The 71457-nt window shown below is 44.6% G+C and overlaps 2 protein-coding genes across 5 annotated transcripts; both read left to right on the top strand.

Annotated features, from left to right (window-relative positions):
- Nucleotides 1–15345: 15345 nt before the first annotated feature.
- On the top strand, nucleotides 15346–41435 carry LOC101120810 (glycine receptor subunit alpha-4). Its single transcript, XM_027963563.3, has 9 exons — nucleotides 15346–15773; nucleotides 19702–19832; nucleotides 20107–20174; nucleotides 20827–21050; nucleotides 21177–21259; nucleotides 23322–23462; nucleotides 26334–26548; nucleotides 32023–32172; nucleotides 38527–41435. The coding sequence occupies exons 1-9, from the start codon at nucleotides 15703–15705 to the stop codon at nucleotides 38815–38817; spliced, it is 1374 nt and encodes a 457-aa protein (XP_027819364.2). The 5' UTR covers nucleotides 15346–15702; the 3' UTR covers nucleotides 38818–41435.
- Nucleotides 41436–56985: 15550 nt separating this feature from the next.
- Nucleotides 56986–69077, top strand: MORF4L2 (mortality factor 4 like 2). Of its 4 annotated transcripts, none has more exons than XM_004022461.6 (5): nucleotides 56986–57044; nucleotides 59776–59861; nucleotides 60524–60592; nucleotides 66038–66135; nucleotides 67530–69077. In XM_004022461.6, the coding sequence occupies exon 5, from the start codon at nucleotides 67554–67556 to the stop codon at nucleotides 68415–68417; it is 864 nt and encodes a 287-aa protein (XP_004022510.1). In that variant the 5' UTR covers nucleotides 56986–57044; nucleotides 59776–59861; nucleotides 60524–60592; nucleotides 66038–66135; nucleotides 67530–67553; the 3' UTR covers nucleotides 68418–69077. The 4 variants fall into 4 exon arrangements, with proteins under 4 accessions (XP_004022510.1, XP_004022509.1, XP_004022507.1 ...); XM_004022458.5 differs by lacking the exon at nucleotides 56986–57044 and adding an exon at nucleotides 58301–58372; XM_004022460.6 differs by lacking the exon at nucleotides 60524–60592.
- Nucleotides 69078–71457: the final 2380 nt, after the last annotated feature.

Raw genomic sequence — 71457 nt, 5'->3', positions numbered from 1 at the left:
CTCATCAGAGGTCCTCGTTCTCCAGAGTCTGATCTGTTCAAGTCACTGGGACCTGGCTCTTCATTCCAGAGGGAACATGTCATTCTGGTGGTGAGGAGGCATGGTTTGCAGGTGGCCTGGGCCAGCCCTTCAGAAGAAGATGGAGGCATATCACGTGTGATGTTCTGCAAACCTTCGTGTGGCCCTCCTCATTTTGAGGCATCCTGGGGAACCCTGCGGTGGAGACCAGTGCTCCCAGGCTTCCAGGACATTTGCCCATGACTTTGCATAGGATAGAGTAAGGACTGTGAAGGAGGAAAAATAATTTCCTCTCTATCCTTCTAGATTCTTGACTGAAGCCCCTCAGGTCACTTCAGTTAAGTCGCTCAGTCATGTCTGACTCTGTGATCCCATGGGCTGCAGCACACCAGGCTTCCCTGTCCATTACCATCTCCCAGAGCTTGCTCAAACTCATGTCCATCGAGTCAGCGATGCCATCCAACCATCTCATCTTCTGTCATCCCCTTCTCCTCCTGCCTTCAGTCTTCCCCAGCATCAGGGTGTTTTCCAGTGAGTCAGTTCTTCACATCTGGTTCCCTGAGGCCTCTGGCCCTGTAGTAAAAGACAGATTAACAGGAGAAAAACAAGCAGACTCTTAGTAACCTATGTACCTCCTGCATTCGCGGGAGAGACCCAGGAAAATTGAGTGACTCCCCAAAATGGTCTAAGCCTCCAACTTATATACCATCGCCAACTAAAACAAAAGAAGATGATGAGGGAGTGGGGAAAGCCAGTGATGGGAGGTTTTCAGGAAAAGCTCAGGGAACAAGGATAAGTTTGTCATGCATATTTAACAGTTGCTGTCTTCTCCACTGATAAGAGTTGCTTGAGATTAAGCCATCCTTCTCTTCCTGGTCCAGGAAGGGACTCCCTTCAAATGGAGATTTCCCTGATAAATGTAAATGTTTCTTACAACATGGTAACTTCTACTAGGTTTCCAGAGCTTTCCTAGCTCTGCTGTTCCTTAAAAATAACCAGCCTAAAGTAATCCTTATGCCAAAGAGATATATTTTGAGGTGGTGAATTCTGCCCTTGCTCTGTGCCCACCCCCAGGGAGCCACAGCAAGGGAGGCCAGGGCCAGGGCAAGAGGTCAGCAAATCCAGGCCTCTCCTCCCCTGCCCTCTGGATATTCAGACAACCAGCCAGAAATGTGCAGCTTCCCTTGACCTCTTACCCCAGACCAGGATGCCTTGGCTTTGGTTTGCTTTCCATTTGGGGAGCTGCCTATGATTCTGCCAAGGTTTGGGAACCTACAGAGAAAGGGCCTGTGCTTCAAGCCATTAATGGTATCATGAGCAACCTGGTCAATAGGGCAGCCAGGACTGGCCCCACAGAGGTTTGCCACTCAGCACTGTTGTCCAAGCTGGGGCTGCCCCCAGTGCCTCCCCATCCATCCACCCATCCATCCACCCTTCCATCTCTCCACCCATCCTTCCATGTACCAACTCATCCTTCCATCCTTCCATCTCTCCACTCATCCATCCACTCACCCATCCACCCATCTATCCATCCATCCACCCATCCATCCATCCATTCATCCATGCATTAATCCATGCATTCATCTCCAAAGATATAGCTGCCACTTATCCTGTGCCTGGCCCTGTACAGGGTTCTGTGGGAACTCAGCAATGAGAACAACACAGGCCTGGACCTAAGGGAGCTTACAGTCTATTCAGGGGAGGGGAGGGGCTTTATGAGGAGCCGCACAGATGGATGTGAGATTACAGATTGGGAGAAACAGAAAGAAATAGAGAGGTGTTCTGAAAGCCTGTAAGAGTAGGAAGCCAGGAAAGAAGTCCAAAGAGGTGATGCTTAGGCCTGATCCCAAGGGAGAGAAGGCACCAGGCAGGCAATGACTGAGGGGAGAGGATGAAGGAGGGCCGACCGTGTCCCTGCCCTGGGCCAGGGTGTTTCCAAGCCCTTTGCCTTGGTGGGTCAGGCTCTGGGTTCTGGATGCCCATTGACTTCCACTTGACAAACAAACTCTCTGACTGCTACCACCGAGGCTTTTCAACACCGAGCCCTCAGACCATGGGCCTCAGAGTCTGAGAGAAAACTTGATATAGGTAGGTGCCTGGGCTGCACAGCCCACAGAGACCTGAATTTAGCAGCTCATGGTGGGCTCAAGTGTTTGCATTTTCAATAAGGTCTCCAGGTGGTTCTAAGTATATTGGACTTGGAGAATCTCTTTACATTCTAGAGCATGGGGGAGATAGTTTGGTGGCAAAAACGAAATGATTGAATTATTGTCTATATTTACGAGCCTGGGTTAAAAGTGACTCTCTCAAGAGCCTTCTACGGTTCCTGCCAGGCTCTAACGGCTGCCTTTATCTTGGACTTTCTAATGGGCTTTTTCTCAGGGCTCCCACATGTCCCAGTTTACTGGGACTCTCCTTGTTACATAATTGAAAGTTCCATGTACCAGGAAACTCCTCAGTGTCAGCAAACCAGGGTGGTTGATCACCTTTTCTTCTTAGAGAAAAGCCCTCCTAGATTTATCTTGGAAAAGAAGGAGTTATTAGAATAAGAGATTCCCCCCCCCCATATCTGGCCAAAATGCTCCCTAACATGCTAATCCTGCCTTCTTATCTCTCTGCAAAGAGCTGCACAGCATACTCGTCCCTCCATTCCCCAGGGTACACCCTCACTCCTTTTTTTCTTCTGGACAAGTATCATTTCCAAAAGAAGGAATGACAAGCCAGCAGGTCCCACAGCATATCCAAAATTTTGGAGATGGAAATACCAAAGCTGCACCAAAGGCTAAGCCCTGGACTTAGAATCTAGAGCAGAAAGAAGCTATCAGCTGCCAGATTCACAGAGTAATTGAAAAGAAGACATATAGCATCACCATGGCAACTGGCCTCCAAAAGCCCCCAGCACCTGCTCCTTTCTATACAAGATTTCCCCAAACAGGAATATTTCTTACTTCCTTGTTTTTCTTTTCAATAAAGATGTTAATTTTATTTCCCCTCATTTGTGCTTAATGTTCCAGTAGCAAGTTAGCTTTTCCCTGGCTCTCCAGCCCCTCCCTGTCTGTACCAAACCTTTTCCTCCCCTCTCTCACCAGCTTCCCCTCCCCTCCTGTCTGTCTTCTCTGATTTATTCTGTCTGTCCTCACAACTTCCTGTCCCCCCACCTCCAAGGAATATTTCTAACCTAAACCCTCATCCAGAATATTTTATCAGCTGCAGTTCTAACTCCCTAGCAAGCACTAGTCTTTGCTCTGGGTGAGGGCTAGATGGTACTCCCTCCAAAGCCCACCTACTCTGTTCTGGTACCCCCAGCTGAAGGGGCATAGTGCAGCAAAACCACTTCAGCCCACAGAACAAATAAAGGAACAAAAGGGCTCCAGGGCCAAGAATAATAATAGCTTACCTAGTGCTGCCTATGTGTCTGGCTCTTGGCTAGAGTCTATTATCACATTTAATCTTCATGACAACCCTGATGGGGAAGGTTTTGTTTATTTTCTCACTTAGCAGATGAGGAAACAGAGGTTTAGGCTGGTTAAGTCACTTGTAGAGGGTCACACAGCTAGTAAGTGATAGAGCTAGGATTTAAACCTAGTCAGTCAGGTGGTGCTACTGGTAAAGGACCCGACTGCCAGTGCAGGAGACATAAAAGACATGGGTTCAACCCCTGAGTCGGGAAGATCCCTAGAGGGGGTCATGGCAACCCACTCCAGTATTCTTGCCTGGAGAATCTCCATGGACAGAGGAGCCTGGCAGGCTACAGTCCATAGAGTTGCACAGAGTCGGACACAACTGAAGAGGCTTAGCATGCACGCATCTAATGCCAAAAAGCTGCTCTTTTCACAATGACTTTCAGAAACTGTTTGGGGAAGAAGATTCTGTCCTGATTCACTGAATAGGAATGGGAATCCAGGTATGCCCTCTAATCAGCATTATTTGGAGGGAGTGGTCAATAAAAAGGTCCTGGGTAACAGTACCTGCTCCCTTGAATCTGCTTAGATCCAAGGGAGCAGTGTGGCAGAAAGTGAAATGGAGCAGGACCCTACAGTCCTTGCCACCCATATCCCCACCATGACCTCTGTCTGCCTTTTGTCTGTGGAAAACTTTTGTCGAAGAAAAAGTTTAATCACAGAGGTGAGAAGTGTGGAAACAAAGGAAAACAGTGAAAGGAGACTAAATAATAGTTATGTAGTCATTAAGCATAGTCAAGGATATAGTTCTTTCTCAAGGGCTATAGATAATATTCTGAGCCACATCCTGTGAGTTGTCTTACAGATACTGAAACCCCAGGTAGAGAAGTTAAATATATGATGACCAGACTGTACCCAGGACATGAGCTGCCACAATTCTGAGAATAGGTCTCAAAGAAATGGGAACAAATGGACCCTGGAACTGAAAATTAACTGTACCTAAGACAGTCAAGATGATGCTGGTCGGACTACTGATGACCAATTTGAAGATGACTGTCAGAGTTGCGCTGTTTCTGCATGCAGCACCCTGGGGTGGGGGGTGGGGGTCGGCCTTTGGACAAATGTCTGCCACCCTCCCCCCACCCAGTTGCAGAGTTGCCAGCATCTGAAATAAAGCAAACTTTCCTTTCCACCAGCCTGTCCTGTTTATTGGCCTTTGAGCGACGAGCAGCCAGATCCCACACACTCTTTTGGTAACAAAAGGACAAGGGAGCTGAGTAACACTTTTTTCATTCATCCAACACATTTAGCTAATATTTCCCATGAACCAGTGTCTACTCAGCCTATCCATAGGCCTCTGTATTGTTGTGGAAAGACTGTCTGGTGCTAGGAGCTCTGTGGAAGAGGCCTGGCTCTCCACTTGTCATCTCTGAGCCTGTTTCTGGGAATAATAATACTTGTGAGTTAACAAAAATTATGGCTCTGGAAGCGTCTGACACGAGAGCAGTCAATCTTGTAGAGGCAAAATCACTTCTACACGGGAAAGTTCCACTGAAACAAAGGGGTATGGTACTGAACTCTACCACAGATGGGATGGGTCCAGGGATGCTGGATATGTGCTAAAATCACTTAAGTAGTGTTCAACTCTGTGTGACCCCATGGACTCTAACCCTCCAGGCTCCTCTGTCCATGGGGTCCTCCAGGCAAGAATATTGGAGTGGGTTGCCATACCCTCATCCAGGGGATCTTCCAGCCCAGGGATTGAACCCACATCTCTTATGTCTCCTGCATTGGCAGATGGGTTCTTTACCACCAGCACCCTGGGAAGCCCAAAAGAAGATTCTTGGACCCATACCAACTCTCTTAGGAGTGGGCACTCTCAAATCAAGGATCCCCAAGGCTGCCCATTGTATCACCTATTTGTATCTTGAAGTGCACAGCTTCCCCTTTCCAGATCCTGTGGTCAAAGAAGAGACCCAAGCCTTTGTAGAACACAGAGTTTCGATCTGACACCAATCTTCTACAGTGATGAGGCCTCTGTATAAAGATGCTGCTGAGGCAACATTATTTTTATCATTATTAGAGTGGGACCTTGTGTGCCCAGGCTTGCAAGGGAAGCTGACCCTATAGAACAGGGATTAAAGAAATGCTTTGGGTAAGGGGGGAGCAGGATGCCAAGAAATTCTAAGGAAATCCAATCATTTTGTTTCACTCTCTTTCTCTCTCCTCTTTCTGTCTCTCATTTCTTACCTCCTTTCTGTATTTTTTTTTGTTTTTTTTTTTTTTGGAAGACAATGAGTTACTGAGTAAACAGTGGAGAAAGAAACTCGGGTGTGCATAATTTAGCTGACTTGTGGCTTAATTAAAGGGACTCCCTTGGCCCTGTTGCTGAGCCTTTACAGCAGAGTAGCAACTCAGGAAGACATCTTGCCTTGGCCTGTGCTTGGTCAGGACGACTCATGGCTACAAGGTACAGGGAAGAGGGTAGGTGTACACACATGTACCTTGTGGAGAGGGCCAGAGGAAAACATCAGAAAGCACAGAGCACAAAGCAGAGAAATGGTCTGAGCTTCCAGTAGAAGGCAAGAATGTGATGGGGAACAATTCTCGGGAGCCAGAGTTTGTGAGATCCACTCCAAGCTCTAAACCAAATAGCTGGCTGGGCCAAGCTTCCGCACAAAGATGATAGAGGCAACTTTACAGTCAACTAGGGAGTACTCTTGCCTGGAAAATCCCATGGATGGAGGAGCCTGGTGGGCTGCAGTCCATGGGGTCGCTAAGAGTCGGATATGACTGAGAGACTTCACTTTCACTTTTCACTTTCATGCATTGGAGAAGGAAATGGCAACCCACTCCAGTGTTCTTGCCTGGAGAATCCCAGGGACGGCGGAGCCTGGTGGGCTGCCGTTTATGGGGTCACACAGAGTCAGACACGACTGAAGTGACTTAGCAGCAGCAGGGGATTCCTAGGTGGCACTAGCAGTAAAGAACCTGCCTGCCAATGCAGGAGACAAAAGAGGCATGAATTTAATCCCCGGGTCAGGAAGATCCCCTGGAGGAAGGCATGGCAACCCATTCCCATATTCTTGCCTGGAGAATGCCAAGGACAAAGGAGCCTGGTGAGCTACAGTCCATGGGGTCACAAAGAGTCTGACATGACTGAGCAACTGAATACACACACACACACACACACACACACACACACACGTTAGTTGCAGCCATGATTCATTTGATGGATAAAAATCTCTCTTTACTAGGGTGGAGGCAACTTCACCACTAACCACAGCAAAGTTTGATTGGACAGAAGTATTGATTATAGACTGCACCTTAATGTTCTAAGGATCTAGTTTGTTCTCACTTGACTAGAGCAGTCAGTTGGGGGAAAGCATGCCTGACTTTGACTCTTGGCTTTGTGACCAACTTGTTTGACCTTTCAGGGGAAAAAAAAGGCCTATTCCACAGCCAAGCTCGCCGGAATTTAGGCTGGAGAAAGTGCAATTTCTTCCTTCAAAAGCCTCCAGAGTGGCCTTTGATTCATAGGAAGGCAGGATGCTGTCCTTTCTCCACTCTGCACTCAACCCCTGAAAACAGGGGGCTCTGCATGGCAGAACCAAGCATGATGAATCAGTGATTCTTTACTTCCTATTCCCCCTTTCTTAAAATGAAGAGGCCTACCCTAATCCTCGCTTGGGATCAGTGGACTTCAGTTGATCTCTGCAAGACACTCTGGACTCGCAGGTAAGTAGACATCTGAGCAAGTACAGAGCAGTGGATAGGCCAGAGTCTGAATATAGAATTGGATATGAGAGAGACATCTAAACATTTCCTGGATGCTAACTGCAAAAAGAAGCCTAGTTTCATCTCTGCTTTAGTCTATCTTATTGGTTGGCTTGAGTTTCACCAACTTGTAAACCTAATATCTTTATGTTTAAAAACTGGAAGTGGGATGAGAGTAGAGGTACAGTGAAGACATGAACTGTGCTGTGGGTCTTTATTTGCCCATCTGTAGCATGGATCTAGGAAGAAGCAGTCATAGCATATCAAATTGAAACAAAGAGTTAAAGACAGTGAAATGTCTCTAATAATAGTTATGAATCTCACCAACTTGTAACAAAAAAAAATCGTCTCTGCCTCTGACAAGTTGGTAGCACTTTTAATGCCAGAAATTTCTCTACAGAGTAACTAGAATCCCTTTAAAGTCTCCATGGAGATCAGAGAATTCTCTCAGAGTAAGGGGAGGAGGAGGGCCCTTTGGCATCATTAGAGTCTATGGTGGAGCAGTTTCGCCACAGGCACTGCCCTTCTTAGCACTGATTAACAGCTTCTCCCGGATTTGTTCTATGATGTGAGGAGTATCTTGTTAGTTTCACTTTATCTGGTCATATTCTGACTGCTTGCTTGGGCTTGGATGGAATCTAAGCCATCAAAAGAGAGCCACTTCAAATTCTCTTCCTCTGGTAGCTCAAAATGAGCTGAGCTTCCTGCCTGTGCTTCCAGTTTCCTCCTAGATGCTTCTCTGAAGAGTGAAAATATTTGTCCCTACTCAGTGGGCCTTCTAAACAGTCCTCGTGTACTCTATACTACCATTTCATAGACCTGGTTCTGTACATGGAAAATGAGTTGGTCTCCCAAATGTTTTTGCTTAAGGTGATGCAGCTGAGCAGACTTCCCTGGCTCCGTGCCACTGCTTGCCTGAAAATGTCAAGACCTCAGCATCCTATTTGTCTCTCCTGAAACCAGACCATAATTGAGGCTGGTTGTACTGGGTTTGCAGTTGTGAAACAGCACCTGCCTTTGACTCAGCAGTGGGCACACCACTGTGGAAAGTGAGGGGATTATAGAACACGTGGGATGGTAGAACGGCAATGTGAAGGTTACAGAAAGAAACTGACAATGGGCAGGAAAAAGAAGTCAGAGTTCTCAAAGCCACACTCTCTCGGTGTTGGAAGATTATGTTGCTGACCTTGCAGGAGAGGGTGACAGCAAAAGCTGGTGTGTGTGACCTGCTGAGGTTTCTTGTCTGATTAGCAGCTCGGGTGACTCTTTGCAAGCACCTGTCATTGATTAGGATCTGTCGCTTTGGGCCATATGTTGCATAACTTTCACAAAAATGAATTAACCCACTCCGTAAACAGAGAATTGGTTCAATTTAGCACCTTAACAAGGGATTCCAATTTTTCTGTATAAGTGACTGTGGTGAAAAGGGCTTCATTAGTGCAATATATGATGAAACCACAGCCATAAATAAAAGAACAAGATCCACTTGCACTCAGGAAGGAAAGGACTACTCACCACATCCCAACTTCATCACACTGCACGGTCACACTTTTGGATGACAGTTGCTGTCATCAAGGCATCATCTTCAAGACTATCAAGAAGTGTTGTGTGTGCATACATAGACGTGTGTATATTCAGATGATGAAGACTATAAGAGTGTGCAATTAAACTAGTGTATCTTTTCTAATGTAAAATTCTACTCTTTGTCATATAAAATTGGCTAATCTAACTATAACTATGTGCTTAGTTTCATTAATGCAAATTCTGCATATTTCTATGTACAGTCAGCAGTTAAATTCTTCCTTACTCCAGTGTCCAGTATCCTATTGCAGCAGACATTGAATTTATTTATCAGTTCAGTTCAGTTCAGTTCAGTCACTCAGTCCTGTCCGACTCTTTGCAACCCCATGAATCGCAGCACACTAGGCCTCCCTGTCCATCACCAACTCCCGGAGCTCACTCAGACTCATGTCCATCGGAGTCAGTGATGCCATCCAGCCATCTCATCCTCTGTTGTCCCCTTCTCCTCCTGCCCCCAATCCCTCCCAGCATCAGAGTCTTTTGCAATGAGTCAACTCTTCGTATGAGGTGGCCAAAGTACTGGAGTTTCAGCTTCAGCATCTTTCCTTCCAAAGAAATCTCAGGGCTGATCTCCTTCAGAATAGATTGGTTGGACCTCCTTGCAGTCCAAGGGACTCTCAAGAGTCTTCTCCAACACCACAGTTTAAGAGCATCAATTCTTCGGCACTCAGCCTTCTTCATAGTCCAACTCTCACATCCATACATGATCACAGGAAAAACCATAGCCTTGACTAGACGGATGTTTGTTGGCAAAGTAATGTCTCTGCTTTTGAATATGCCATCTAGGCATGGGAAAATCAAAAAAAAAAAAGACTGGAGGACAGACAGAAAGACAAACTGAAAGAAAGACAGAAAGAAAAAACAAAGACAGAAGAGAGAGAGAGAGGAAGAGAGCAGAGAGAGAGACAGAGAATGAAGCCTGAGTAACTGAAGACAACTTAGAGAAGCATAACAGCAACAGTGCTAAGAGTACCCTTAATCCCCCTAAATATCCTAGTGAGGAAGGTTCTTATTAGCAGTCACAGACAAATATATATGCACCACCAGAGTGACTCAAATCGACCCAGACATGTATATTCTGTTTAGGGTTGGATTATTGGAGGAAAAGCTTCTTGGGAGGGTGTCTAGCAGGTGATGATCTGTTGTGATGTGACTAGCAGACAGATTCTGGAATACATGGAAATGAAACTCATGCCTGTCTGCTGAAAAGTCATCTCTCTTTTTTTCATTTTATTTATTTTTAATTGAAGGATAATTGCTTTACAATATTGTGTTTGTTTCTGCCACACATCAACATGAGTCCATCAGTCTCTCTTCTTCGTAAAATTGAAGTATAGTTGATTTATATCATGTTAGCCTCAGGTATACAGTACAGTGATTCATATGTATATATACATATGGAGGCTTCCCAGGTGACTCAGCAGCAAAAAATCCACCTGCAATGCAGAAACCACAGGATACACGGGTTTGATCCCTGGGTCAGGAAGATCCCCTGGAGGAGGGCATGGCAACCCACTCCAGTATTCTTGCCTGGAGAATTCCATGGACAGAGAAGCCTGGCAGGCTACAGTCCATGGGATCACAGAGAGTCGGACAGGACTGAAGCGACTAGGCACGCGTGCACACACATATATATGCAGATGTATAGATACATTCCTTCTTAGATTCTTTCCCCTTATATATAGATTACTACAAAATATTGGGTATAGTTCCCTATGCTATACAGTATGTCTTTGTTGGTTTTCTATTTTCTTTGATTATCTATTTTATACATAGTATTGTATATATGTTAATCCCAAACTCCTAATTTACCTAATTTACTCCTCCCTCTACCCCATTTCCCTTGTAGTAACCATAAATTTGTTTTGTATGTCTGTTTTTCTTTTGTAAATAAGTAAATAGACATTTCTTTTTTTTTTCTAGGTCATATAATAAATGCTCAGCTCAAATGCTTCCAGAGGTTCTCAAGCCCTAGGTAGGGCACTGCTGAAGACCCATGCGCAGAACCTTCTTCGAGAGGCAATTACATCATTACACTACTGGAACTTAAGCTACACAGGAGCATGGACCTCGTCGGCGTTGTTCACTGTTGTATCTACAGCACCTAGTATCTGGCATTTGATGCACGCTCAACAAATATTGAAGTGCATGCATGATTTGTGGGAGCACAATCCATACCACGCAGTAGATGTTTATTCATCTTTCCAAGTTCTGTGGCTTTTATGTCATATAAAGGCTTCACCCTTTACACATCATGGATGATCACAATCCCCAAATGAGTGAAATAAGATTTTCACGAACACAATCACCAGCAAATAACCAACTTACTTTTGAAAAGAGGTGTGACATGGTCCTATTACCCTTGAAAAAGAACGTTCAAGAGCCACAAGACAAGGAGAGTCAATGCAAGCTCTGGGCAAACCTTAATGCAACACTCCTGCATGCCTAGTGAATTGTTCTCAAGTGGCCAGTGGGATAAGTAATGACGCTGAGAGTCCAGCAGGGGAAAATGGTGCCTATCAGGATGGTGGTCAATACACTGTCCCCGCCTGGAGCCCCATTTCTCTGTTGTTCCTTAGACACTGGACAGAAAGCTAGTGACAGAGGTAAGACCATTGTTCACTATGCTATCCTGGTGCTGATTCCTCTTGTCTCTGAGGACTGAGAGGAGCTCAGTCATTCCCTCCACAGGTTCCCCCAAGTGCAGATACCCCAGGCTTTGTCTGCAAAGCCTGTGCCAGAAATATAAAAGAAGGAAAGCTAATCTTGTAAATACTGGACTTAAACTGGTCACTCTCCAAAGTCTTAGGACAAGAGCACTGAACATGTCTAATACATCTGTTCTTTTGTTCTTTCTTCTTCCTTCCTCCAGCTGAACTGAGGCCTGTGAAACTCCCATCGCCATTACTCACACACACTATGCCTGTCTCCTTGAGTCTGAAGGATGTGAAGGTATGCTGCCTCGGCTGGCAGCGCTCCCTCAGCACCCAAAGTTGAGCCCCCGCTTTTGAGTAAAGGCCACTTTCTACTTCAGTAAGTGGGATAGGTGGTGAGATGGGCAAGTTGGGTCCAGGAAGGGATGCCAAATGACTCTCCAATTCTGCCGCCAAAATTAAGCCCTAGAAGTCACTGAATTCATCAGATGACACCCATCCCCACGCAGACATGCAGTTCCTCAGACTGAGATTTCAGAAACCTCCTTGTCAAGAGGGCACGATTGTAAATTTCCTTGCATCAGGCTGAAACGTGACAGACTCTTTCCCAGAATGAAACATTTATTAAAAGCATGTGCTTGATTTATTTTTAGCAGCTCAGTAGTTTTTCAGAATGAAATAAGTATCTTTCATTCTGAAAAACATTTTGTTTACTGTAGCTTCTACCCCATCTCCAGGCTGCAATCCAGCCAATTCTCATGGCCAATGGGGCTGCCAATTGCAAAACAGGAAAAGAGGGCAATACATTCTGGAACATGCAGATTCATGTACACCATAGTTCAATAATAACAAGAGAGGAAGTTTAGGGGGCAAGGCTGGACACAACTTTGTGCCCCTCCCACATTAGAAAATGCTGAGGCCATCTTCAGAAAGTGTGGCTTCCTATTAGTAGAGGGAATTCTTGGATGGGCAGGCTTTCCAGGTTGCACAGTGGTAAAGAATCCACCTGCCGATGTAAGAGATGTGGGTTCAATCCCCGGGTTGGGAAGATCCCCTAGATTCTTGCCTGGAGGAGCCTGGTGGGCTATAGACCATGAGGTTGCAAAGAGTCAGACACAATTGAGCACACATACACACACTCTTGGATGGGCATCTCCCCTGCTTCTTATCACCTCCTAGGAGTAGCTTATCCAGTTCCTTGCCTCCCTGGCTTCCCTTCTTCTCCCAAAGAGTCAGCTTTCAGCGCCCTTGGAAAGCCGTATCCCTTCAACATGCCAGCCAGAGCCCTGGTCATGGCTATAAGCTCTCATGGGAGCCTTTCTTCCCCAGAAGCTGACCTCGCTGTGTTCTCAGCACTCAGGGATCCCATGGGACACGCAGGGGCCGAGACCCAGGACAATGGACCAGTGGACCAGTCCCCAGGGGCCTATGCCTTCTGTTAGCCAAGAATCCCAGATGACTGAGAGTGAGGCCATAGGACTAAGGGGCAAGAGAAGGAAAATCGCTTTTTCATTTCACTTTATTACGATTACCTCATGCCAGCCCTCTCTCTGTGTCAGGCTTATCATTCTCATTTGACAGAGAAACAGACAGAGGCATCAGCTTGGGGAAGTGTCTCTGGGTGCCTGGGATGCCTCTTCACAAAGGTTCTCTAGTGGCCTGGGATGTGCCTTGCTCTGGACTGGGCCCTGGGGACTGGGTAGATCACGTGGCTCTGCCCTGAGGACGCTCACGGGGTGTATAGTGGGGAAAGAGTCAAGTAAGCGGGTGGCTGTAACAGAGTGTGATGGATGCCGTGAATGGGAAGGCAAGGGTCCTGTGGGAACACATTGGAGGGTCTCCTAACCCAGACCCAGGGGGCGACAGGAGCAGTCCAAGAAGTCTTCCTTGAGAGGGTAACATCAAAATCTAGTCCAGAAGAATAAGAGTGGAGGGAAGAGGGCTCTGGCAGATGAATGATTTGTGAAACAATCTGAATGCTGGAGAGACAGGGGATGCTTGGTGCAGCATTGGTGGAGGAGCAGAGAGACCAGGTCATGCCACTCCCTGAACTTCAGCTTGAGAGCCAGAGGAAACAGTTGAGGCAGGGGAAATGACATGATCAGGCTTGTCAGAGGGAGTGGGTTAAAGAAAAAAGCAAGTGCCTCTGCTTCCCGTTCCCCCTTAGCATCCTAGCCTGGAGCTCAGCCCTGAGAGGTGCTATAAGGCTTGGTTCCCAGCCAAGGACTGGGGGTTGTGGTGCTTAGAGAAAACAAGGCGGGAGGGTAAGCAGGTGAAAGAGCCACTAAAAATATTTTTAGGAAAATTAATACTTTGTATTTTGTATTTACTGGCCATATAGGCATGATTGGAGGCTTATAATGTTTCCAGTCCCAATTCCAAAAGCCCAAGTCCCCCATCAACATTTTAGTGTGGAATCTTTAAAATCCTCTTCTTTCCTTTTCATTGGTTGTTTAAAAATTCCTCTTCTTTAATAATAACACAGCCACAAAGGAGATGCAGTTCTACTTATTGTAGCCTTGTCTTTAATCCCTCTAAGTAGCTGATGGATCCTGTTAGAAGAGCTCGCAGTCTCCACACATCCCTCTCTGGTGGGGCTCAGGTATTGACCCTAAGAAAGTGGCACCCACCTCACCCCCCGCCCAGCACACCCTCAAGAACTCAGAAGAGCTGTCCTGAGAGTTTCCACTGCAAAAAAAAAAAAAAAAAAAAACCATGAAAACATTTGGCTTCTCATGGCCACAGCTAAAAAGGAGAGAGTGAGAAAATGGGAAGCTGAGATAGAAAACAAATGGGAATGGAGAGAAAGCGAGGGTGAAAGAAGAGGGGAGACGGACCTAGAAGGTGAGACAGAGAAAAGAAACAGGGAGGGAGATGGAGAGAGTGTGGATGAAGGAAAGCTTCAGAAAGAGAGGGAGGAAGAAAGCAGAGAAAAGTGAGAGAGGAAGTGATAGTGGGTGAGGCCCTCAGAGAAGTCCTAGACCAGAGCGGTTCAGGTGGTGCTGAGCAAGTCTGGGGAAGGGTTGACAGGAAAAGATCTGTTCAAGCAGCTGTACTCTGTAAGCAAATGAGAAGCAAGGAGGGGTGGGTGGTCCACTCTCCCCAGCTCTCTCCTCCATCCTAAGCTTTGGGGTTGCCAGGTCATTGCTCTTGGTCCCCTTGACTCTTCCAAAGCTTACAAAGCCTGCTGTGTGCCAGGCTTGCCCTGCCCCAGCTTCTGCCCTACTCCTCCTCACAGCCTAGCCAGTCTGGGGAAAGGCGGTTTCCAGAGAGCTACAGAGAGCCCACAAGCTCAGCAGAGATGACCTGAGGGAGAGAAGTATGCAGGAAAGAGGATGTGCAACCCTAAGGATGAAGGAGATGGAGCAAGCAGGCAGACAGACTGACTGATAGGCAGGCAGACATAGGGAGAAGACTCCCAAGTTCCCCAGCAATCAGTCATCCCCCTGTCTCCATCCAGAGAGTTGAGGAAAAGCTGCCCCTGCCCTTCCCCTCCTGCTTCTTGCCTCCTCTCAGCCCTGAAACTGTTACCTGGAGAATACCCAGTGGCTCTGCCTAAACCCTCTCAGGTCGTTTCTCCCCCTTACAAAAAATCATTAAGACTTTAGAGTTTGGCCCCCGCTTGGCTCCAGGCTAAAAGGAAAACTGCTGGCGAGGCGGGGGAAGCAAGGCAGCTCGCAGGCACTCCTCCAGCCAGAGAGTTAGAAGCTGGACAGAGCACCTCCGGCCCCTCTCCAGGCTGCAGCGGCAGTCCAAGCTCCTCCCCGGCACACAACACACACGGACTCGCTCTGAACCCGACTCCGGCTGCCGGCGACTGTGCCTTTAAATTGCTGCTTTCTGGAGGGTGCATCTCAGGGGGAGGTGGGAGGGAGGGAAACATCTTCATACAGTCTCCCTCCCCCTTCTCCTCCAAGACTCTCCGGGGTTTAGAGAGTGATTGCTTCCCAAAAAGAATCTCCTTCAGCACCCCGGCAGGCAGGCAGGCTGAGGCCCTCCGGAGCCCCAGGCGAGCTCAAGCAGGAGCCGGTAGGGTTATCTGTGTCAGAATCACTTCCAGGGGAATAGTTCTGGCCCCCTGTCTGAGAGGGACGGGGCAAAGAAGAGAGAAGTGGGGAGAGAGCACGCCACTCCTAGCCCGGCCCCCCTCAGGTTCCCTGCGAGAGCGGCCTGAGCAGGAAGAAGGATCCGTACTTTCCGCGTTCCTGCCCGGGGTATCCCCTCTCACCTTGGCAGCCAGGCTGAGAAAAGGACTCCAGGGTCCCCACAGGATGACAACTCTCGTTCCAGTAACCCTCTCTTTCCTTCTCCTCTGGACCGTGCCAGGGCAGGTCCTCCTCAGGTGAGCTGAGTGGGGGTGAGAAGGAGATGCATGCAAACACGGGCTGGGGAGGGGGGCAACTGGGGCTCCGGCAGAGTTTCCTTGAAGTTTGCCAAAAGCCCATGGATAGGATGGCTCCAGAGGCAGACTCACTCACCTCCATTGAGATCCCAGGAGCCTTTCGTGAAGGATGTCAAAGCCCCAGAGGTGATGGGAAGGCTTCTGCATGGGTGAGAGCTTCCTGGGTCAGGGTAGGGGCTAGGGAATGAGCCCCTGAACAGAAGCCATCTGTCCTGCCCTCCAACCCTATCTCCCTCCCAACTTGACCACACGCCCCTCAAATCCTTAAAAATGACACCAACCTCTGCCAGGTGCTCACACAAAAGGTTACAACGAGTCAGGATTTTCCCCAAACCACATTAGGATGAAGCCGGGCTGATCAAAGCTGGGCCCTCTGCACTCTCCCTACCCTGCCCAGGGAGCACCTGGCTGCTCCCTGGAGTGGTACTACGTGGCCATCATTTCCTGGGCTTTGGGGCAAGACAAGCTTTGTGCTCCCTATAAATGCCCCCCCCCCCACCGATTCCCACTTTTCTCACTAGCTGGTGTTGGGGGAGGGGGCAGTCTAGGTAGACAGGGGAAGCTAGGTGGACAGAGGATGCTAGAGGAAAGATGGCTGTGCCCTGGGCTGAACTGGTCAGAAGAGTGCCTCCCAAGGTGGAGGTGGGTGAGTGCCTCCGCAATATCATCCTCCTCTTCATTCAGGGAGCACCCCAGGAGCCTCCTTCTCATGTGCTGGCAGACACGTGAGTGGGCAGGCAGGCAGGGATTCAGTGGCATTGGCAGGGAGGGAAGAAACTTCTTCAGAGTGAAAAGGAGCCCAAAGTAGAATGGCAGTGGCAGCTCAGCTAGAGCTGATATGAGGATGCAGGCAGAAGAGGGCACCCAGCTGGCATTCGCTGGCCCTGGTGGAGGGGAAATTACACCAAGGCCCAGGCTTTGGTGGCAGCAAAGCCCCCTAGGTGATTAGAGCAAGTGAGCCCTTAGGAAGCCTTGAGTCCAAGTCTTTCACTGAACTATGGAAACTGAAGCCTAGAGAGGGCAGGTGACCTGGCCAAGGTCACTCGGGCACCCAATAACAGAATTGGAGTTCTCTCCCCTACCCCATCCCAGGGCCTTCCATGAGAAAGGTTTCCAGCTCTGGAGCCTCCTGAGTCCTGCCAGTGTTTGGAACTTTCCAGGAATGAATGGGAGAAAGGAGAGTCTACACACGGTGACCCTGCTCTCAGGTCCACAAATGAGGTAGCCCTGGAAAAGATGGGCTCCCAGGGGGTTGGGGCCCCAGACAGCTGAGTTCACAGCCAGTCCCAGGGTCCTGGGGCTGGGGCCAGTGGGAGAGATGACATGAGAGTGGGGCTGAGGACGGTGGCAAGGGTCTGGCTGCTCCACACTCGGGTCCACGTGGCCTCCCTGGGGGCGGGGGCCAGACGGCAGGCGGCCAGCAGCAGCACCTGGCCAGTGTGGGTGTCCCATGGTGAAGCCATGGACGACTTCAGCTTGTACCAGCGCCTCCTTGGATTTTCAGAGCAGGCTTAAGCCACCTGCTCTGGCAACCCCTGCTCAAGGCCAAGTGGCCTCTGTTCCCAGGGTAAGAGCTTCCTCTTGCTCTTGGGATTTGAGAATGCAGGACTCTAGGGATCAGAGTGAGGCTGCCACTGACCTTCCCCATCTCTGGCTCCTTGGCAGCCTGCCTGGGGCTGCTCGTATCTTAGTACTGCAGTAGATAGACTTAATTAATTTATTTATTTTAATTGGAGGATAATTACTTTACAATATTGTGATAGTTTTCGCCATACATCAACATGAATCAACCATAGGTATACATGTGTCCCCTCCCTCCTAAACACCCTCTCACCTCCCTCCCCACCCCACGCCTTCAGGCTGTCACAGAACACCAGCTTTGGGTTCCATGTCATATATCAAACTCCCACTCGTTATCTATTTTACATATGGTAATGTATATGCTTCAATACTATTCCCTCAAATCATCCCACCCTCTCCTTCTCCCACTGAGTCCAAACGTCTGTTCTTTACCTCTATGGATAGGCTTAGTTTTGAAGTCAAGAGCTCTGGGTGGGAATCTTGGCTTTACCATTTAGAAACTGTATGATCATGAATAAATTGCTCCATCTTGCACTCCTCACCTATAAAAGGATAATAATGGTACTTATTGAGAGGACTGATGTGAGAACTCTACTACATAAAGCATTTAGCATGGTGCCTCAGCTATTTTTATTACTCTATCAGTCACTGGCAGGTACATAGATTTACTGGGAAAGAGGAGCCCGCTGGCTCAAAGGAGACTCAGACCCAGGACAGTAGTCACTTCACCTCCTGGCACAGGGGAGCTGGCTCTAGGGATGACAGCAGGATGGAGCAGGAGGCACAAGGGCCCAGCCAGGAGTCGAGCTTCAGCTCCACCCTTGCCCTCAAGCCCTTGCTGAACTCCTGGTCCCTGGTCTAGCTTTTGGCTGCTAAGCAGACAAGCAGGCATATGGGAGAAACTTTGCTCCCCTTAGAGGAAAACCTGTGGGGGAGAAGAGGGCTGGCCTCTAGGTTAGGCCAAAGCACACTGGCCCTTTCTTGAAATGAAGCTCTTAGGGAGATAAGATGGGAGTTGACTTTCACAGCATGGCTTCTTTACTGGGAGTCTTTCCCTTGCTCCTAGAGCCCTGCTTTTTTCTGCCTATGTTATTGCGAAAGCAAGTTCATCTGCCTGCAGCTGCCTAGACCGAGGTCCAGAGCTTTTTGCTGGAGCAGAAGCCAAACTGCCCTCTCCAAAAGCTGGGTCCTAGCCCTTGAGAGATCAGCATGAAGGCCAAACAACTGAAACCAATTCTTAGGGGTGTCAGTTGCCCTTGAGCCCTTCCCATCCTCGGCTAGGCCAGATGTACAAAGTGTTGCCACAGCTACATTAATTCTGTCACTCATGTTTGAGTGTGTTCAAGACACCATCAGAAAGAGAACACTGGATGAGGCCTCAGCTGTGAGACTTTGGGCAAGTCATTCTTCTTTTGGTTAGTTGATTGATTGATCTATCTGTCTAGCTATCTATCTATTATTTATGTATTAAATTCCATGTTTATATGTGAGATCATACAGCGTTTGTCTTCATCTGACTTATTTGACTTAGCATAATGCCTTCCAAGTCTGTCCATGTTGCTGCAAATGGCAGGATTTTCCTTCTTTTTTATGACTAAGTAATATTCCACTGCATGTATGTATGTATATATCACAGTTTCTTTATCCATGCATCTGTTGATGTACACTTGGGTGCTTTCCTTGTCCTAGATATTACAAAGAATGCTGCTATGAACATGGGAGAGGTGCAAATATCAGTTTCCTTGGGGATAAATACCCAGAGGTAGAATTGCTGGATCAGATGGTAGTTCTACTTTAAATATTTTGAGGAAACTCCATACTGTTTTCCACAGTGCCTGCACTGATTTACAGTCCCACAGATCACTCCTTCTTTGGAAGGAGTTTACTCACTTGTAAAATGGAAATAACAGTTTTTGGCCTATAACATGAACATTGTGAGAGCAAAAAGACCTAATATATGTGGTAGACTGGTGGGCTATGGTCCCTGGGGTTGCAAAGAGTCGGACATGACTGAGCGCGCACAGACTGTAGTCTGCCAGGCTCCTCTGTCCATGGGATTCTCCAGGCAAGAACACTGGAGTGGGTTGCCCTGCCCTCCTCCAGGGGATCTTCCTGACCCAGGGATAGAACCCACGTCTTCTGCATTGCAAGTGGACTCTTACTGCTGAGCCACCAGGGAAGCCCCAGGCTACAGTCCATGAGGGTCACAAAGAGTTGGACATGATGGAAGCAACTTGGCACACATGCACAGACAACTGATCTCAGTGATTAACTCTCTCCTGTCCAGAGTGGCCTTGGCAAAAGAGGAAGTCAAACCTGGGACCAAGGGGTCCCAGCCCATGTCCCCCTCTGATTTCCTGGACAAGCTTATGGGGCGAACATCTGGGTATGATGCCAGGATTCGGCCTAATTTTAAAGGTAAGAAGTATTCATCCTATAAAACCTCCCCCTCCCCACTCCCTTTGGGGACACTGAGCCACCCCCATTGCCTACCTTAGAGCCAGGAGGCTGGGGAACAGGTCTAGCACTCACAGCTCAGAGGAGCTTCACCACCCCATCACCGTGGGTCTGTGTGCCAGGCACTGCCTTCTCCCAGCAGTGCCCTGGCCTCCAGCTCAGAGAGGCAGGCTTGGAATCTTCTCCCAGATTCCTGGAATGCTCTACCAATGCGGCTGTGCTTTGCTACCCTTAGGCCCGCCTGTGAATGTGACCTGCAACATTTTCATCAACAGTTTTGGCTCCGTCACCGAGACTACCATGGTAAAGCATCTCCATGCCCCCCCCCCTTCCTCTCTAGTGTGAATGGGAGAAGCCCACCAGATAGCAAGCCAGTCTCTCCTCTGCCATCCTTTCCCTGTTTCAGGGTCATGGCTAAAGCCATGGGATGTCCAAAGGTGGTCACTAGGAGTTTATCTTTCCCCAGCCCAGGGTTTTTGTGGCTAAAGGCAGACTAGCCTAAGCAGCAGACGGTCGAGTTTGGAAGATAGCATGATGGCTAGCACAGGCTTTTAATCAGAAAAACCTGCATTCAATCTCAGACTCTACCATCTAATAGTTGTATGACTTTAGGCAGATTTACTGAAACCTCTCTTTGTCTCAGTTTCCTCATCTGTAAAATGGGAATCATAACAGCACTCTCCTCTCAGGGTTGAGGTGAGATTTAAATAAGATGATGCATATGAAGAAAGCACTTAGCAAAGACTCAGGCACATAGTAAGAGCTTAATAGATGTCTTTTCCCTTCCCATCTTTGCCATATCAGCCCAAGGCAGGCTCCTTCTCCAGTGGAAAATGCCCACTGCTCCTGAGATGTGTTCCCAGAATTTTCCTCCTCGTGGCCCTCCTCTGCAGGTAGGCTTGCTAGTCCCTGCAACAACACTGCCTCTGATGGGCCCATCTTTGTGCCCTCCCAGGACTACCGGGTGAATGTTTTCCTGCGACAGCAGTGGAACGACCCTCGCCTGGCCTACCGAGAATATCCTGATGACTCGCTGGACCTCGATCCCTCCATGCTGGACTCAATCTGGAAGCCAGATCTGTTCTTTGCCAATGAGAAAGGGGCCAATTTCCACGAGGTTACCACAGACAACAAGTTGCTGCGCATCTTCAAAAATGGAAACGTGCTCTACAGCATCAGGTGCAGCTGGCAGATGGCCAGGAGAACTCGGGGCAAGGGGCAGAGGTGGAGGGGTGGGGGGGAGGTCGCTGTGCTCTGCTGGGCCACACTCAGCCAGCCTGGCTTCTTTCTTCCTGTCCCTGCCAGGCTGACTCTCATTTTGTCCTGCCCGATGGACCTCAAGAACTTCCCCATGGACATCCAGACCTGCACGATGCAGCTGGAGAGCTGTAAGTGTCCCTAGAAAGTCACAGAGTGATGCCTGAGACACCAACTGAGATAGTTGCCTGAGATAGTCAACCCCATGCTGTGATATTCCAGACAGGAGAAGGGCAGCCCAGAGTGGGGATGGACTTCCCCAAACATACACAGTCAGCTCTTGGCCCAGGTAAGACTAGAAGCCAGAGCTCCTGAACACCCAGTCTAATGTGCTTGTCCATTCCCTCACTATTTGCAGGTCTGGCTGCCCTACAGGGCTGGAGGGTGGAAAGGTACCAACCTTATATACCAGTGTGCTTGGGCTGGATGCGGAGGGCCATTTGAGGAGTACCTCCTGTGTCCAGAGATACGTTCCGTCTCACAGTGCCTGCGGGAATTCTACCTTTACTTCCTTTGAGTTAACATATTCAAGATGCCTCTACAAATCTAGAGTTGGCAGGGATGGGGCAGTCTTTGAACCCTGATTCTTTGTGAACATAGGCAACTTTTTTTTATTGAAGTATAGTTGATTTAGACTTCCCTGGTAGCTCAGCTCATAAAGAGTCCACCTGCAATGCAGGAGACCCTGATTCAGTTCCTGGGTTGGGAAGATACCCTGGAGAAGGGATAGGCTACTGACTCCAGTGTTCTTAGGCTTCCCTGGTGGCTCAGACAATAAAGAATCCACCTGCAATGCAGGAGACCTGAGTTTGATCTGAGGGTTGGGAAGATCCCCTGGCAGAAGACATGGCAACCCACTCCAGTATACTTGCCTGGAGAATGGACAGAGGAGCCTGATGAGCTACAGTCCATGGGGTTGCAGAGAGTCGGACACAACTGGGCGACTAAGCAGAGCACAGCACATAGTTGATTTATAATGTTTTGTTAGTTTCAGATGTACAGCAAAGTGATTCCATTATATAGTATTATTTTCCAGATTATTTTCCATGATAGGTTATTAAAAGACACTGAACATATTTCCCTATGCTATCCAGTAGGCCCTTGTTGTTTATCTATTTTACATATAGCAGTGTGTACAGATTACTTTTGTAGAAAAGTGAGAAAGGACAGTTCTAGGCATAGACAGTGCCCAGGGTACCAAGGTCAGCCAAGGGCTACCAAGGGCATAGGGTGACAGCCTGCAGGGGCTGTCCCAAGTGCAGAGAAGCTAAAGGATGACAAGGCTGGACATCGCCCATGTCCATTTCTTTGCCATCTCCTGGGCAAGTGAGACTGCGAGATCAGGAGTTATGCATTTGATCCTCGAAAAAGTCTTGTCTGTCGGTTTCTTACATATAATAATAGTGATGGATAGAATTTGTCCTATGTGGTCCGCTTTTTAGAATTCATAAACCACCTTCACGTCCAAGTCCTCATTACCTCCTCTGAAATGTAAGTGGAACATTTTAGAGAAGGGGAAGTCTGGGCCAAGGCCCCTACACTGGACGTCTGTGAGCCTTTGTGTTTCTGCTCCCATTTCTACCCAACATGTGAATATAGTCATCTATATGGCAAGAGTCTTCATGAAATTCTAGCTCTCCATGAGCAACTTGGCACTTTTGATGTTAGCTCTCAGTTTGCCCCAGTTCAGGGCCCTGGCTAGGAGTCTGTGGTATGCACATTGGCCCATGCATGGCTGGCAGGGTATAAATAGCTCTCTCCTCCCTGGAGTGAAGTGGCAGAAGCCCCAGCTCCAAGGCTGGCTCAGCTCAAGGTATGTGGTCAGTACACATGCTTACTCCCCTGGGTTTGAGATGGGGCAGGAGGTTCCCAGCTGGGTTCCTTGACATCTTTCCAAGCCTTTTGATGTGCTTTCTAGGTCTGTCAGAATAATTTCTCTTTGGGACTTTCTAATGCTTGAGAACTAGGTAGGAGAGGAATCTGAAATCTTTCTGATTTACCCACTTAGGCTGGGCACATGAAGCAATTGATCAAGTACCCTCTTCAGAATGGTTTTTCTTTCCCAGATGAGCATGAAACTCCTAAAACCCAGGCCTTATTCCTCATCTGTTCTTTCCTGCCAGTTCTAATCCTCTCCCTACCCTCAACCAACACCCACGCTCTGCAGCCCTCTGCCATCTCTTTCACTTTCAGTTGGCTACACTATGAATGACCTCATGTTTGAGTGGCTGGAAGATGCTCCTGCTGTCCAAGTGGCCGAGGGGTTGACTCTGCCTCAGTTTATCTTGCGGGATGAGAAGGATCTAGGCTACTGTACCAAGCACTACAACACAGGTAAAAATAAAAACCTAGGATCTTACTGGCTGTGGGCTGCACAAAGGGCCTCCAAATGGGAGGGAAAGGAGCAAGGCAGCTGGCCTCTATTGAAGGTCCAATCTGTGCCCAATGGCCTGCTAAGTTTCTTATATGTCTTATCTCATTATGGTAGTGGTGATCAGTCCCATTTCTCAGAAAGAAAAACCTGAGGTTCTAAGAAATTGAATCAGTTATCCAAGTCCCACAGTTAGTAAATAACTGATTTCAATTCAAAGCCCACGTTCCACCACCAAAGCCCGTATTCTTGTCCCTATCATATGCTGCAGAACAAATGGTCCTGTGTCAGTGAGTGGCAGGAGTGTTCCATCTGTCCTGAGGCCAACTGCATGTGTAAAGTGAGGAATTTCTACATCTGGCAGTATTCAATGACTGCACTGAAGCAGGAGAGAACAGAATTCAGGGACCAGCTGGCTTCCTGTCCACACTCCCTGCCACTGTCTCCAGTGCCCAAGCCTCATGAACTGACATGGCTTCCCAGGAGTGAAAACTGGCTCTGCAAATGAAGAGCAGCTGCTTTTCCAGCTTGAGCACCTTCCTTTTGCAGCTTCCCTAATCACTGTAGGCTCCTCATTTCCACTGACCATTTGGCTGTCGTGAAGAGCTATGATGCTGAGATAGGGGCCACAAGCTGAAGAAGGGAGATCTTGGGTCCCTCCAATGGTGTGCTGATATGCTTTGGGTGCAAGCCTATGGATATGTGTTTGTGTATGTAGGGGTGCAGATAGTTGGGGAGAGGAATGAGCCATTGAACTTAGAAAATGCTGGTGGGAGTGGAAATTGGTATAAACTTTTTCAGGAAAAAAAAACCTGGCAATTTGTATATAGACTTATGGTTTTCAAATTTTGCTGTGCATCATATTTCCCTGGGGAGCCTGTTAAAATATTGATTCCTGGGTTCTACCTCTCAGAGATTCTGATTACATGTGCTTGGAGTGATGCCCAGAAATCTGCATTTGAACACGACTCCTGAGGAGTCTGATGCATGTGGTCCAGGGGGCACACTAAGAAACTTTAGTCTGGAACCTAAATTTTTTCCTTACCTATTGATCCAGGAATTCCACTCCTTGGAATTTATTTTAAGGAAATATTCCAAAAAATCATATTGACTTGAGACCCCAAGAGGGCTCCTGGGTCATTGTTTATACTGGCAAAAACTCAGAACTGCTCTTAATATCTACCAATAGGGCAGAAGTTAAATAAATTACATAGTACATCTGCTTGCTGGGATATTATCCAGAGGTCTAAAAGGATGCTTGCTAGGTGCTTATATCAACATTGGAAAATACAAGTGGAAAAGGTTAAGATTCAAAGTTGTATACACAGAATGATTCTATTGTGGTGAAAGAAACAAACCAAAAGCATTTGTTTTAAAATCCTGGAAGAAAATAGCACCAAGTGTTTCTGAAGCAGTGCGATAAGAGCAAGAACTTTGGAATCAGATAGAGCTGAGTTTGAATTCTGGCCACACTATTTACTATTTGGGAACCCTCAGGAAACATAATCTCAAAGGAGCTTCCATATCGCTACCTGTAAAATGGGAAATAATCATTTTACCTGCCCCAAAGAGTTGCTATGGGGTTTAAATGAGATAAACTATATAAAGTCAGGGCACTTAGCAGGGGCTTGATAAATGTCAGTTTGTGAATATTATTATTCCCTCTCTACCTCTCACATTTTTTCTATGCTAAACAGGTGTTAATTTTGTCATGGAAAACAAAACCGCTATCATCAAAAAGAAAAAAAGAAAAAGAAAGAAAATATGGATACCAAAAACATTTCATGGCTAGAAGCCTGGGGTGGGATGAAGTGAGGTGGACTCAGGCAACAGTGGGAGATCACAGCATCACACGCACGACAAGTCTTAGTCAGTCATTGATGAAATCACTAACCTTGAGGAATCAGACAGGCCTGCTAACAGCAAGACTGGGCCACAGTGAAAGAACAATATACGTATCGTCTGCTTTTTGCCTTGGTTATCCTAAGCATCTACTGCCAGGGGAAGCTCTGAGCTAGTGTTTTATTAGCCTTGGGGCGTGGGAAGCAGGGTAAAGTGAAGGTGACTGTCAGAGGAGGAGGAGAGCATTGGTACGTGTGCCCGGGGCCAACACACTTTTTGTTGGTGGAATAGGACGCTGCTACCTAATGCTGTCTGGGAACTCGCTGCCCACCGTCCAGAGCTGGTCTCTGTTGGACATTGTTTCCAGATATTTGCTATCCAGCTCTTCTTACTTGCTTAAGACACAGGCAGTGTTTATCTCAGTGAATCATTGCTGGAGAGCTTCAGGGGTTTCAGGACACACCAGCAAGGATGCTGAGATTGGAGTGGAGTCTAGGCTCATCGCTTTGTTAATCATGAGAATAGTACCAGCTGCCTACGTATTCAACACCTGAAATGCATCATCTAACTTAATTCCTACACTTGCCCAGTGATGGAATGGATATTGTTGTTATTCTAGTTTATAGACAAGGAAACTGAAACTTTAAAAGCTTCGGTGTTTCACCTGAGGTCGCACAGTTAGCAGAAGCTTCAGGAGTTAAACCCATACAGCCTGGCTTTGGAGTCCTCCCACTTTTAATCCTCTTTCAGGGGAAGGCCTTCTGCTGGCAACTAAAGTGCTTGGAGCAAGAGGTCAGGTCTCTGTTGGCTACTCTGAGAGCTTCATCAAAACATACATCTGGGACCTGGGACCATTTTGAAAGGCTCAATTATTGACCCAGCTTAGGTGCCCAGAGGCTGGTCTACAGAGATAGGGCTGCCCTACTCCTGCCTCTCAGTTTCAGCTGCTGGCTGGGGACCTGCGGCCTGACACCTCACCTCTTTCCTTGCAGGGAAATTCACCTGCATCGAGGTAAAGTTTCACCTGGAACGACAGATGGGCTACTATCTGATTCAGATGTATATCCCCAGCCTACTCATCGTCATCCTGTCCTGGGTCTCCTTCTGGATCAACATGGATGCTGCCCCTGCCCGAGTGGGCCTAGGCATCACCACTGTGCTCACCATGACAACTCAGAGCTCTGGCTCCCGGGCCTCTTTGCCTAAGGTGAAGAGACATGCCAGGGACCTTGCTTGCCACAGAGCTCCCCATTTCCCATTCATTCCGCCATTCCCTCCCACTGACTATTTTCCTTGGATTTAAAGTAGAGAAGAGCCATCAAGCAAGAGCAGGTGTCCTGCATTCTCTTTCCCTGGAACACACTGCTAATAACATTGCAAACAGTGTGGAGACTGGGATTGCAGATGCTGTCTGGCTAGGGAATGAGTAGACAGTGCTGACTTTGACTTTCATCAGGAAATACTAGCATGTCCAAGATCAAAAGACCCTCAGCAAGTAGAAAGCCCCATTTCCTCCTGGCACAGATGAGGGTATTACAGCCTAGAGAGATAGAATGACTTTCTCAAGGTCATGCTTCATAAGGAACAATCAAAGAAATACAAGGATTTTAAATTGACGTCTGTTTCTCGCTATGTCAGAAATCAGATACTATCATGAAGAGCTCTAGAGACGATGTTCCTTCTTTAGGGGTGAGTAAACTTTGAGGCTGCAAATAGCAATTAAAGTCAGTAGACACAGATTTTCTAGGGCCAGGTGATATTTTGATGACACAGAGAGATTTATGCTGATGGGACTGGACCCAGGTTTTCCCTGCCTCATGTCTTCATGAACAGAATTTAGAGGTCATCACCTCAATGTCCTTAAAGTCAGCAAGGCTCTGAGACTATCAGGGAGCAAGCTAATTCATTCATTCAGTAAATATTTATTGAGCACATACTGTGTACCAGGCATTGTACTATGCCATGGAGAAATAATGGAAAGCAAAACAACACAGTTTTTATGGCTCTTATAGTGAACATATTCCCTCTTGCTCTGTTTTGTTGGAAACCAGGCCCTGTGATCTCATATCTCCCAGTGCTTATTCCCAAGAAGACTTTTACTGGGGACTTAAACAGGGGGTGATCTGGACACTCAGACTGAATTTACAAATTTCCTATATACTGAGGTGGTGGGGCAATAGTTGTTAAGAGCAGGAGATTAGAGACAGGTAGTTTTTTTTGTTTGTTTGTTTGTTTTTAGACAGGTAGATTTTTATTGAAGTCCCAGCCTCATCATTTCCTAATGGTGATCTCAGATAAATTCCTTCTCAGTCTTCTCACCTGTAACGTGGGAATATTACCTCTTCCATAGGGTTATTGCAAGAAATATATACGATAATGTATTAACAGAGAGAATGGTGCTTGGCACATAATAATCACTCAATAAATGTTAGTTATTGTTGTAATTATTAGGGGTCTAGGTGGAAAGGACTGGGTAGTGGACCTAGACCTAAAGCAGCTGGTAGTGCTCTCAATTATTTTTGAATCACCAGGAAACCTTTGAGATGATCCTAAGTTCCTCTAGGGACAGACAGTGACAAAGCTGAGATTAGGATCGCGTCACAGGGAAAGTTGTCAGAGATAATTTCCTATACAAGCATACCTCATTTTATTGCACTTCATTGTATTGTGCTTTGCATATCTGCTTTTTTTTTCCCCACAAATTGAAGGTTTGTGGCAACCCTGAGTTGTCAGATGATGGTTAGCATCTTTTTAGCAATAAAGTATGTTTAAATTAAGGTATACATATAGTCTTTTTAGACATAATGTTATTGCACGCTTACTAGACTACAGTGTATTGTAACTTTCACATGCACTGGGAAACCAAAAGATTTGTGCGATTTGCTTTATTGTCGTGATCTGGAATCAAACCCACAACATCTCTGAGGTAGGCCTGTAAGTGTGTTTTCTAAATGGCAAGGATATTGAAGAGGCTGTGAGAGGCAGACTGGGCTTAGGTGAAGGCTGCAGGGCCGGATGAGGCTGTGGTAGTGGCCCTGCATGAAGACGAGAGGAAGAAAAGTAGTTCAGACCTAAGAACCCTGCCCTAGTTTATTGCCGCTGCCATATAAGGAGATTCTCGTCTAACTCAGGGAGTTGCTTCAGTGTATGCCTTATTCTTGCTGAGAGAACTCCTTTCTCCAGTCCCCTCCTGTGAGCAAACACCATCCATCTGCTCCCAGGAATCATTCTGTTTTCTCATATAGAAAGAATGTACTTTATTGGAGGATTGTTTGGTTTGGTTTGGTTTGGTGGGGTGGGGGGGGTGGTGTTGTGGTATTTGGTATCTCCTCATCAGATTTTGATGACCTTTTCTTTATACATATATAATTGAAGTATAGTTGATTTACAATGTTGTGCCAACCTCTGCTGTACTGCAAAGTGACTAGGTTATACATATATAGACATTCTTTTTTATATTCTTTTCCATTATGGTTTATCACAGGATACTAAGTATGGTTCCCTGTACTATACAGTAGGATCTTGTTGTTTATCCATGCTATATATACCTGTTCGTATCCACTAATCCCAAACTCCCAGTCCTTCCCTACCACACCGCCTCCCTTTTGGCAACCATAAGTCTGTTCTCTATGTTGATGACCTTTTCTTGGCCTCATTGGCCAATGGCAAAGTATGCAGGCATAGACCCTGAACTAAAAAGTTTCATTGGCCAGCCCCACAGAGCAAGGGACTAAGTCAGAGAGCTTCTGCTCACTCTTGAGTTTGTGCAACATTAGATTTCATGGGAGCCCCAAGGGAAAATGTGGGGCCAGATCAGGGGCTTTTGAAAGCAACAGCAATCTCACCCCCAATACTATTCTAGTGTCCAGGATGAGAGCAGCCGAGGGTCACTTTGTAAGGGAACTCAACTGGGATGGCAGTTTCCCATGCTACTGGAAGCCACTCCATCTTTGCCTTTATGAGGGCTAGGGCTCCCAAAGGCACCCATCATTGTCTCTTTGCTGGGCTCTTGATCTATACAACTTCCAGTTGGTTCAGTGTATAATGGAAGGTTTTAATGAAGTTTCTACTAGAGACTGACAGATTAGACCTAAAGTTGAAACAGGGAGGAGGAACCCAATTCTTTCAAACTTCTGTCATCTAAATGGCCCACAGCTCTTGGGGCAGGTAGTAACAAAGAAGGCTAAGAGGGCAAACAGAACTAGCAGAGACAAATACTCCATCCACCTCTTCATTAATTCAAAAGCTACTTACTATATGCCAGACTCTTAGCAAGGCACTGGAGATAGAACAGCGAACATGATAACAATAGTCCTTGCCACTGAAGAGCTTACAATCTAGTGGAGGAAAGAGCCAGGTCTATTTGATGGGTGCTCAGGTGCAGGTAACCTGAGCTCATCCAGTAGGGGCAATCAACCCAGACCGGGATGATTAGGGAAAACTTCCCAGAGGATATGGTATCTAAAGTGGACATTTAAGTAAAAATCATCAAGGTGAAGGAGAGATACAAAGAGATGATTCCCTTGGGAGACAACTGAAATTGATCAGCATGGCAGGGTTATAGATTGCAAGGGACAAGGTGAAGCTGAAGAAGTAGGCAGGGGCTAAGTGCCATGCCGAGGGGGGCACTGCCTATATCAGAAGGATAGTGGAGAACCACTGAAGGGTTGTAAGCAGAGGAGTGATATGATCAAACTTACATTTTGAAAGCAAAATTCTGGCTGTTGTTTGAAGAACGGATTGTAAGTGGCCAGCAGAGATGCAGGGAGATTGTTTAGGAAGCTGTTGCAATCCTTCAGATGAGTCAGGATAGTGAGTGGATGATTTCCAGAGATATTTAAGGTACATTGTTGACACTTATTGTTAACAAGACTTTCTTCTTGCCTCTTAAGGTGTCCTTTTCTTTTGATGATCCAAAGTCCTTCATGGACCTCCCCTGTCATTACCTCATTGTGGATTTTCATAGCACTTACTTATCCCTGGGGGCACAGTGGGACTGGGAGATGGTAAATGAAATAGGAGGCCCTCTTTGTAGGTGGCAAAGTGGAAACACCAAGGGATGCTTAATCAGGGTTGCCTAGCAACCCACCACTATCCTCTCAATAGAATTGGCCTAAAAGAAATAGAGCAGAGTTTCTCCATCTTAGCACTATCATCATTTTGGTTGAGATCATTTTTCTTTGTTGTGTGAGTTGGCGGGGGGAGGGGTGGTGTCCTGTGCACTGTAGGATATTAACAGCATCCCTGGCCTCTAGAAGCCAGTTGCTAGCACCACCCTAAAACTGTGTGACCAAAAATGTCTCTAGACATTTCTAAAAGCCCCTGGTGGCGGGGGGGGGGGGGGGGAAGATGTTTGTGGGGGTCAGCCCTGATTAAGAGCTACTGAGGTGGAAGATTTCTCTTGTGAGACCTGCTCCTTACCTGGAGTGTGCAGCATCCTCAATGTCCAACATAGCAGAGGCTGGTGACAGAAGTTGCCTGTCATGAATCCTACTCCTGCTGGGGGGCCCCATAAGGTGAGCTTAGCCACTCAAAACTTTGTAAGGAGGTGATCTGATTGAGGAAGTGGAAGGACTTCATAAACCTGAGTTCTGCCCTCCCCTCTGGTCCCACCCAGCCACAACCCTGTTTCAAGAGAAGTGAGCATTTAATCTTCACAAAGGAAATGGGAGAGAAAAGTACAGTTACCTCTCAAGTGCCCTTGGGGGATTGCTTCCAGGATTCCTTGCAGATACCCCAATCAGCAGATGCTCAAGTCCCTTACATTTGGCCTCTGTATCCTCAAATGCAGAATCCATGGATACAGAGGGCTGATGGTACCTGAAAGCTACCAAGGCAGGTAGTAAAGGAGACCACTAGGGACTGGACAGGCAGAAGCCAGCATTCTCGAAATGACAGAAGCATCCATAGCAGGGGGTGGATGGTGCACCCCATTGGGATCCCTACCCTGTTCTGCTCTTCATTATGAGAGATGAGGCCCCTGCTCTCCACTCATTTCAAATCCTCACCAGTGTCTCTTGCAAAGAATGGCAGGGAAAAAGCATAGTGTCAGAGGAAGAATAGACATGGAGGAAGGAAAGGAAGGAACTCATAGTCTGGTATTGAGACTGCAACCTAGGTAATTCACAGCATCGCTGAATTGATGCCCAGAATCCCTAAGCCCTAGTGCCATCTTCTCACTGGGTAATCTTGGCTAAGACTTTCCCCTTCTTGGCCTCGAATGTCCTCATATGTCTCACTTGTGAATAACACACCCTGCCCAATTACCACCACAGCTGTGTTATCCCAGGAGAGAACAGAAGGCAAAGAAATCCAGCACTCATGTTCATTGCTTTTTATTCAAAGAAAAGAATCAGAAAATGATAAGAATGAAAAGGACAATAAGAAGCAGAAGCAGAAATTCAAAAAGGAGAAAGAAAGGAAGGAAAAAAGGTACAGGAAGGAAAAGTAGCTGGAAGTGGAGGGTGAAGAGGGCAGAGGGGTGAAGCATAACGGGTAGTCTGATCTTTTTGACACAGTCCTTCAGATAATGGAACATATCAAGGAAAGCTTCTTTAAACACGAGAAGAAAGTCACGATAAAGCTGCAGAATAGCAGGCAGTTGATGCAGGCTGGTAATCCACGAAAGAGGCCGTGAAAGGACTCGAGGAAGGTTGACTCTTCTACTGATGGATGTTGCAGGTGTCCTACGTGAAGGCGATCGACATCTGGATGGCCGTGTGCCTGCTCTTTGTGTTCGCTGCCCTGTTGGAATACGCTGCTGTCAATTTCGTCTCTCGTCAGCATAAGGAATTCATTCGACTTCGAAGAAGGCAGAGGCGCCACCGCATGGTGAGCATAACTAGGGAGGAGCCCACTTCCTTTCTGCTTTGGACTCCTTCCTTCCTACTACTCCTCCCCAAAACCAAGACTCAGTCTAGACTGCAAGGACTAGACAGGCAGTCAGGAACCCTGGATTCTAGTCCCAGGCTGGTCACAAATAAGCTAAGTACTTTAACCTTTTTGATTCCATTTCTTTATCTGTCCAATAGGACATTCGTCTAGCAGAGTAAATTAAGGGCATGGGCAGATTCTCCTGCATAGTAAGCACTGCAAATATATTAGCCAATATTAGAACCTTATTGACTGACTTACCACGAGATTGCTTTGAGAATTAGTAGTGGTTGCTCCTGACTCTCCTCCCACCCAGGAGGAAGGTACCCCAGGTTGTCCTATACTGATTGGTGGTTAAGATTCAAGTCAGGCATTGGTGCCTTTCTAGGGGAGCATTATAAAAGGGTCCCCAACATAACTAACCTGGAATTGAAACACTACCACTTGCATCTTCTGGCTCTTTCATTTCTTTGCCTTGGTCTCCATTGGGTGCATCAGATTTGTTAGGCATGACTTGTTATTTTCTCCCGTTCTTGTTTGTGATCACCTGGGGAAGCAGAGTAGGGATCTTGTCCTCATGACAACAGAGGCGGTGCATCCTCCCCCCCCCACCCCATTGCCCAGACAGTAGGTGCTAGGTACGCTGTCATGACAACAGAACTGCCTGAGCCACTGTCACAGAAGGAAGTGCCCAATTATGAGCAAAACTAAAAGCCTTTGCTGAGCTACATAAGCTTCACTTAATCATCAGACACACAGAGTTCTGGCATATCCTGAGCTCCAACTCCCTGTTTACTGCCTAATCTGGAGGCACTAAAGCACACATGATCTCTGGGTGGGGAAACAAAACAACGATCTATCTAAGCGAACTGGCTCTAGCTTGTTGGGGCCACTCTAACACTAAGGTTCTTCTCTCTACCTAACAGCCCCACCTCCCATTTCAGCTGCTCCTGGAGTGCCCTTACCATATGTCTGCACTAAAAATATCTCAAAAGCTACCTCCGGGATTTCATGTTCCTTGCTAAGGTCCCTTTCTGCTGAGGGCAGGGTTCTTGTCTCATCTAGTGGTTCGTCGGAATTTATCAATTTTTTCCCGGCTTCAGTCCTTGAGTTGCGGCCTGGGAAGCACGCCCTCTGGTGGAGTGATCCACAACTGCACCTCCTTGAGTAGGACCGAGCAAGAGTCCTAAAAGCCTTTCCTCTCCTAGGAGAAGGCGATGGCACCCCACTCCAGTACTCTTGCCTGGAAAATCCCATGGACGGAGGAGCCTGGTAGGCTGCAGTCCATGGGGTCGCTAAGAGTCGGACACGACTGAGCGACTTCACTTTCACTTTTCACTTTCAAGCATTGGAGAAGGAAATGGCAACCCACTCCAGTGTTCTTGCCTGGAGAATCCCAGGGACGGGGGAGCCTAGTGGGCTGCCGTCTATGGGTTCGCACAGAGTCGGACACGACTGAAGCGACTTAGCAGCAGCATCCTAGGCAGAGGCTCGGGGGAAAAACATATGGCCTTGGCAGAAGGGCAAGGAAAGCAGATGTACCCTTTTCTAAGTTAACTGCTCCCACCTCTTTAGCTGTGTCAAACCTGCCCAGAGGCACCCAAATCTTATCTTCATAGGGGTTTTAATCTTGGTGCCTTCTCCATGCTTACCTTAGAAAAGAACAGTCTGCCAACCCGTTCCAGACTTCTTTTCCCAGCTAGATTGCCTCTACAGGTGTCCTGGTAACAGAAGACGGCTGCGGTTGCTGTAGAGCTACTCCAGGGTGACACTTGACCCACCTCCTTCCCTGCACCTCTCCAACCTCCAACTGCCCACAGCCTATCCCCTCCTGGTCATATACAGGGTGATCCTGATGTCATAATGAAGCCCATCATAATCAGTGCTCAATTATGACATAGTTATGACAGCAGCCTGGGCCCTGCTTAGGCACCTGGATCCTGCCTTAAAGTGGCCCAGGCTTTTGATTAATGTAGATAAAACCTGAAAACCATTACCTGAATCATTAGTTCTGTCCCTTTTTGAGTTTCCTACAGTCATTGCTATCCCAGGAGAAATGTAGCCAAATCCTGGAGGTCACTGAGCAGGCTGAAAAACTTAATACAGGGTTGATTCATTTCTAGAACCTCTCTCTGGACCCTGTTATTCCAGCTAGAGAAGTGATTTTCAGTCTAAGAAGAGCTCTCTTAAGGGAGAGAGAGACTCCATAGGATTTTCAAGGATCCCTTAGCCAAGAGCAAGTTAGGAGTATTCCAGAAGTCAGCTAGCTGTTCATCAAGCTCCAGCCTTCATCCTGTTCTTCTCAAATCCCAAATCTCAACCATCCATTTGCACTTTGTAGTGGTCTCCTTCCATGTCACAGTCTAAGATAGCTTATTTTTTTCCTAGACATTTCTGCTTTGTCTTCCTAGCTAGTCTAGAAGCCTCACACAGAAGGGTCTGTTTCTCATTTTTTCTGACCTCAACAGGCCGTGGCACTTGGTTCTGGACACAGCAGCCGCAGAATCCAGTCCACCAATCTTTGCCGACTTGTTGGCAAGGGCTCTTTCAAGATGGACAGAGGAAAAAGCCTTACCATTATCAACAGAATAACTTGAGAAATGGAAGAAATTTAAAATACTCCCCAGTCCTCTCAGGAACTTGGTCCCAGAACCCTGCGTGCCTCTTCCCATCTCCCAGGACCCTTCCCCATTCTCCAATCTCCTCTCTTCACTTCAATAAAATCACTCAATATCGATCCATCCTTCCCATCTTCACAGCTCATCTCCCACACTGTACATTCCCATCCCCACTTGATTTTGGAATATGTTTCCTCTCTAGTCCCCCAGCCCTCCTCCCCTATAGACATCTGCCACAAAAATGCTCCATCTCAACAGCCGTGGAAGCCGCAAGTATGCTTAATGTGCTGTCATGTCCGACTCTTTGTGACCCTATGGACTGCAGCCTGCCAGGCTCTTCTGTCCGTGGGATTTCCCAGGCAAGAATACTGGAGTGGGTTGCCATTTCCTTCTCCAAGGGGATCTTTCTGACCCAGGGATCCATCCAACCGTGTTTCTTGTGTCTCCTGCCCTGGGAGGCAGATTCTTTACCACTAGCGCCACCTGGGAAGCATGACAGCCACAAAGTGGAGTTTAACTCTCCACTGTCCCTCCCCAACACACACACAAATACGCACACACCTCTGAATTTGGCCTAAATAAGCAATACCCAAATTCAGGACCCTCACCCTTGAATTTTAGTCCACTCATCTTTGCTACCCAAACTACAATATGTTAAAAAAAAATTTTTTTAAGCCCAGGGTGACTTATACTATTGGACATTTTTTTTCCTCTTCTGTGGGAAATAGCTTTTTCCAGCTTGAAAAATAGTTCCAAATAATTCTCTTTAGGTTTACTGTGATTGGATAAAAGGGAAAATAATTAGATCTATAGAAACAGAAGTAGCAAAAGTTGGATTTAACTTTCTCTTTCAAAGCTTTTTGCAAACAAATACATTCCATGCTTGTATCCTCTAGCTGGAGACCTACAGGGATTAGGATGAGCAATGGGGAACAGGGAGTCTGAGGGACTCTGAACTGGAAAGCAAAAGAAAACTTCATTTTATTTACTCCCTCATTTTTCACTTCAGTTCAGTCACTCAGTCATGTCTGACTCTTTGCGATCCCATGGACTGCAGCACACCAGGCTTCCCTGTCCATCACCAACTCCCGGAGCTTACTCAAACTCATGTCCATTGAGTCAGTGATGCCATCCAACCATCTCATCCTCTGTTGTCCCCTTCTCCTCCTGCCTTCAGTCTTTCCCAGCATCAGGGTGTTTTCCAAGGAGTCAGTTCTTTGCATCAGGTGGCCAAAGTATTGGAGTTTCAGCTTCAGCATCAGTCCTTTCAGTGAATATTCAGGACTGATTTCCTTTAGGACGGACTGGTTTGATCTCCTTGCAGTCCAAGGGACATTTTTCACTTACTTGGGTGATATTTTGTTTACCTCTGGTTCTTCATCCGTAAAATGGATCCAGCACAACCTGTCATGAAGAAACAGTGTGTAAATGAAGTTACAGAATACAGGTGAGGTGAGCCGAGGCCTATGGTGATAGGTTGTATAAAGAACTTAGACGAAAGAGCTGAGGTCTCCCCATCACAACAACTCAGGGTCAAAGCACCACCACAAGGGTGAATTGCCTCTGGCCTACACGTGTACAGGGCTTCCCTGATGGCTCAGGGGTAAAGAATCCACCTGCTATGCAGTAGTCACAGGAGACGCAGGTTCAAGCCCTGGGTGGAGAAGATCCCCTGGAGGAGGGAATGGCTACCCACTCCAGTATTCTTGCCTAGAGAATCCCATGCACAGAGGAGCCTGGTGGGCTACAGTCCATAGGGTTGCAAAGTGATTTAGCATGCACGCACACATGTACAACTCTCTTCACAGAGGCTGGCAAAATCAAGGATTGGGTAGCAAGGCTCTCTGGTGGGCAGACTTAGAGATACCTTTCCCTATGCCAATGATGCCATTCTTTTTAAGGGGCCTTAGGCCATTGTGCAGAGGTGGGGCAAGAAGCAATTGGTTTTTTTCTGCCAGGCACTCTGTAGCTAAGATTCTCTTCTAAGTAGACTCTTCAGTTTGAGATCCTGAGAGGATGCTGGCTTCATGAGAACAAAGCCATTCCCTGTCCTGTATTCCGCGTGTGGCTCATCAGTCCATTCATTCATTCAACTAATATCTACTGGGTGCCTATCAGATGCCAGCACTGTGCTAGGCACTGGGGACACAGCAGTGAGCCAGACTGATGTCCTTTCCCACGTATGAGCCTGCAGCAGGCAGAGAAAGAGATAGGATCTGTTAACAAATCTCTGACCTGACCTTGTCCACCTCTGACGCCCAGTGACAGGCTAGGCCTTCTAGTGCTATCATAATCAAGGATTAATGGGACCAACCACACCAACATCTCACTGATGAAGCCATTTTGAAATGGTTTACTATAATTATAGAGGTCCCAGGATAAAGACCCTATGATGTCCTTCTAACTGCATAGCATGTGTGAAATCTACTTTGTCTAATTTTATGCATATCTGTCATATCCATTCAGTATAGACATGTGCCTTATTCTGTTTAGTACTGAAAGTCCTAAGTATCAGGAAGGCCTCAGTTCTGGGCAAACTGAGAAGATAGTTGGTACCATCCCACAAGAGGTTATTTCTTACATAGCTGAAGCTTTTACTGCTATAAACATTGATACTTTAAAAAATTATAACCATCTCTGAATGAAGTATTCCTAGGTTGTAGTATATACTTACCTGTCCTATGTCTAATTTCCAGGTTGTGAACCACCACTTGTGATGGCAGTGTGTCCTTTAGAAGGAGACAAAATGGGGCAGGTTGAGGTTGTATAGAAACCAACAATAAATAGGCTCTGAGTTAGGCCCTGAAAGACTCTTATATGAGTAAAGTTCTATTGATCACTCAGGGGCTTTGGTTCTCTCTCTCTTCTTTTTCCTCTCTTTCTCCCTCTGCATCTCTCTCTAGGTCTCTAACCACCTATCTTTCTGGCCTTACCTCCTGACTCCCAGCTGTGTTGTAGCTACTTAATGTTGTCAGTTGTCATTTTTATTGGACAAATGAACTTTGTGTAGTCTGCTACATTACTTAATGCTTAGATAAAATTTACCTCTTCAATGTTAATGTGTTCATCAGAATTCACGAACTGCACATGAATGGAATGTGTATTGGGTAATAAATGTTACCCTAGAAGTACACACATCTGCAAGAGCATAATCAGCTTTACCCTAATTCGGATAACCCACTAGGTTATTTAAAACTTTTGGAATTTTCAGAGATAAACATTTTTTAAAAGATACTATGTACAAGGAGAAATAATTCTGCAGCTTTTGAAAGTCATCAAAGTCAAGTTTCCAAGTCTCACTATCTCAGCTGTGCTTTCTAAAGGTTTCATTGTTCTGTTTATTCTGTTTATTACCAGTCAGAGATAACTTGACATTGAGATGTGCCTCTCACAGTGAGTTGGCACTTTCCTGGGTTGTAGATGGCTCTAAATGATGTTATGCATTTTAAAAAGGCAGCTCAAGGCTTATCTGCAAATGGAATCATAAACATATACCATACGTGCCACGTATAGCTGCTTAGTGTACATCGATCTTGTGAGTAGTTCTGTGACCATAAAAAAGCATGCGCTGAGCCTGTGTGCCCACCTACCCTGTCTGCATAGCATCGCCTGAGATACTTGTGTGGTGTGGTCTCTATTCTTCTACTTTAGAACTGTGACCTCAAATTCTGCCTTTTCTTCCATGTAATTCCAGGAGGAAGATATCATCCATGAAAGTCGCTTTTATTTCCGTGGCTATGGCCTGGGCCACTGCCTGCAGGCAAGGGATGGAGGTCCAATGGAAGGTTCTGGCATTTATAGCCCCCAACCTCCAGCCCCACGTCTAAGGGAAGGAGAAACCATGCGAAAACTCTACGTGGACCAGGCCAAGAGGATTGACACCATTTCCCGAGCTGTCTTCCCTTTTACTTTCCTCATCTTCAACATCTTCTACTGGGTTGTCTATAAAGTGCTACGGTCAGAAGATATCCACCAGGCACTGTGAATAGGAGCTTAAGAGTCCAGTTGTTGGCTTCCTGCTTTCCCCTTGTGGGCTTTCCCTCTCCAGTAGATTCCATCAAGGGCTTGGGCAGCTCCTTCCTGATCTCCCACTCAGAACTTCAACAGCCAATCCCAAAGCTTTGTGGAGCTACAATGCATGGTGCCAATGGTGGCTGTACTTAGAAAGATGGCTCACCTCTCTTCATCCAGATTTTCTGCATACTATCCCATTTCTCATGAAAGTAAGGTTTGGCTATTTTTTTGTGGCCAGGATAACCCTGACTGGAGCTTCTCTGTCTTTCAGTTCTCCGGTAGAGGATATTCAGAACACTGCTACTAGATTCTGGCATTTGTCATCTTAACCTGCACCAATCTTTGCCCTGCCACCTCCTACCCAAAGTCTGACCTTTACCATGACCTCTGTCCCTCCTACCACGGGTCAAACAGGAAACTTTCCCATCCCCAAGTGCTGCCCTGTGTGACTTAGTCATGTTTCCTTGACCCTGGGAGGAAGGCAAGGGGACAGATTCCCCACTACTCAGCTTGGAACAGTCATCAGCTACACTGGGGTAGGGTGTTGCTATACAACCCAACAGAGAGGTCTTCAAGTTTCCTTGAACCTCAACACTGTTAAAATGGGGTCAGGAATCTTGGACTCTCAGAAAGACCACCTTTCCAGATCTACCCAAATTTCCTGATCTCAGAAATATTTATTGTATTCCCTAACTAGCTAGCATCATGGAAGGGTGTGTTTGACTGCTGTGGAGTATGAAAAGAGAAAGATGCTTAGTCTTTTAGAAAGTTACTTGATGATGCTATAAAGCTTTCAACAAAAGTGAGCCTAAGGTGATAGGGCCTAGGAGGATTAGAATACTATCCTCAGAGAGTCTTCTGTTGCCTGGACTTTTCGTTTCTTCTTTTTCTCTAAAGTCTCTTTATTTCCCAGGACCTCTCATTTCCAACTTGCTCCTTCACCTCCTTTCAGTGAGCAAATAATAATACCATGCAACCTTGCCCAGGATAAAGCGGCCTACGAGACTCCTGGGAAGGAACTATGTATATAGAAGATCTCTATCCTGGACAAACATTGACTTGGCCAAGGTCAGGATGGAGTTGTCAAAGTTAGAAAACCATAATTTGGATGTATTTCTTAATCCTTCTCATTTCCCTTCTCTTTCCACAGTAAGGAGGTAGAGCAGTCAGTTGAAGCTACCCAAAAATATCAGAATAGAAAGAGTGTGGAAGGGCTCATCTCAGGCCTGACACTGGGACACGGGGAAGCATGGGCCTGTTACTCTGAGTCCTTTGAAATGATCCAACTGGGAAGAACTGTAAAAAGGAAGATTAAAGTGCAGGGCTAAACAGCTGGAAGACAGAAGTGATCAAACAATCTCTTAAACATCTTGTCTTTTTCTCTGAATCTAGAATAACTAACTATGTAAGTTGAGTCTCTCTCTCTCTATCTCTCCCTTGCCCCGTATCTTCCTCCCTCCCTTTCACTTCCTCCTTTCTCCCTTCCTTAAAAACAGGTGTTCAAAATTGACAGTCAATAAATCCAATGACCAAAGCAGATCCTACAGACAAACCAAGAGCTCAGCTTTCTTTCCCCCCTTTCCCCATTGAGCTTGTCTGCCCTTTGCTCTTTGTGGAGATACTCCTCTTGTCTCTTGGCTTTTTGGCGAGCATTCTGGGCTGACCAGGATAGCTGGACCAGAAATTAATCTTATTGAAAATATTAATTATGGTGGCCAAGGCAATTCCAAACTAAAGGACTGGTTTAAGAAAGGAGATTAAATTGAGGGGGCAGAGAATCCCTGTTTTCCCATTTCTGCCCAGGTAGTGCCAATCAATGAGAGGCCACAAGCAATACCCCTTTGAAAGGAGCAGAGAGTATCTCTTTGATACTCTCCATGGTCAGGCTGGGGTGTCAGGCTACTGCAGCCCGAAGGCGGGGGTAGTGGGGGGTGGACTATGGAGATGAGCCTATTGCACAGAGCTCTACTTGTTGTAGATCTTGTCCAGATGGGCCAACTGCACAAATCTGCCCTGTTGGAAGTCTCAAGAACAATGCCCTGGAGACAGCTACAGCACTGAGCAATAGAGCCTGCCCAACTGGGACTCAGCTCAGGGCATCAGCTGGTGCTGGGAGCCAAAGAAGCCAAAGTACCAACCAACATAATAGCCCAAAGGAGTCCACAAAGCAGCTCAGAGGCAATGCCAGGTGGAAGGTACTGTCCCTCCCCATCGGAGCTGGCAAGTGGAGAAGGGAGACACAGGGTGTCAGAATCAGGTGCAGATGGCTTTCATTTTCCTCACCCTTCCCACACAAATATGGGGGCGAGGGGGGGGGTGCTGGGTCTCACTGGGTCTGACAGCTAGCAATCCATTCAATCGTAGAATTCTTGAACTTTGACCCTTCATACAATGAATTGGCAGGAGACAATAATGAGACTCATTTGGAGGTCTCTTCTATCTACCCTCATTTTTACAATACTCACTGCTAGAGATCCACACTACTTTCTGCCTGGATCATGTATGAAATAATTTTTAGTTTTAAAACAGCATATTTTTTAAAGGGGAACAAACTTCCTACATAAATAAAGTGTTTTGTGTTTTCATTAATTCATTGTTAATATTTAATGTCAGTTAAATATTTTATACATATATTTTTCCAGAAAAGGGCTTTATTTTTCCTGTTGTTATTAAGGCTATCAGCACCTTCATCTCCTCTTTAGTTTGGGCTGCTCTTTGAAAAGCCAGTGGTCTGTCTTCCTCTTTCCCCTCAATCCACTAGCAAGCAGGACCTCTTGCTATTCCAAATTTCACAGTCATATATATTTTTAAAATTTTCCATGTGGAAGAAAGGTTACTGTTGTTTCAGTTGCTAAGTAGTGTCCAACTCTTTGCAACCCCATAGACTGTAACCCACCATGCTCCTCTGTCCATGGGATTTCCCAGACAAGAATATTGAAATGGGTAGCCATTTCCTTCTCCAGGGGGATCTTCCCGACCCAGGGATTGAATTCATATCTCCTGCTTGGCAGGTGGAATTTTTTTTTTTTTTTTTTTACCACTGAGCCACCTGGGAAGCCCAGGAAGAAAGGTAGTGAATAAAATGTATTCCTTTCACTTTTTCTCATAAGCCTTTCCCCCCACCTATCACCAAAGAATTGACACACTTCTAGATGAAATGTTGACTCTTAACATTATTTTCCCTCTCCACTGAGCCATGCAAATATCCCAACTTTGACCAGAACATATTGCCTCCTGGGAATCGTTATACGTGTCCCCACTTGCCTCTCTCCATTCTCAGTTCACTATTATCAATGTGGTAATTATTATTACTATCTTGTCATTTGGGGCTGTCAAAATCTTACATTTAAGTTCACTGTGTTGGGATTAAAGATCTTCCTAGGTTGCTTTGTTGATGAATAATCAGGTAAACATAGAAACCACCAAGGGATCTGGAGCCCAGATAGTACTATCCCTTGCTCAATGGAAGAGATGTAGAATAAGCTCCGTGAGGACATGTTATACAGCTATTTAAGCCACACAGACTCTGGTACATAGGAAGACTCAGCATGTACATGTGGGATGAAAGCATGACTTCTCATGTGGTCTATTATATACCACAGTTCTATTCATTTGCTTCCCATTAACCTATTGATTACAGAAAAATACACTTGGAAGGGAACTTATAAAACCAGATAAAGTTTACACACACACACTCAAACTGGTCCTTTGGTATAACAGAACCTAAGTACAGAAGACATCAAAATTTGGTAAATGGCATTACTGAAGAAAGAATGATAATGATCTGATTAAACATTACTAACATGCCAAATAAGAATAGTATCAAGCTATGTTTCAAAAACCAAGCACCAAATGAAAACTCAGGCAGTGATTAGCGAGTATAGGAGCAGGGATTCTGGCAGTACAACCACCTGCCTCTCCCCATTCAATATGCTGTTTCTACCGGAGAGCCAGTCATCCTTGAAGGGATAGCAATTAGCCTCTTCTTCCCAGCTTCACACTCCCTTCAGTATACATCTAGGATAGAGTTTGCATTCTACAAACTTGGACTGGTGGCATCAGAACAGCTCATTATCAAATCTTAGGCCAGGAGAAGGAAGGCCATCTGAACCAGAGGCTTTCTTGCTCACAGAGCATTCTCTTCACGGAAGAGCAAAGTCCAGCTCCTATCATAAAGTCACCTGAAAGAGTCCCTTGAGGACTCAGCTGTTGCCGTCCCACCTGAGTAGCTCTGCCTTTCTCAGTCTCTCCTTTCACCGTGAGGCTTTCTGCAAATGCCCTGGCTGCATCATAGTGTGCGGTGCACTACCAAGGAAGGACATGCTCTCGCTATCAGCTCCCTGGAATAAGGGCAATTTTTACTATTAAGTTCAGGGAACATTTTGCCTTACAGAGCTGGATCTAGAAAAATGTACACATAGTCTCTATTTTCATAGCTTCCATTCATGACAGTGTAGTGATGAAGAGCATGGTTTTGGTACCAGACAGAGCTGGGGCTTGAATTACAACTCACTAGATAAGAGTTCTTGGGACAAATGACTTCATCTCCCTTGGCATCCCTCGCAGCTCTGTAAAGCATCTGCCTGCAATGTAGGAGACCCGGGTTCAGTCCCTGGGTGGCGAAGATCCCCTGGAGAAGGAAATGGCAACCCATTCCAGCAGTCTTGCCTGGAGAATCCCAAGGACAGAGGAGCCTGGCAGGCTACCGACCATGGGGTCACAAGAGTCAGACATGACTTAGCAACTAAACCACCACCCTAGGAATCAGTTTCCTCCTCTAAGGAGTCATTTGAAGGCTCTGAAAGATCCAGCACACAACAACTAAGTGGCCTTGAGAAAATCATTGAATCTCTCTCTGATTCAACTATTCACATCTGTTCAATGAAAGTGCTAATAGTACCTACCTCATAGGGTTGTTTTGGCAATTAAATGTGTTAATGTAGCTAAAGTGTGCTTAACTCAGTACTTCGCACATAGTAACTGCTCAATGAAGATTAGCTATTATATGACCTGACCAGTCATAGTCTGGTCATATCATAGTTTATCAAATTTTCAGTACAGGGACCTGGATGGAACTTCAGATTGCCATTTTTGCATATCTCTTCTTGTTGAGTCCACACTCACAAAAAAGATCAACTGAAAATAACCTCTCTTATATTTTCAGTCTCTCCACTGTCACTGGGTTCTTCCTGCTGGCATATACAATACTTATAAAACATGTAACCATGGCAAATGGCTGGATCTCTCTGAACCTTAGGTTTTTCAGAGAGAGGAGGAGAAGGGGAGGAGCAGGAAGATGGAAGGGAGAGAGGGAGAGGGCAGAGAAGGAATGTCTCTCTCATTCAAAATGAAAAATAAAAGTAAAAACTACCTTCCATTTGACCCTGAAGTTATCTCTAGCTATTAATTTATTGCCCTCCTTCCATTCATCATCAAGTTTACTAAAGGGGTGTCATTATTAGATGTTTGCACACATCACACTGCCATTACTCCGCAACACACTGCAATCTAGTCTCCGCCTTCCCCACCCTCACTCTACCTCAGGTTCCTCACAGCCCCTCCCTATTTGCCATCTCAAGTCAACACTTCTCTATCCTAATCTTTCATAACTTCCTGCAACATCTAACCGAGTTGTCACACCTTCTTTGAAATCCTCTTCTCCCTTGGCTTTCATTTCCCTGTTTCTTCTCTTGGGCCTCCAGTAATTACTTCTTGCTGTTCTCATTCTCCAGTATTTCATCTTTGGCTTTCACCCCCTCCTCATTGCACACCTACTGCTTAGCTGTTCTCAACTATTTCCAGGCTGTGAGAACTTATATGCTGATGATTCTCCAATTTCTACCTTCTGTTCCGAATCTCCACAGCTTTAGTCCTATTTTCTAATTTTCTGTTGAACATTCTGAGCTGGGTGCCCATAAGGACCTCAAACTCAGTAAGTCAAGAGCCAAGCAATTCACAATCTCCTTCAAATTTCCTCCTCCATTCTTCCCAATCTTTGTGAGTGGCACTTACCTACCCAGACACCTAAGCCAGTGCCGGCGACGAAATGAAACACCAACACTGCAGAGTGGTTTAAATCTTTATATTTTAACACTTGCTTCTTACAGCTGCTTAATTTTATATCCTTTGCACAACAACCTACAGGGCAAGCTGCCAAGCACTACGATTCAGAGACTATACAGTGCGCAGGCGCAGGGCGAGATAACCTTTTCCTTGGCTTATTTACTGCAGCTAAGACTTTGTTTTGGGGAACTTACTTATCAACTTAGAATCCGTTTTGTCCCAAGGTCTGTTCCTTTTGAGGAATCAGAGAAACATCCTTGTGTGCAAGCAATGTTCTTTTCCCATGGGAACAAATAGGATTTTTAGCTGAACATCTCGTTTGCAAGAATGTCCAGCCCTGGTTGAGAGTCTCGTTTGCAAGCACTTCTCAACCTTCCTTAAACCTAGTTCCCTACACTGGGCAGAACATCTCGTTTGCAAGAATGTCCAGCCCTGGTTGAGAGTCTCGTTTGCAAGCACTTCTCAACCTTCCTTAAACCTAGTTCCTTACAAGCCAGAAACTTGGGAGTGAGCCTTGACAACTCCTTCCACAACCCTCAGATCAAATCAATCAAGTACTGCTGAGTCCACCTTTCAAATATTTCTGAAATCTGTCCCTCTTTCTCCAACCTCCCTGGTCTCATTTTGGCTCAGTTTTTGATTCCATTATGATTTCCTACCCTTTTCACACTAGTGTCCATTTGACCTTTCTAATCCAGAAATCTTTGAGAAACACTTTCTTGCTCTTCATTCTTCAACAGCTCCCTATTATCTTCACAAAAGAGGACACATTCCTTAAACTGACCGCCAAGAGATTTTCTGCTGTGGCCCATCCCAGTGCCTCCAGCCTCTTTCCACATTACTCTCCTTGCTCCCCTAAATGCATGCTGCATTTGAACAAGCTGATTCACCCACAGATCCCTGAACCCATTAACTCATCCTGTTTAATGCTCTGTGCATTTGTATACGTTGTTCCCTAGCCTTTAAATGCCCTCCTCTGACCTCTTCCATCTGAGGTATCCCTACTCATCTGCCAAGATTCTAACCAGATATCATATTTTCTGTGAAATCTTCTCAAAACCCATGTTACCCCAACACCCAGACAGATTTGGGTTCTCCAATAATGCATTGTATATAGCTCTATGTGTACTTGGAAGATTACATAGTAGGTTTTTTGTTTTTTTTTTTTTTTGGTCTGTTCCCCTCACAACTATATGAGTTTAAAGTCAAGGGTTACAATGTATTTTTCAATTCCTTATACCAAGCTCACAATATGAAATGAAAAGTGTTTGCTAGATAATTTTTAAAGTAATGAGCACTTAAACTTAAAAAATTTTTTAAAATGTTTAAAATTTTCAATCACTCAATTGCAACATTAGTTTCCACCAACTATACTTACTTTGCAGGGGTTGTGTCAAGAGGGACTATATGATCAAGGTAAAAAGCATCCTTGCAGTCTTTTCCTTTGCGAAGCACTTAGTGGCATGTCATCCTTAAAGCAAAGCTTCTAGGGAAAATAATTATGCATTCATGCAAGAGATGAGGCAATGAAGCTCAGAGAGGCCAAGTGACTTGCCCAAGTCTGTTAATGAGTTAGTAACAGGGCCAAAACCAAAACCCTATTTCTCAGTTTTCCTATTTCTCAGTTTAATGTCTTATTTACTGGGCAAGGAATTTTTAAAGTCAGCTTTAAGGAGTCCTAGAACAGGCAGTCACCTTCCCCAATCCCCTCACATGCACACAATACGCACATTTCAGTCAGAGTAACTTTACTTTCAGCTGAAACATTTATTATACCATAATACTCATCTGGGATAGGAGTGGTTGGTGGGGGGAAGAGTTTATTGTTTCTTTTACATTTTTGAAAAAAAAACCCTGCATTTTCTACAAATTTCAGAGGTAATTTATTTAACAGCTCAATGAATGTCACAACTGTGTTATTTGGACACTAGTATAGAAAGACCTTGTGTTTTAAAAAAATAAGCCAAAATGAAGGGCAGTCATGACAAAGGAAACTGACAATTGAGCATCTTTCTGACTTTAAGCTCCTCTTCAAATTATCAACCTACAGAAGTCATGAGTTCTTATCCGCCTCCCTCCCCTTACACTTTCTAACAATGCCTTGTTGACTGATCTGTTTTATCAGTCCTCAATTTAACACTAATCCTTAACTACTTCAGGCAGTGAGAAACACTGTTATAAAGACAGCCTTGACTATCAAGAGGGCAAGAATGTTTGGGACCTTTGGTCACAGCAACACATTTGCTATCTTGACTGCATTTACTGCTATTCCCACACAGAGAAAGAAACAATTGGCTCTTTTAGAGAACTAATCTCTCATGGGATTTCCCATAAGGCAACTGGGTCAACGGATCGCAATGTCTTAGAATTCTAGATCCTGGCATAAGAGAGCTAGCAGGGCCTTCCTGGACCATTTTGTCTTCATCTGCTCACCAGACAACATCAGACTACACTGAAGGTCTAGTAGGGTGAAGTCCAGGCTGTAAGTGTAACTCCTCCCCTGCTTTCTTTTGAAATTAGTTTGAAGCTATTAAGGAAAAGAATGGAATAGAAAGGGAGGGTACAAAATGTGTCATAATTTATTAGATTCGGAGACTCACTTCTGAAACTGCTCTGGCAAGTTGACTACAGGAAATTCAAGGCCAAAGAGTATCTGTAGCTGAGGAAACTCCGTTCAGTCCCCAACCTCTCCCATGTTAATCTGTTTAGATGTCCAAAGTCCCAACAGAAAGAGAATAGCACTAATCTTGCCAACAGTTAGGATAGCACAGGTGTAAATGGTGCTGCCACGATCCAAATTCTACAAACTCAGGGTGTCCTTCTCTTTGTGAACTTATCTGTGAAGCCCTTAGTCTTATACTTCTCCTACCCCTTCCCTAATGGAAACATAACCTGTTATCACCGTTTGATTAGCCTAAGTTTCAGGTTGGTCCTTTAAGGAAGGACATAATGTAATTTCTCACCAATACATCATTATCCTTCTTTGAAATATACATTGATTTTGATTGTTAACTCCATTGATTTTGATCAGTTAACTCCATTGATTTGGTCAATTAACTCCATTGATTTTGGAGTTAACCTTTCTTGCCCCATCTCTTAGAATTTCAAATTCCAGGTGTATGAACCTTCTTCACACAAGGCCACCTAACAGAGTAGAGCCATGAGCTATGGAAATTAATCTCATTCATGTCTATCTGCTACTTAAGTATTTCTCTCTCCCTAATATCCCAGTGGTAGATTCATTTTCAGAGTAAAGGATTCAAAGGAGAGAGAAAGAGTAAAAACTAATGACTGTATCTTTCAGGCTTCACTGGTACCATGTTTGATGTTATCCTTCAACCAAGAGAAAACTAGTTAGGACTGTAGATACAAAACAGTAGCTTTGCTTCCCTTTACTCTCCCTTGGAGTGGGGCCAGGGACAGGGGTGCACTGTCTCTCTGACATCCCCATCTGCTATCTTCCTAACCACCTGAGAACCAAATCTAAGATAAAAGACATCATCCCCTGGCATTGACATCTACTCCTGGATGAAGGCGGGGGCTTTATGATGGTCTTGGAAGGTTTCCGGGGGCCACATGCTTGTTTCAACTCCCTTCAGGGGGCAGGCCAGCTTAATTTTTATTGGGTAAACTAATTGCCTTTCCTGTGATTCCACTCTGTTTCACCCAAGAGGTGTACCTTGGAGGCCCATTTGCCTTATGAGGCTCAGCCTCATAAAGTTCAAGAATGGCTACTGCCCGAATGCCCTTCCAGATATTCTTCACTCTGCCACTTAACCTCTTCCTTTAAGAATGAAAATCTAGTGTGGATTGACATCCATTCTTTGTATCTCACCGAGTCCCCAGTTTTACAGAGGACCAACCCCTGAGATTCAGGTCCTCTGTAGGCTCTTAGTGCCCTAAAAAAAAAAAAAATCTCCCAAATTGACCTCAAGTAAGGCAAAGTTCTTCACTAGAAATTTGAAGCTATCAACTAAGTGATCAGTATGAAGAATTCACTCAACTGGAACCTCATTAAGGTAGGAATATGATCTTCATCTGTAGCTAAGAACACAGTGTTTGCAACAATGGGGATGGGCAATAAATGCCAGCCCAATGAACAAGTGCACACGTGCATTTGGCCCTACTGCCAACTCTCTCTGGTTGGAAGGACCAGTAAGTGTTCTTGTGTTTTGAAGGAGAGAGTGGTATGGGGGAGCAGGTAGGGAGGGAATATGAGTCCACAAAATGATTAGGAGTCTGGAGCTCAGGGTAAGCTGGGGTTGGAGTTCTCTGTGTATTCTTTGTTTGAACTGTTTTTTGTTTTTCAAAAGTCAGTGTTGGACTTCCCTGGTGGTCCAGTGGCTAAGACTCTGAGCTCCCAACGTAGAGGGCACAGATGCAATCCCTGGTCAGATCCTGCATGCCACAGGGTGTGGCCTTAAAAAAATGCAGTGTTATCTAATGATTTCTTCATCCTATAATCAAAAGCATTCCATAGATATGAAATAATCTCTTCAGTTGGCTTTCACCTACCAATATTGCCTCACTCCCCTTGGATTCATTCATCAACTTTTGTGGAGCACCCACTACAATATGCCAGGCGCTGTACTAACTACAAGGGCAAACGCAGTGAAGAAGAAACATGGCCCCTGCCCTCAGAGGGCTTATATTCTGGTGGAGGAGACAAACTTGTACTAAGTTAGTGGAGAAGAATAAAATGGAGAAAGTGTGGAAGTATTATGGAAATACATAAGAGGCAGAACTGACCTGATTGCGGTAGAAGCTGGGGGAAGGGGTGTCACAGAATGCTTCTCTGAGATGGAGACACTTAAGATATGACCTGAGGGGAAAGTGAGAGGGAGGGAAGCAAGAAGGACCTAAAGGGAGGCCAGAGAGAACAAAGGGAGTTTTTCAAAGGGAAGCAATGTAACAGATTGGCACTTTGCAAAGAACATTCTGAGTCGCAGTGTGGGGAACAAATTGCAGGGAGAAGGAGTAGGACACTACCTGAAGATGGTGGCGACTTATAAAGGGGGAAGTAGTAGGTCCCGCTGCCGCTGCTAAGTTGCTTCAGTCGTGTCCGACCCTGTGTGACCCCATAGACGGCAGCCCACCAGGCTAGGAGAGCATAAAAAAAAATCTCACTTCACCTGGTCCTAGAGTTAAGTGACATTTCAAGTGAGACTTGAAGGCTGGGTTGGGCATGAGTTGCTGGAGGGGTTGAGGAGTTGGAGAGTCTCCGGCGCTGTAAGCTTCTGCTTTAGCCAAAGCAGTTCTCGTGATTGCTAATGCTTTGGTCTCAACCTGGAATGCCGAGTGCCAATTCCTTCTAGTCAAATCCTGTATATCTTTCCAGGCCCTCTCAAATCCCACCTTCTCTGCTCACACCCAGATATGGCTTTTCTTGCTTCTAAACCCCTATGCCATGTTTGTCACTTGGCGTTTAAAGATCCACTATTTAGTATTGTTACTTAACTTTACATATATCTGCAAACTCCTTGTAAGCTCCCGAAACTTATGAATAGTCTTCCATGCCTTTGGCATCACCCAGGGTACCTAGCACAGTGATGAGCACATAAGGCACTCAATGAATGAATGAATGAGGCACCAGAGCCCCTTCAGGGCTCCTTTAGTAATTCCCTATTATCTGTGAAGCTGATAAGGAAACGGTCTTCTTTCCCTACAAGATTTCTGCTACTTGCCTCCAAAGACCTAAGATTCGAGATCGACAGCTCCTTCCCACTGGTCACTGCTTCTCACTCCCCTTCCAATCCTGCCCCCTCTCCCACCACCACCACCTTCTATTGTTTCTCCTGTCTTCTGGTTGTCAGCCAGGATGAGAAAATGGCCTAGCTGTCCTCAGAGACTTACGCCAGCCTGAACTGCTCTGTGGTGCCATGAAGGGCCAGGACTTTTGTTTACAGCTGGGACCATGGCGAGGTGGTGAGCACAGCTGACAGCCCCACGCTGGAGCAAACATCAATCTTCCTCTGTCCTCTTAGCCAAGTTTCACAGACCAGCTCTATTGAAAACTGGCTGCACCCGCCTGAGTCTCACTGACATCCCACCCACCACTCTGGCCTGGGAGCAGCTGGGTGAATCTCGGCTTTGTACCTTTTAGGCACTGCCCTTGGCTCTCTTCTCTGGCCCCAGCCTCTAATCGTATTACCTCAACTTCAGGGCCTTGAAAGAACATGTACTCCCAGGCCCCCACACTCCAAACAATGTCCCACCTCTCCAAACAAATACTCTGACTCCCACCAGTGTACCAACACCCTCATTGGCTCAGTCAAAGTTGAAACACAACAGCAAAAAGAACCAAACCACCCAGCTTTCAGTGTGTACTTTTATGGAGTCTGCCAAGTTTCCAAGTGGAGCAGACAAGGTTCCAGGCCCTTGGACATTCGTGTGCTTGTGTGATCTTTGCCTGCAGACAGCTTTCCTGCTTGTTTTAAAACCTGCAAATCAGATAGGGCCTGGAGCCTTTACAGAATATCCTTTGAAAGCTTAAGTAAGGTCCTCTTTGCACCAAATTCTGTTTCTTGGCCTTCTCCTTCCCTAGCACCTTTGCTCTCTCTAGCACTCACCTGGGGTGAGAATGAAGCCCTATCTCTCGACCCCAGGTTCCCTTTGCCTGTGTTTCTATGTCTACTGGCTAACAGTTTTGACCAGTTAGCTGAGGCCCGTTTCCTGGTTTTCACCCTCTTCCCATTTCCAAAGGTCCACGGGAGATGATTCACTCCTCTCACTTGCAGTGGCTCATCATAACAACATGTCTTCGGGATCTGATAGAGAGGGACTTCAGGCCAGAAGAGACTCCCTTTCTAGGAGACCTTCTCAGAATTTCCAGCAGAGAGGTCTTTTCAATCTAAAATAACCTCCTCCCCATTTTTTACATGGTGTCTTCCTATTATTGGTTGTCATCCAATTATTATCTTAGTCGTGTCTGTCTCTTTGCAACCCGATGAACTGTAGCCCGCCAGGCTCCTCTGTCCATGGGATTTCCCAGGCAAGAATACTGGAGCGGGTTGCCATTCCCTTCTCCAAGGGATCTTCCTGACCCAGGGATTGAATCAACATCTCCTGCATTGCAGGCAGATTCTTTACCACTGCACCGTTGGAAAAGCCTATTATCCAAGCCCTTGGTTAACAGAAAAGTATCCCATGTGTATTCTCCTTCCCAGGGCTGACAGCACTTTTTAATTTTTTTCTTTTTCTTTTAAACTGTTTTATTGTAGAAACCTTCCCCCAAAACACCCAAAAGTAGTCTTTAAAATGACAGCTGAAATTTTCAAAAGGTATAGCTTTTATCATTCCCACTAAAATGAGGACTGTGGGGGCAGGTTATAAGCATGAACATAGTTATATTTGAAAAAGGACTCAAAACATCCTCTCGAGACAATGCTTGGATCATAGGACCCAGCGTACACTGGTGGAAATCAGTCCTCATCTCTGTTGGTTGATGTGTACCACAGATGGGTTGACACAATCATTCCAAGTGAAGTGTGTGGTTCACAAAAGCACACATTTTGGTGAATCACATGCTAAACTGTTGACTCAGGAAGGGGAAACCAAGAGATTATGGTGCAAGTCTGGCATCCGAAGGTCATTCAAGGACTACATCGCTTAGATGCAAGTTCTCAGTCACTTATAGTAACCTCTTTCTGCCACATAGATGGGTTAGTTGAAGCAGAGGGGGTTTGATTATAGGAGAGGAGAGGTATTAGAAGAGAATAGATAACCCCGAAAAGGATAAAACTTTCCCATGACTAGCTCCATCATTGGCCCTGTCTGTCATGGGCTAGCAAACTAGACTGATCCAGACTAATTTGCCGAACTGGTTTTATGAAATCCCTACGGAACGAGGTAGGTATAAATAGATAGAAAAAACATTGTTATTAAAGAAACACCATTTTGCTTAGCCTCGAAATATTAGGGTTTTTTTTTTTAACTTTTAACTTAACCAATCATTCTTCAAACAAACAAACAAACACCCAGTAAGCCCCATGTGCTTAGCTGCTCAATTGTGTCCAACCTCTTGCGACCCCATGGACTGTAGCCCGCCAGGCTTCTCTGTCCATGGGAATCCTCCAGGGAAGAATACTGGAGTTGGTTGCCATGCCCTCCTCCGAAGGATCTTCCCAACCCAGGGCTTGAACCCAGGTCTTCCACATTGCAGGTGAATTCTTTACCATCTGAGCCACCAGAACCCAGTAAGCTAGTCAGAACCAAATGAAAAAATAGCAAATTAACCTTAGAATAGAGCAATTTCATCTACTACCCAGAAGCCATGGGAAGATACTGGTGTCCCTCTTTATATTCCAGAAGAGACTGACCACTACCTTCCAGACCTAGGAAGAGACCTAGGCTCTTCCAGACCTAGGCTAAGAAATTAGCCAAAGGGTAAGACAAGCAAGGCCAACAGATACCTTTGGGCAGGGTAGGTCCCACCCTGCACAAGGGTACCCAACTGAGAGGGAGCAAATGGAGGCTGAAATTCATTCTTCAACTGCCCTAGTGGCCTCCAACATCCCTGAGAAAGAAAAACATTTTTCTAACTGTTCCTCTAGTGTGGCTGCTTCTCTGCAATTTGTCTGCCCCCACGTGGCGCATGTTTCTAATTAGCACAAAGGCATCATATGAGCAAATAGTAGCCTTAAAAATTAACTTAGAGATCTTAGAGCCGTCAGGTGTTGCGAAGGCTGCAACCATGAATAACCTTTGTCTGGCCTTGGGCCTTGAAACTAAACATTGACTGAAGCTATCTTTCCCTTCCTGTTAACTCAGACTGTGAAGACAGTAATTCAGCTGTAAAATGAAAAGGAAGAAGAGTAACTCACATTTGCTGAAAATCTGAAAATCTATTAAGAGTCAGGAATCTGCTGAAGCTTCATCCCACTAGTAAGTGGAAGGGGCAGGAGATAATTCACCTTTGAGTGGGCACCATGACATAATAGGAAAAATCATGGGTTTTGGAGTCACAAGAGAGAACTCTGAATCTTTGCCCTGCTGTTTACTAGTTGGCAACTTGAAGTGAATATTTAACTTCTCTGGGCTTCAGTGAGGAGTCACAAAGATAATAGATATAAAGAGCTGAGCATAGTGCTGCCTGGCACATATAAGGCATTCAGCTCCTATGTCTTTTTCTGCTACCACCCTGACTCCAAAGTTAATTCACATTATTCACACCATTGGCCTTTAGGACCTCGTTCAATAGAGCATAAGGACGAGTCTGTGCTGTGCTGCTCTGCTCAGTCGTGTCTGACTCTTTGTGACCCCGGGGGCTGTAGTCTGCCAGGCTCTTCCGTCCATGGGATTTCCCAGGCAAGAATACATGGAGTGGGTTGCCATTTCCTTTGCCAAGGTAACTTCCAGACTTAGGGATCAAACCAACATCTCCTGCAATATCAGGCAGATTCTTTACCACTGAGCCACCTGGGAAGCCCCCAAGAATGGGTCTACCAGACAGAATATTGAAGTGAGAGTCAGGAGACATCGGTCCCAATGCCAGACACCTCCCTTGATGTACACTGAGTAAGTTACTCCCCTCTCCTGATCCCATCAATAAAACAAGAGAACACGTCTAGCTCTGATGCTGAAAGGCAAGAGCAGAGGAAATTACTTTTCTTGAGCACCTGCCATGATATACACACCAAGTTAGGCCCTTTTGCATACCTTATATACATATGCTAAATCAGCACTGTCCCATAAAACTTTCTGATGTTGGGAATGTTCTGTATCTGACAATATCTAATTTGGTACTAACACTAGCCATAAGTATCTACTGAGCCCTTGAAATGTGCATAGTGCAACTGAGGAACTAAATTTTTTATTTTATTTAAATTTAACTAATTCAAATTTAAATACCCATGTATTTAGACAGTGGTTACTGTATTAGATACTGCAGCTCTAAGATAATGAAGCAGGAATATTTGTTCCCATTTACTGTATGTTGAAACTGGGGCTTAGAAAAATTTATGAATTTGCTGAAAGTAACATAAATAGTAAATAAACCAGATTCAAAACCAAGCAGTAGAAAGTTTAGCAGCTTAGTACTGTCAAATACACCAGGAATTACCTAGGCTCCACTACTCACAAGTTATATAACCAAAGAGAGATAATTATAGTCTCTAGAATTCACTTTCATCGTCTATAAAATAGGGATAATCATCGCCTAATTTGTAGGCTTACTGTTGAGATTAATAGGTTAGAGCTATATAGAGTGTGGCTTTCAGCAACTGTGTTTCCTCACCACCCTTTTACCTCAGCCCCACACAGAAGAGGTTTAGACAGAAACTAAAAAAGATAACTGTAAGGTAGAGGGGGCATTTGGGAAAAATAAAAGCAAGAACGGAAACACTTACGAGCTTTCATATGTTATCTTTCATAGAATGGAGTTGAGGGAAGGTATGAAATCATCAAACTGCTTCCACTTATTTGGTTTGCTTCCTTGCCGTATTCTTGATACTCCAGTCAATGTTAGCCAAGGCAGGGAACAAGGTATATATAATGTATTCTGAGGCCCCAAAAGATAAGATAATGCAGCTGAACAACACAGTACTGTCAAGGGCATGGGCTCCAAGGGCAGGTAAAGGTCAATCCTGGCTCCCAAATTTTGTATGCACAAAATAACAGACACCACTTCACAACAGTCTTTCATCTGTGAAACAGGACAGATAGCATGCAGGGTGTCTCAATAAAAAACATATGTTTATTATTTTGCTTTACATTCTGTAGCACCCTCTAGTGGAGTGTACAAAAATAAGCATTATATTTCTACCCTCCAAGAAGTGTGCATTGGAATCACCAGAATAGTTTGTTATAACACAGACACCCAAACCCTAACAACTACTAGAATTTCTGATTAGTTTGGAGGTGAGAATCTAAATTTCTGACAATTCCCCACCAGGTGGTGCTATTGGTGTGTCTGGAAAACACTTTGAGAACCTCTGCTCTAAATCCCACCCCTCCCCAAAGGGTGCACGTGTGTGCCCAGAAACACATATGCACACACACACAAACGTATGGAATCTATAACTGAAATAAGTATAACTTGTGTTGTTTGATTTTATTAGTATGCCTCTAACAAGGATTTTGTGAAGAATTAAAGAATATCATGTGATATGACACATCTAAAATATAGAAAGCATGCAAAAAAACAGGATCACAGAACATAAATCCCAGGTTCTCAGAACTAGTAAGTGGTGGAATCGGGCTCAAAATTAGGCCTCTAATTAGGCCTCTAAACTCCAAAAACATAATAAAGTTTCACAGTACTACTGCAGAAGACAGGGTGAAAACACAAATATCCGATCATAATTTCAAAAGTGAAAGATCAGTTTTCAATCCCAGGGTCCAAGCCCAGTGAAGACAAATGTCTGTACTGACCAGAAAACCACCTGTGTTTTCCCTGCAGCAGAGCAGGGGTCAGGGTGAGGTGGTAAAGCGGGGCAGGTGGCAGCATTTGAAAAGATCCTAACCCCACAGAAAGGGTTAGAATCTTCGTATCTTCATCGGCGTCAGTGCTTGGGGGTCATTCATCAAAAATCCCATGGACGGAGGAGCCTGGTGGGCTGCAGTCCATGGGGTCGCGAAGAGTCAGACACGACTGAGCGACTTCACTTTCACTTTTCACTTTCATGCATTGGAGAAGGAAATGCAACCCACTCCAGTGTGCTTGCCTGGAGAATCCCAGGGACGGGGGGAGCCTGGTGGGCTGCCGTCTATGGGGTCGCACAGAGTCAGACACGACTGAAGCGACTTAGCAGCAGCAGCAGCACCCCCAAAAAAGGCAAGAAGAAAGAGATGGGAGGGGGAATTTTTTTTTTAAGGAGGAAAGAAGTAAAGAAAGGAGGTAAACATTTGAATAGAGCCCTACCTGGTAGGGCTATTAATAAGTTAATTTGATTTTTCTCGAGAAATGAAAGATATATATGATCTTTATAGATTGGAAAGCTCAGCAAATCAGAAAAAAAAAAAAAAAAAGATGGGGGAATCCCATAATTCCAGGGACCAAACAGCCAATCCTTTGCTGGAATTTGGCGGCATCTAGTGGCAAACTCAAAAGGTATAAACCTCACACGGAGAACTTTCTGGAAAATTAGAGTGCATACTTGCGTTAAGAGCACTCTGCCTGGAAATCAGAACAAGCAGGTAAGAGAGCCTCAGCTCCCACAGAAATTCGGAGTCCCTAGTGGAGGGGAAGTCTGTCGTGTACAGATATTCTCAGCAAAATATTGTGGCAGAACTGGACGCAACTTGGGGGTGGGGGATGGACGGGGGAAGGAGCGGGGGTTGGGGGAAGACGGCTATTAGGGAACAGCAAAGCTGCTTTTTGGAACTGCTAGTAAGCGAATGGGGGATTTGGTTGTTAACCGCTGCTGGGCTACGGCTTAGAACGGGATTTTTGATTCGGAGATAGACGTGGGAAGAAAGTGTATTTTTAGGGTTTAAAATCAAATCGATAGGGGAGACCGAAGTATTTCTAGCGAAAATCCTTTATCTCAGTGATGGTCGCCATAACTTAATTGCTTAAATTTCCGTTTTATAAGAATAATTTTCAAACATAAGTAGAAAAATGATCCGCATAGAACGCGCGCGCTCACGCGCGCACACACGCGCACGCACCCGCCCCAGAACACACACCAGCCCCGACGCTAGGGGCGCACGCCTGCGCACACCAGCCACCTCCAGCGCCACGAGGCCTGGCGTTCGCGCACACGCCAACGCCAAGGCCACGCGGGCTCGCTTGCGCACAGGAGCCCTGACACCGCGCGCCCGCAGTACCCCCCACCCCCAACTCGCACACACATCAAAACCCCCAGTCAACCTTTATTTTTTTTTTTTCCTCCGGGAGTTGCGCAAGAGGTTCGGGGGCGTGGCCGCAGATTTGACCTAGCGCTTCCCCACTCGCGGGGACCTTAGCTCATTTCCGCCCATCCTGTTTCCGCAGGCCACGTAGACACTTCCTTTCCCAGTTGGGGGGGAACCCACAATGCCTCCCTGCAGGAAAAAAAAAAAAAAGAAAGAAACCTCTGGGCAGGGGAACTCTGGGTCGTGAAAGTGGGCCACGTGAACACTCTGCCCTATAGACTTATGACCCAACCGCTGTCGCGCTTTTGGAGGGCGGGCTGAAAACCTAAGAGGGCGAACGTCATTGGTCAGAGCCCTCACTAAAGGAGAAAGGTAATTGGTTTCCTTCAAGCCTTAACGGTGAAGAAGCAGGTTGCTAGCACCCGCCTTTACTGCGGCGGAGTGTCATTGCTGACGTGGTGAGCTTCATCCAATCATTTGGTTATAGAACATTCTAAAACTTAGATGAGACGATTGTGATTGGCTGTAGGGCATAAGCCCGCCTCCAGGGTGACGTGTCTGCCTATGGATATCAGTTGCCAGAGAAACCTGGCTTTACTATGGCGGTTGGAGAGTCGGCAGTGATCACACGTCGTCGTCTGTCGGAAAGAACTGGATCCTCGTTTCAGGTTTCGGGGTGGGGGTGGGGAGAAAGGGTTGACGATTTCCTCTTATCGTCGCGTATACAGACAAGATTAATTAATGGCTTTACTATCGGGCAGAACTAGATTCGAATTCCTACTCGCCAACGCCCAGCTTGGGCTGGCTGTTCTTTCTGTGTCTCGGTTTCCATGTTTGTAAAATGGTGATAATAATAGTATCTGTCTCAGAGACTTGTGCCTCAGAGGCGTGTGCTGTATATTAGAGCGTATAATATACGACTGCTAGGTAATGTAATACGTATAATAACTTAATACGCACCGTGGCTCCGGAAGACGTTAGCTATTACTGTGGAGAGAAAAACCCGCGTAATAGAGTGAGAAAAAACGTAAAATTATGTAAAGTCGTTCCTTACAGTGCTTTTCCTATCACCTCCTTCCGTAAAAGAAATTCGAGATACAAAAGAGACGTATCAGTCTTTACCAATGAAATAATTTATTTGACAATTACCTCAAAATAGCGGGGATTGGAATTTTCCGTATTGAAAAGTTAAAAAAAAAAGCGGGGGTGGGGAGAAACGGAGAATGAGGAATGAGAGCTAGCTGGAGATGAACCACATGCGATGAGTAGGCCTTGTTTGAATCCTGATTCGGGGAAATCAACTATAAAAAAATACTTAAAGGTGCATCAGGAAATTTTAAAGACGGATTCGACATTTGATTTTTTTTAAGGAATTAATGACGATGTTTTTAGACGTTGTAATGATACTGTGGTTATGTTTTCAAATTGCCTGTAGCTTACAGAAATATACGAAAATACGAATTAAACAATAAAAGCATTCAGACTGGCTTCAAAATACCTTGATGTCTAGGATTTGCTTCAGAATTAGCTCAGCGGTAAGGGGAGGTGGCGAGGGGCATAGATAAAACAAAATTGGCACTAAATGAATCGTTTAAGCTGAGTGATGAGCTTATGGGATTCCTTGTATTGTTCTAGCTTCCTTGGTATATGTTTGAATTTTTCCATAATAAAATACAGAAAGTCAGCTATTCAGTGCTCTTGAGAAAAACAAGAGTGGGGGGGGGGGCGGCGAGCAGTGGGTGGGGTTACAGATAAAACAAGATGGCCTTCAGTTGGTAATTGTTGAAGCTGGATGATAGATTCGCAAAGGTTTATATTATTCCCCTACATTTTTATCCATTTGAAATTATCCTTAATAAAACTTAGAAAAAAGCAAAAACAAATTATCGGAAATCATGATAAATGTACAATAAGGTAAATTTGAAAATGTAGCCACAAGAAAGGGGGAAAAATCTTGTACGTATTTTATCAGCTTTGGTGTCCTTTGTGTATGTTAAAATGCATTGGTGGAAAACAAAACGTTCATCTCATATCTTTATGTCCTTTGCTGTCCCCTTGTTTGACCTTCTAGACTACCATCAGAAAAACTAAGTTTGCTGTGTAGTGAGGATCAGGTCTGATCCTGATTGCAGAACATCCCTCATTACAGAATCTTGGGTAAGTGCCTCCCTTCTCCTGGCCTCAGTTCTGAAACAAGATAATTCCACATAACCATGATAACTATCTAGGAATATTTTGAGGATTAATAAGGGCCTGTCGAGGAAAGCACTCTACATTCTAAGAATGGAAGGATGGAGCTAAGTCCATCTGTGCTTTCAGTATAGAAAGTGCCTAAAAATCAGTGGGCCCTGTAATCTTACATTCCTTGGTAAAGGATACTCTCTAATACTGCCTATAGTTAGAGCTGTGCATCTATATATATATTTTTTAAAGTTTGTGGCATTCCCTATGCAACATAATTGAGTGGTCAAGAGCAAATACTGACTTCCTGAATTTAAATCCTGGTTCTGCCACTCACTGTAGGATCCTGGGCAGAATACTTACTCACTCTGTCTCTAAAGTTCCTCATCTGTAAAATAAAGATAATGGTTCCTACTTCATTGGATTATTAAGGAAATTACATGTAAATTGTTTGGCACATATAAGTAGTTGATTTAATTAATCATTGTGACTATTAGTCCTTCTGGTACATCCTGTTTTACACACTTGTGCATATGCACATATGCACACACGCACTAATAAAAGCAATAGATACCTTTTTGGAGTTGTTAATAATAATAATAATAATAATACTGTTGATTTCTCTCCTGATTTTCCAGAAGCAGCGGTTACTACTAGAACTGAATTCTGAAATTATAACTTCTGACTTATCCTAACACTCTAGAAAGGTATTGAGTATGTTGATCATATTTATTTATAAGGAAATTTCTAGAAACTGTAATTTTTAACTAGCAAATCAAAACCATATTCAGTCTGCTAACAGGTTTTATATTATTCCTCTTTTGTCTCAGACTCAAAAAATAAAATGTTAAACATTAATGTTCCAAGATCCAGAATTGATATAAATGTAACTGACACAGTGTATATGCATTTAAAGATTTATTCCAACAAACCACTGGATTTGTTCACATTCATTTCTGACACAGTCATACACAAAAATGTCAGTAAATGGAGTCTGTATTCCTGAATAGCCCATCATTTGGGTGAGGAGATGAAAGAAGGTTTTTCAGTCTCTTGACAGCTTTATTTTCCCATGGAGTCACTATATTTTCCTTGCTACTTCCCGCCCCCCCTTCTGAAAGCTAAGTTGCAGAGGAGGGCACACTGCCCTGGTGGGAAAGATGCAACAGATTGGAAGGGGGAGGGCACAGAACCTCTTCATGGGAGACTATTTGGAGAGTGATTAAAGGTGAAAGAGAGGTGGACTGTTAGGCCAGTAGCAGCCCAGAGAAGGCAAGGGTCAAGGTAACCTGAAGGAGCCTCGAGGGGGAAAAGGACCTTGACCTGGGCCTCTGAGGATGGAGAGAATCCATAAGGGGAGAAGGAAACCAGTTCAAATGTTATGCATGTAAAGTATATGATATACAATGCTTAAGTCCAGCTGTATGTTAGAACCATGAATAAGAATAGATCTGAAAATTAATAATGATTTTAAATATGCATATTTTAGTGTAAATCTTTAGTCACTTAATTGATATGTGAATCAGTCTCATAATATACAAAGCTAAAATGTTACAGAGTAGGCCCAGGTTTCCTTTCCTCACGCCCCCATTTCTCTTACTCTCCTCAGAGTTAACCACTATATTATCAGTTCTATTTCCTTCTAGATCTCTAAATTATGCACCTGTTTAAAATGTAGGATATATATATATATAAAATATTCTTTGGTGTTTTCTTTTACATAAATATGCTATCATAGATACTGTTTGACAACTTGCCTTGGATGTCTTCATGTCCATTATAGAGTTGTTTGATTCCATTCACAGTGGCATTCCTTTAACTAGTATGATAGTCCATATAAAGAGTAAGCCATGTTTTGTTTTGCCAAATCACTATTGATAGTCCTCCAGGTTGACCCCAGTGGTTTTCTGTTTAATTTATACTTCACCAAACATCCTTGGAACCCCTTTACAAGTGTTAATTCCAGGGCAATATTTATGTCTTTAAATTATGATGATTAAACCAGTGTTGATACTGGTGGGAGAGGAAACATCATTATGACAGACTGGATAACCTAGAAACAGTGATACTTTTAAAAATGGAATAATCAAAAATCATTGGAAACTAAGTACCTTTAAAGATCCATATAATTTAGAATGCTATAAAACAATTCAAATCAGTGGGGAAAGGATAGGCTCTATAAATTAGAAAAAAATTAGGCATAATATTTGGAAGAAACTATAAAATACTGAGAGAGAATACAGGAAGTCATTTAGAATATTGATTTGGGAGCATTTTCCCCAGGCATGACATGCCAAAGTTCACAAAGGGAAAAGTTGACACATTTGTGTTTTTATACACACAGTGACCCACTTAGAAGAATAATGACAGTTTGGAAAAAATATTTCTAACACACAAAAACACCTAGTGTTTAATTATTAGAAGTCAATAAAAGACAAAACATAGTAGAAACAGGGACAAAATATATAAGAGATGGATACGTACAAATATCTGAACATATGCTCAGTATCACACAAATTCAAATAAAAATATCTTTCTACATATTAGATTACCCCCCTTTTTTTTTGCCAAAAAGATGTTTATCCAGTGTTGCTGAAGTTGTGGGTGAATAAGCTTAACATTTTTGCTGGGAGTACAAATTAAAACATTTCTTCACAAATTAAATTTATCTCTTAAGTCATCAAAGTTGTAAATAAGCAAACCCTTTGAGCAGTTGAGAATGCCCTTCTGAATACTTACTTAATTCGCTAATATATCTATACACTGATATCTGTTAACAACATTTCTGTAATAATGAAGTGTTGGAAACAGCCTAAATGTTCGTTTATATGGGACTGGTTAAATTATACTCTGTGGAGATTGTAGAACGATGTGGATGTTAAAAAGAATGAGCTAAGTATGTGGCCATAGATGCCTGTGATAAAGTGAGAAAACGTGAGGGGCAATATGTGTCTCACCTTTGTCAAGACAGTGTAAATCCATGATGCATAATCACAATAAGAGCATAACAGACACATTTAGTTTTAAAGTAGGTTTCTGTGTGAATGTGTACATAAAAAGATTTGAAGACATTCTGAGATCAGGGAGGGAAGGTGGTAAGAGGATGCCCATATATATCTATATATTTTGGTGTTTATAATTATGTAATTTTATGATTATGTAAAGGAACTATTACTCAAATGCTACCACAAAATTAATTACTTGGGAATATAGATTTTCAGTTCACAACAAATAGTTTTTGGGTGGGTTGAGGAATTAATATATTTTAAAAATCCATTAAAATGTCATCAATTTTTAAGCTTAATGGAAAAACCACATATTTCATCATATGCATCTTTAAAAATCTCATCAGACACTATAAACTGGGAGAAATATTTGCCCAGATATGACAATTGATAAGCAACTATAAAAAGCTCTTAAGAAGCAACTCAAAATGAATAGAGGACATGTAAAATATACCTGGCCAGGAAACATTTTTTTAAAATACCAAGACAGCTAATAAAAGAAATAACAAGCACCTATTTTCCTTATCAGGTTACAGTGCAGACCAGAGTTGTGAGTTTAAAAATTGGTACAAATTGTGAGAGAAGTAATTTGGCAGCATATTTTAAGCTACTAAATCCACATCTGGGGGCAAAAAAAAATCTTTTAATTACAGGAAAAATTTAGGGGGGGAATCACTTTCCAGAAAGAGGGTGGTTAGAAAGTATGCCCATTTGGTTTCATCTCATACAGCTCTCAAGGTGTATGCATATTCCAACCTTATTAACATGGGGAAATGATCTGTCAAAATAGTAAGGTTTTAAATATCTAAGATTTGATACCAGACCTTCAAGGATTTACACAGAAATGGAAGATAGAAAACTAACACAAACATACGAACATGTTTTCTCTGGCATAACCTAGAACTGACGTAGGGAACAAGTGGGAAAATATTTGATGACCGTCATTCTTAATTTGTGCTTCCATTTTCCCCATGTGCTGAATCACCTCACTGATTCACTAATGTATACCCAGAAGGGACCTAAGTGCTGCTGCAGAAAGTGAGAGATACATATTACAAAGCTTATGACAAGTGGAGATTAGTGGTGTAGTTCCATAAGCAGAACAGGTGAAACATTTAAGTAAATACTAAGTTGTGGAGTACTAACAGCTCATATGGTATCAGAGATGGGGCTAGAGTAGTTAGGAAATCTAATGGGACTTTTCCTGGTAGATGAGGTAGCTGAAGGGAGGAAGCATGATGCAAATAACAAGTAGGTACACCAAGCCAGTAAACAAACTCAAACTGGCACATTCAGTTTAAAACAGCTCAAAGCAATGTGTAGTGCTAATGTTTTTAATGAGGAATATCCACAGCATGTATGTCATCAAGTGATGGAGTGATGTAAACTTCTAGCAAGGGAGGTGCAAAGTGCAGTGACCCTAATAAGTTTGTATTACAAGTAGGAGACAGACGTCAAAAGGATGGTTTTTCCTCCCTTTGATATCTGGCTTCTGACTCCAGGTAGTAATAGTTGGTTGATCTGTGGGATACTCAGATGAAAATAAAGGTACTGAGACCATTCTAAGAAAGGCTGCTTCCTTGGCTTTATTCAGTCTGAGCACAAACCTGGGTATTTTCCTGTCCAGTGTCAGACATTTCATTCAACTTTGGACTTGATATGAATAATAGAATTTGTAAAGAATGATGAAATTCACCCACTTAATGAAAACCATGTAGAAATCCTTATGGTTTTCTTTGCATAAATAAGTGTAATCGATGCCATAATATACAGGAGGTTCAGCGGTCATTCTTAGGTTCCTCAGTAAGGAACTGCTAATGACCAGTGTGACATCCAGAAGACTTCTCTGCAGCCTTGCTCCACTTCTGTGTGTTTTGCAGTCTGCTTGGCACTGGGCCATCTTGCTTTTAGTAGTTGGTATTTTAACTGTCCCCTTGTTTGTGGAAGCTCTGCCCATTATTCCTCAGGTAGGTTTTCTGGATATCACCTCTCTATTACTTAACTCTGATATCCTCACATACTGTGTCCCCTCTGTCCCAGTTATAGTAAAATTTTTGTAAGAAACATTTTGTAAGCCTAGTAGCTTACAATGTAATACCATGAAACACTAACCACATCTGATCCTTAACAGGATGTGTCTATATATCCCTCTCAGCCAGAAGGTTCTGATTCCTACAGGGTCAGTGTCTGTATTCACAAATTTTGATGCTGAAGAGCACCTTTGCTCGGATTTCTGCTGAGAGCTTTGTGTTCTGTCAGAGGAAATCATACTGACTTCCCTGACGCAGGGCTCTAGTTTTCTAGTATTACTTACCTCATTTCCCCTTCAGGGATTCCCTGACACCTGCTCACATAATCTCAGGGGCCCTAGCAATTGGCAAAAGGGCTTTTTCTATGGGTTAAAATTGTGGTTACCAGAGAAACCTGGTTTCAGGCTTGTCCACCATCACATCTCATTCTTTCCCAGAGGGAACCCTGGTTTTAATAGTCTGATATTTATTCATCTAGATATTTTCTGATGTATACACGTCAGTTTAAAACACAGAAGTTGGACCTCGCTGTTGATAAGAACTATCTAAAACATGCTTATTTCTCCACTTGGGCTATCTCTGGGATCCTGTTGTAAACATTATACATTATGCAACTTGCCTGTTTACCTAATAGTGTATAATTGAATATCATCCCACATCACTACGTGAATCTGCTTAATTCATTTGAATGTTCTTCCATGGTGTGCATACATCATAGTTTCTATTGTCATTTCCCTATTGAAGAATAGATATTTCCAGTTCTTCAGTATTACAAACACCACTGCAATGAACATCCTTGTATCCTTACTCACATATGCAGATACTCCTGCAAGGTACTGTGTTGTCTGTTCAGCCACATTGTATTTATGAAATTCTTACCTAGGGGTAATTCGCCACATTCCATAGATGAAAGAGGCCAAGAAAGCTTAACATATCTTGCCCAGAGCCTCACAACCCATAAATGACAGCCTAACTGAAGTAGAAGTATGTCTAACAGCAGGACCATGTGTTTTCTCTGATACCACAATTGTAAACCACATGTTTTAAAGTTAGGTTATTTTTTCTTTTTCCTGGATTTCACAAAAGGTCATTGTTGATGCCTGCTTCCCCTTTCTAGGTTGTGTCTCACCTCATCTCCACGACCATCCCAGAAGATCTATAAGATTCCATCTGGGAAAACACTAGGAGTTCTTGGCAGGGAAAGAAGAGGATTGCGTAAGTCAAAGGACTTGTTTAATCTGTCATTCCGTAAGAATCACAGAAAACTTGTTTTCATCTTTATCTCACTAACCCTCTGCTGCATTTTACAGTGTAAATCATCTTTTTCCTTCTTGAAATTCTCAACTTCTTTGGATTCCAAAATAACATTGTCCTAATTCTCCTATGGCTGCTTGGACCATTTTTGCTTGTGGTTTTTTTTTTTGTTTTTTGTGTTTTTTTTTGGTAGTCTTTCTCTCTGCTCATCCCTTAAGTATAATTCTTTCTTAGGTTTGTCCAGAATTCTAGACTTGTTCAGTTCTTCCTCTATCCTCCATGAACTATTTCTATTCCTATCTATATGATGATTACACTCAGGTCTCCATTTCTGCTTCTGACCTCTCACCTAAGCATTAAAGTCACATGTTTAACTGCATACCTCACACTTAATAGGTCTATACCAAACTTACCTCTCCAGTCTCTTTCCTCCTCTTCTAGATACAGTCTTATTTGGTGATAATACTATCACCTAATCACCCATTCTCAAAACCCTGGCAGTCATCATGGACTTTATCCCTCACCAATTTATCACTGCCAACAAGCGATTGCTGAAAGTAGCATTAGGTACCATTTCTTATTTGCTCTAAAAATATCCTGTGTTTATATAACTATCACTATACTAACCTTGTTGTTTCATAATTGTCACTTTAGATACTCGAATCCCTAGTACCTGGCATAATACCTGTTCCAAAGTACATAAGCAGTAATATATGAAGACTAACTTGAATGAATGAATTAACTTGTTTCCTATTTTATTACTAATTCCAAACTAACCATTAAAAATTGGTGCTTTTACTAATTCATTAATTACCCAGACCTGAAATTGTAGGGCCACCTGTGATTCCTCTCTCTCCTTCATTTACCAAGTTCTCTGTTCACTTTCTCTTGACTCTGTCATCAGCCTAGTTCAGGCCTACCTGGACTTACACAAAAACCTTTGCTGGTACGCATTTTGCTTCCAGGCAGCTAAATTAATCTTTCTTGTTTCTTCTGTCTTGTCATTTTTCCTCTTCAGAAATCCTGAATTTCACCTCCACTGCCTTTTGTAGTTTAATTCATTCTTTCTCTGAAATTATATTCTTGTCGTTTGAGTAACATCAAAAAACTAATTTATGGGCAGGTCTGATGAGTGACTGGGTAGGCTGAGAGTAGTGGGTGAGGGGTAGTGAGGATCAAAGAGTGAGCAAAGAGGTAGTAAGTCACTAACAATTAATTGGTTGGCCCTGAAATAGGATCTGAAATCCAGATTTCAAGAGAGTAGTGTGTGTTGTGCTTTAATAGGCCTTTAGGAAGCACACTGTGTTCAAGGTCTCCATAGAAAACAACCAAATAAAATGTTTTATATATTACAGTGGTTGGAATAAAAACAGGGTTGAATGAGTTCCAGAAAGCAGGGTTCTCAAACCCGTGGACACCAATCTGCCGAAGAAGACAATTTCAAAAAACCAACTAGAAGCAATATGCAAAGAAGTAAAATGAGAGGGTCCTCTGGAAAGAAGACAGCTGGTCCCCAGCAGAAGAATCTGGAAGCAGCACTCCCAGGCAGATGGGGGGGTCGCTCTGCTGAGAATCCCCCATCGGGGTCGGTGAGGAAGACCAGAAGGAACAAACAGAAGACCCCTGGGAATGGAGATGGTGGCAGCACCAGCGAAGCACCCCAGCCACCTCGGAAGAAAAGGGCCCGGGCAGACCCCACAGTTGAAAGTGAGGATGCTTTTAAGAATAGAATGGAAGTTAAGGTGAAGATTCCTGAAGAATTAAAACCATGGCTTGTTGAGGACTGGGACTTAGTCACCAGGCAGAAGCAACTTTTCCAACTCCCAGCCAAGAAAAACGTGGATACTATTTTGGAAGAATACGCCAACTGCAAAAGATCACAAGGCAATGTTGACAACAAGGAGTATGCAGTTAATGAGGTGGTGGGAGGGATAAAAGAGTATTTCAACGTGATGTTGGGCACCCAGCTGCTCTACAAATTTGAGAGGCCCCAGTATGCCGAAATTCTCTTGGCTCACCCTGATGCACCAATGTCCCAGGTTTATGGGGCACCACACCTCCTGAGATTATTTGTAAGAATTGGGGCAATGTTGGCATACACGCCCCTTGATGAGAAGAGCCTTGCATTATTGTTGGGCTATTTGCATGATTTCCTGAAATACCTGGCAAAAAATGCTGCGTCTCTGTTCACTGCCAGCGATTATAAAGTGGCTTCTGCTGAGTACCACCGCAAAGCCCTGTGAGGGTCTACTGACCACTCGCTGTTACGTCTGGTATCTGTAAACGCTCTTTTTGTTCTTAGTCTTTTTTCTTGTATAATTGATACTCTTTAAAATCGTTAATGTATAACAGGGCTTATGTTTCAGTTTTCTGTTTTCTCCTAAACAGAAAATAAAAGGAGTGTAAGCTCCTTTTCTCATTTCAAAGTTGCTACCAGTGTATGCAGTAATTAGACAAAGAAGAAACATTCAGTAGAACATTTTATTGCCTAGTTGACAACATTGCTTGAATGCTGGTGGTTCTATCCCTTTGACACTACACAATTTTCTAATATGTGTTAATGCTACGTGAAAAATGCCCTGATTCCTAGTGCCAAAGGTTCAACTTAATGTATATACCCGAAAACCCATGCAATTGTGCTTTTTTTTTTTTATGGTGCTTGAAGTAAAACAGCCCATCCTCTGCAAGTCCATCTATGTTGTTCCTTAGGCATTCATTCTATCTTTGCTCAAGTTGTTGAAGGATGGTGGTTTGTTTCATGGTTTTTGTATTTGAGTCTAATGCACGTTCTAACATGATAGAGGCAATGCATTATTGTGTAGCCATGGTTTTCCGGAGAAGTTGATATTTTAGGAATCGTATTTCAGATCTTAAATAAAATTTGTTTCTAAATTTCAAAGCAAGCAATTTGCAGTGTGTCTTTAATGTTACTGAGCCTGAGAAATCAGCAGGCTCAGGAAAGACCTAGATGGTACTAAAGGAGAGAGTTCCGACTCTTAGTGAAAGAATTCCTTTTATTGTTGGGTGTAGCAGCTGGGATGCACCCTGCCAGGTCAGCTTCTCTTCTCTCCCCTCTGTGTGGCTGCTCAGGGTGGGATTGCTTTCTACTGATGCTTATAAGAGCCACTTTTGTTCCTGAGGCCCCTTGTCTCTATGAGTTGGGCTAGTATAATAGGATATTTAATGGGTGCTGCAACACTCCTTTAAAGTTAGGGAGAGCATTGCTGTTTCCCACCAGAGGAAGCATGGGCAGCCACCTCCAGTATTAGACATACTTGTAGATTTGGGAACAAGGATGGCAGCTTTTCCAGCTCCAGCATTAATGCCATGTTCCCAATGCTTCAATAAACCCTTGGACATAAGATTGGGAATCCTAGAGTTAGGGAGTCTGTGGAGAAGAGGGACAGTGTTGGACACCTGTGACGATAAATCTGTCTTCTGTGAAAATCCCCTAGTCAAACGAAGTTTTGCTTCACAACACTGTTACTACTTTAGTGAAAAAAGTATTCTATGGTTACCACAGAAACTTTGGAAAATACACTAAGAACAAACAGAATAAGAATCACATATAATCCTGGGTCTGTCAAGGTCTGAAGAAATAAACGGGACCCAAAATGGATGATTTGAGTTTAACAGAATTTTCCCCAAGTTGTCAGTCAAGGAGTCACCCACAGACTGGGTAACTTAAAAATTCTAATCTCTTAAAAGGAGGCCATTCGTCTTAGACTAGGACTCACCCTAATGAACTCATTTTAACTTAGTTACCTCTATAAAGACTCTGGTCTCCAAACAGCCACACTATGAGATCCTGTGTTGGGGTCGGGTCCCAAGTGGTGGTAGGAATTTAACATGAGTTTGGAGGTAACTCAATTCAGTCTGTAACATGGTGTTACTACCTCTAGACAGGAGGAGAGAGAGCAGGATGAGGAGAGGGAGGAGGGAGGGGGGAAGACTGGAATAGGAGCTGGGGAGGAGTGAGAGGAAGGAGCAGGGGGAGGGGAAGGAGGAATGACTGGAATGGAATGGAATGTTCAAGATGCAGTTAGCTCACAGAAACCTTGAAGAAGACAGAATCCCGGAAGGACCGGGGTGAAGTACCTGCCCTCATTCTTCCCTCTGTTGTATCTACTGCTCGGTATTTCCCTTTGGCCACATTGGAAATCAAAAGGCAAAGATGACATTTGATATATCTACATTGGTAAGCTTGGGGGATACAGCAGGGAATAAAAGTAGATTGGTGGGGGGAAGGCAGATGAGATTTCTAGCACACACATACCTGAAACTAACCATCATTCATACTTTGTCATATATTAGAATTATGTTCTCTCTGGGACCTAGGGCCTTAGCCAACTAGAGGAGTTCTTAACAAGGACTTTTATCCATTTAACAGGAAGCCTAGTATACAAGTAAACACATCATCTCTATAGTATAGGAATAGTTGTTTAGTTTATTATTTATAAAATTGTTTAGTTGCTCAGTCGTGTCCTACTCTGAACCCATGGACTACAGCCCACCAGGCTCCTCTGTCCGTGTGATTTTCCAGGCAAGGATACTGGAGTGGGTAGCCATTTCCTTAGCACACATGCCTGACCGTGTTAGAAATATCACATTGCCTCTAAATGAACATAAATATGACCCTGAGATCCAACCGTAGCATGTTGGTGGGATATTTACTAAAGTTATTATTGAGGATTCCCCATCTCTATTGGTTGTACAGATATCCTATGGTCTTATCTAGCACCAAAGCCTGAGGAGATCCCTGCTGACATCAGATGACTCTCCACACTAGCTGGGGATGAGGTGCACCTTTACCGAATTGGCCTAGTATCTTCAGATCCTTCGTCCCTGCTGCTTCCATCAACCCTTGGGTAGGGGGATCTTTGGTAAGACTAGGTTCCCAGCTTCCCTGAGCCCACCAGAGTCTTCCCTGGGGCCTGATAAGGGAAAATACTCATGTCTCTGCTACCGGAAGGACCTACAAATCCTGACCTGTTTTCTCTTGCTACCTTCACATGGCCTCCATTCCCACCTAGTGAAACCTAGCTTGATTTTGTCAGGATATAATCCTTTTCAAAATATAAAACCAATTGGCTTCAAGTACCTTCTGTCTCCAGCTCTGCCACAAACCTCACTCTCATGGATCTCTGCAGAAAATGAGAGGAGAGAAAAATACAAGAACACAATACACATGTTAATATCTCAATGACATAATTCAATATTTCCCATTTCATAGGTGGTTAGCTTATTTCTTCATTTTTAAAAAATACATTAGGAATATTCAGG

This window comes from Ovis aries, chromosome X (genome assembly GCF_016772045.2).
Source record: "Ovis aries strain OAR_USU_Benz2616 breed Rambouillet chromosome X, ARS-UI_Ramb_v3.0, whole genome shotgun sequence".
Lineage (NCBI taxonomy): Eukaryota > Metazoa > Chordata > Mammalia > Artiodactyla > Bovidae > Ovis > Ovis aries.
This window is presented reverse-complemented; position numbering and strand designations above follow the sequence as displayed.

What these genes read in the sequence shown, in the direction of transcription:
- LOC101120810 (XM_027963563.3), top strand. Translation starts at nt 15,703, where the DNA reads ATGACAACTCTCGTTCCAGTAACCCTCTCTTTCCTTCTCCTCTGGACC. An exon ending in CCGTCACCGAGACTACCATG is followed by an intron (nt 20,175 to 20,826) that starts GTAAAGCATCTC and finishes GTGCCCTCCCAG; the next exon opens with GACTACCGGGTGAATGTTTT. An exon ending in TACCAAGCACTACAACACAG is followed by an intron (nt 23,463 to 26,333) that starts GTAAAAATAAAA and finishes CTTTCCTTGCAG; the next exon opens with GGAAATTCACCTGCATCGAG.
- MORF4L2 (XM_004022460.6), top strand. Translation starts at nt 67,554, where the DNA reads ATGAGTTCCAGAAAGCAGGGTTCTCAAACCCGTGGACACCAATCTGCC.